Consider the following 53999-nt stretch of genomic DNA (forward strand, 5'->3'; position numbering starts at 1 on the left):
TCTGTCTCTCAGCTGCTAGTTCTCTCTCTCTCTCTTTCCAGGAGTCTTTTCTCCGGTGCTGCATGTTGTTTCTGCTGCTCCTTCAGTTCAGGTTCTTATCTCCTGGCTCTCTGCCACCTTCTCCGGCCAGTGTCGGCTGCTGCTCTGCGCCCATGGAGAGAACATCTCCCAGCATAACTACAGGCACCTAGCCCAGCTTTATGCTGTTCCAGGTCCCTGCAGCCCCTCAGCCAGGGGCTGGGAGGGGGCCAGAGGCCCGAGGGGCTTAGAGCCCCTTCCTCGTGGCTCACAACATGGCCACCACTTCTACAACCCAAAACTACAACTCTTCTCTTCCGGTCTGGTTGTGATATGTTTACATTTCTGCAGGAGCGCCCATTGGGCAGAACTTCAAAACTTCCAGAGGTTTCCACCCCTTGGGGTCTACCACTTTTCAGCCTCTGGGGAAAACAAGGTCCAAACCACGACAACACTATTAGACAGATTTATGCTGAGGTATTATTTCACATGAAATATTGCTTGTGTTGGAACAAACTCAGCTTTTCTTTCATCTCGAACACCACAATACTCCACAGTCCACCCACCTGTCAGTATTGAGGAGACTTAGAGATCCAACAACCGTTAGTGATAACAGAAGTTACTCGTTCCATCTCCAAAACACAACAGTAAAACAGAGACCTCTACATGCAAACACATCAGGTGCACACATGACCTCGCATTCACACACACAGCCTGCACCTTCTCCTGTTGGAGTTTTGGTTGAAGGACAGGTTATATGAAGTCAACAGCCATAATTAAGAAGCATTTCAGTGACACCTTATAAACCCTACAACCTGATCTCACAGCTCTTTTTCAGGTGAATTGCATGGGAAAGCTCATGAGGATCACAAGATTTGTACATTTGCAGATGACTTGGTGAAAATAAGGTGGTAAGAACAAGACCTCATCCCTAACCTTTATCTTTCAGTAAATAGTAATGCCACCCGAGTAAACAGTTTGAAGAATTTTCAATGCCTGTTAAACCTTTTGGCCCTCTTTCTTCCACATCTGTGTATCTTCTCCTTATTTCCCCCCTCCCCTGTCATGGAAATTGTATTTAAGATTGTGTTGTATTAAATTGGATTTCCATTTACTTTAGTAGAAATAAAACCAGTGGCTTTTAAAATAATATGAATAGAAATTTATGCTCAGAAATGCCTTTCCTTAGTCTCAAACATCTCCTCTCAAATCTATCAACCGAGTTCAAGTATGTGGTAATTCAGAAAGCGAAAGAGCATTTTTTTAAGATTAAAACAAAACTGTACATGGTAGTTTAGCCATGGCTTGATTAAACTTTGTTTCTCAAGTCTAAGGGTAATGGTGAGTGCCTGAAAATACTATACCAATTTATTCTTTCAAGGTAATTTTTTTTTTCATTTACTAAGATCAAGCATATCAGAAATTGGAAATGCAAAGGTGGAAATAAGTCAGCAAAATAGCCACACAAATTGCTATGCAAATTCTCATTCTTCCCAGAGAACAGCTGGCACACATCCCAGCTGCAACACTTACGACATGGGCACCCTCCGAAGCTGGCGTATTAAGACACAGCGGAAGCTCTAGAAATCAGGGGGACAGGAATTAAAAAAAAAAAATCTTCACAAAAGGAAACACAAATTGAGGTTTTTGTTTGTTTAATAAAAGCTTGCAAGGCACATGTTTCAACTGAATTGCAACATCTACAGCAAAGCAGATCAAAATTTGTAAAACTTTCCCCCAGCCCTTTCAGGAAGTTAAACCTGTGACCTAGTTGAAAACCAAGCTGGGGTTGTGTGTGTACAAATCTGATGTAATTATGCCCTACTGTTGTCCTTCTGAGGGATATAATTGTGTATCTCAGGGAACTTATTGTTTATTTTTCACAGAAGCTGGAGCTTAGACAATATTTTTGCTAGTCCACATCTGGATAATAAATTAATCTACTTTGTTTGTAAGATATGATTATTTCAGTCACTCATTTTAATGACGCCTTTTTACAGGAACAACCACAATGTTCTCTCACACAGAAGGCTCCTTCTGTTACTTAAGGCTGCTGTGCCAATGGTGCTGCAATACAATTTTCTCTAATATAAAAAAGCAAGGTAAAAATCTTAAATGATTCTCCTAAAGCAGAATCAATTGAAGTATTAAGAATACATCTTAAAAACTATGACAAAACTAATAACAATAACTATGTCACAGTTCAAATAAAACTCAACATGTTCATTTAAACATGTATAAAGGCCAACGTGCTGCAACATAGCTTTGTTTAGATGTCTGGATGGCCTTGTTTGTGGTTTTCTTAATATGTGTGTTCTACATGTAGGTATTCAAACTATGTTCTATATGGTAAGACATACATACAGCACTGCAGTAAAACACAACAGGCAGTCAAGGACAGTTAAATATTGCATCTTGGCATGGCAGTCTAAGGCATGAAGCCGAAAGCTTTGCGACTTCTTCCACCCAAGTGCAGTTGTAACCCTGAAGTTTGCTACCTGGAATGCCTTATTGCTGTCATGAAAGGATATTCATGAATCATTAACTTCAAGAGAGAAAATGACTGAAACAGACATGTGATTCTTTGACAGTGATTCAAACAAACTTACTTTGTATAAGGAACTCTAAACTTACTTCCAAATATTACATCTACATCCATACTAGCACACAGAGGGGAGGTTCCTGCAGGCCTGCCTTGGCTCAAGTTAATTTACAAGCTTCTCTTGCTAAATGGCACTTGAAAAGCCTGAAAGAGCCCAGTGCAGTAAAACATGTACTTGTGCACAAGCAAATAAATGCAGCCTGCACTTGACCAGACACACACACGCCCCCACCCCTCAACATGATGACTGTATGCCCAAAAAGGATATTTACTTTTACCATGTACCACAGTTGTACTGGTAAATGTTTCTCTCAGTGACCACATCCCATATATTCAATAGATTTATCTGAGCATTGGTTTCAAATAAAATGCATAAGTTAACATTTTGTCAAGACTCATAGGCATAAAAATATAACTGAAAGTAAAAAACAGATTACAGACATTGACTTTTACAACAATAAAGCTTTTTTCTTTTAAATCACTCCAAAAGTGGTAATAGGTTTAAAAAATCTCAGCACTACCTGTCAGTGTAAAGTAAGGAAGTGTATCTGCACAGAGCAGAGAAGAATCATGCATATACACCAACATGCTGCAGTTCCTAATAATTTCAGAGTTAAAATCTCTGATCTTGCATTTTATCAACAAGTGCAGTAAGGATCGTTTTGCAGCTTTCATTTGCAGATATTTCTGTTGAAAGTTCATCCTATTTTGACAGATCCTTCATTAAAGACATCTGGGCTCCAAAGAATTATTCCCACATGCCTGATAGACTGGCCTCCAGGCCAGGTGTTACACAAATACCTAACTACAGGTAACTCTTAAGGGGTGCACAACTTCTTCTAGAACTTATGTTCTGGCTACACCTACGTTAAGCAAAGCTATCATTACCTTTTATTGGATTTTCCATTCTCAACACAAGGATTAGGCCCAGAGTTGGAATAAAAGCATAATTCACTCTCTTGAAAGTCTATCAGCCAGCAGCAGACAAGATGATAAGAAAAATAGTTGTAGAGGAAAAGGGGGGGTCATATAACAAACACAGATTTTAGAGGGAAGCAAAACTGCACAATACTTTCCCAGCTTTTCAAAGATCTCTGTGTAGTTGCATAATTGATACAAAAATAGCTATGAACGACTGTACCATTATTTACTAATGGTGGTGATTATAGTGTTTTAAATGACAGTTATGGCACTATCTTAATATAGCTATCTCATAATAAATTGAATGAAATGAGCATGACCTATCCCTCCCCATACACAGACACACACACACGCATACCTCACACACACAGAGGGGGTGAAACCGAAGTGCAGAAGTCTCAGTAGCAAACCTAACTGTCCTGCTACACTTGCCTGAAAACAAGCACACTGTGGTATATACTGGCCCATTGTGCTGGCTGCTAAGACACACATATGCATACACACACACACACACTTAGGCATGGAAGAATCCTGAAGACAAGTTCTTTCCAAACTGAAGATCTGACCCTGTCAGCTCCTACTGCTAGGTCTAAGCCCCAGCACTTCCACCAGCATGTCTCTAACAATATAGAGATCAGTGCCTTAATCTATGGAAGTGTTGTTTAAATAAAATCTTCCTTATTTGATTTATACAAACAGTATAGCTACACATAAGATGTATAAATGTGTGTTTGATAAACATAGAAATGTTTACAGTGGAAGACAGGGAGAATTAAAACAACGACAATTAAAAAAACCAAACTAAATATCCAAACACTTATTTGAAAAGACTCAAGATACCAACTGCTTTTTGGCTAAAAAATAAAAGCTACATGACCTAAACGGGCTCTTGAAATAATTTTTATGCTATCACTGAGGTCTATGCACATCAGCTCTCTAACACTAAAGTTAGAAATCTCATTTACATGAAAATTAAAATGATTTAAAATGGGAAGAAAAATGTAAAAACATGGAAGACTGTCACATGTTGTAGAGACTGTAAAACTGATAAATGTTCCCGTTTCCTTCAAGGATGGTATCTCTGTCTGTTGATCTGTAGTTCCAAAGAATTCCAGTTTCGTAAAAGAAAGTTGTCAGTATGCTGCACGTGTGCACATATATCTGAAAAAATAACTTCCTTGATCCAAAGGAACTTTTTAAACTGAAATTCATTCAGAATAAATCCTCAGAAGGGAGCTTACATGCTTTTTCATGACTGGAAGGATATCACAGTGTTGATTCTATATACAAAGTAGGATCTATTCCAGTACACTCGAGTAAAATAATTCACATACGGAGAATAGTTCATTTTGATTTCATGACAAAATCGTCCATATTTTGAGTAGGCATAGTTGTCATCTTCCTCACAAACCACCTGTCAGAAAGAAGAAGACCTAATTAAAATACTGAAGGTAAGTGGTTACAGAATGTAATTCTGTACATTTAATTTACTTGGTATTCTGTAAATTTCATTTATGATAGACATCTAATTTCCATATTGTACGGTTCCTATAAACTGAAAATACATTCCCCTATAATTTGTTTAACCACCCAAAATAGCCTTTGTTAATTAACCCCTTTGCCAGGATAATAGACATTAAAACCAGTGTACTTCATTCACATAATAAAGAACAACACCCCTACACACCCAGTAGTTCAAGCCTGACCCGTACAGAGCACACCAGTAATGAAGGGAAGTCTCAATTACCTTTTCCCTGCCAAGTAAGTTTGACACACCTATTAAAGGCCAAACACACACACGTATAGCCCTACAAATTCCAACCAGTTGACTTGGAAGCAAACTACTTGTGTGTTTGAGCATCTACTGTTTGATATTCCTGAAGTAATCTCTTCATTATTCCTTCTGATGGCACAAATTTACATGATGTTAAAAAAAGGTGGTAGGACAAATTCACGAAGAAAAATCCACCAGTGGCTATAAAGATAATTTCTCTGTAATGCGAGATTGCTGGAAAATATTTGTCTTTCTCTATGAGTAATCCTAAGATCTCAGGGAGAGTCAGAAATACCATACTGGGCTAGGACTATAGGACATAGTACAAGCTAGAAAGTAATACTGATCTTCTTAAACACATCCATTTAGTAAACGCATCCACAGACCTGTCAACAGCGTAACATCCCATCCACTGTCTCACTTTGGGAATAAGTAAATGCTGCAGTCTCTAAATACATACCCACTAGTTTGGAAAGTCTTGATAATCTTTCAATGTGACTTAGACAATTTTTGTTAGCAAGCAAACTGAGAGATTTTTTTAAAGTTTCCTGAGACAACACACTATATCAACTCTCAAGAACAAACTATGTCAGTTTTCTGAAAAAAATAAATACTTTATTCCTGTTGGCCATTCCACTAATTTTTCTACAACTACCATTTGAGGTTTCAAGTCAGTATGGACTCAGCCACGGACAGGAAGTGTAAGTGATGTTCATTACTAGGCAACCAACCTTTTTTTAAAAATACTGAAAAGTCAGTTGTCTACATTTAAATATATGTACCAGTTGTTTCATTACAGATTTAGATTACAGACATTCCTCAGAACAGATTTTAACTGAAACTCGCCATGAACCTCCTTTTCACCTTCTTAATCTCTCCACTATAAATAGGATAACCCTTGTCACTTTTGACAATTCTAATTACACAGAAATAGTAAATGACTGGTTTTCTGTACTGACAGCACTGTGTGTGGCATTATCCAAGACAGGCTCCTTGGATTTGATTGAAGTTTTTTCCTCCCTTTGACTGAAATCATCATTGCAAGCAACAACTGCTCTGAAAGGTGCAGGGACGTGTTCCTTCCCGTGTTAGGAATTAAAGAAGGAAGAAACTCTTCCTGATACATGAATCAAACAAAAACTCAGAAATCTGATAGTAAAACTGTGCTGCTGAAGTTAGGATTATCAGGTTTATGTGCAAGAAAGAAGCATGCAGGAAGCATGGAGAGGAGAGAAGCAGCGGTATGAGGGCATGGAATCCTGAAATTGTGGTTAATTGCTCCAGAGGACATTTTAAGTGTGAAGAGGGAACAGGAACTTACTCATGCAAACACAGATCTGAGAAGAAACTGAGAGAGATACATGTGTTGATTATCAATGATGGAGGTTATTCATACACACACACTCTAGTTGTGGTACAATATATTGTATACAACATGGAATAATCACAGCATACATGATTTTAGCACCAAGGCAGGGAAAGAAAACAGATTTCAGCAATGGTAAGGAAGTTAACTGAAAAATTGATACAATATCCTTCCTGGATAAACAGGTCAGGAAACCTAAAAGTGAAAGTGACACTAGTTGTAGATTCCTGAGGAAAATACAGAGTAATCCCCCAATAACATACCACTCCTATAATTACTCCCTCAAAACAAAGCAGCTACAGGAATGAAATGTTTGCATTACAAGTTCTTTTGAAATGTGTTTCATCAAAAGTATAACTTATAAAATAATTAACACAGATGATCCACTTATATTTTTCCCCTAAGAATGGAATATAAGACTATATACAAGAAATGTATATATCCTCCCCATTAAAAAAAAAAAGGATTCAAACCAAGGATTCACTTGGTATAGTTACTACACACTAGACTGTAATGTCAAGTAGATGCTTCAGTTCTTTCTTAGTCAGGAAACCAACTAAATGAACTAACCTGTGATTGCCTAGAAGTAACCGGTGACTCTCTCATGTACACCTGAGAACGAGCAATGAAACTGTGAGTTTAAAGCCACTCCTGCCTTTATAAAGTCAAATTTTTTGCTGGATTCTCAGGAAGCAGATGAACAGGTGGTAATGAGATTGCTTTATAAACCCCATCTCAGTCCCTACTTCAGCAGCAAGAGCAGCACTATCAGCATTCCAAACAGACAGAGCATGGCAATGACTGAAACAGCATTCATGGTACAGTTTATTCAACCAATTTTTCTACCAGATGTAGTTTAAACTATCTATTGGTGTGCTAACCTATCTGCAAGGCTGAATCAAATAGACTTGTAACGTCATTAGTACCAAACAGGCTGTACTGAACTAAATGGCAGGCTGGTCCTCATCCCAGTCAGAGTTTTAGAACTGAGTTTATCCATTTAATGATTGGCAGAAAAGCAGCACAGCTAGATACTTGTGTATTAGGAGGGATTAGGGCATTTAAATAATAACATTGGGTAAGATAACAAGTGTAAGAAACAGACAATCCAAAACTCAATTGATTACTTTTAAAATATTTAAGTCTTTGTCTACATGTCAACTACAATCAGAAAAACAAGGTCAGCATTATAAGAAGATTTCTTTTTAAATTAATTATTTATGCATTCAAACATTCTTATTTTCTCACTATTACTTACATGACCATTAGCAATATCCAATAGATCTTTAACTCTGCATCCTCTTACAGGTCCCACTTCATTGCAAATTGAATCTTCAATAACCAGAAAATTGGCTTTGTAGGATGTGAGTATCTTATAAATATCCTCTGCTGACCTCTTTGAATAGATCTGATAAATCTATAAATTAAGAAAACATGTTCACGGAATGCAAAAATCAATGATAATACTGGGTCGCACACGCCACACACAACGATCTGCAACAACAGACCAAATGTACACGCCAAGTTATGTCTGGTTTTAAAATCTCTGAAATAGGTGAAGTAGTGGCCAGCTGAATGGGAAGTATTTGTCTCTACTAATGGCAAGTTCTCATCTTACATATTTTGAGCGGCCTGAAAAGTCTTCAGAAATAATATTTTGATATTTGTTTCTGTCCAGAGTAAAGCACTGATAATTTACTTGATAATCCCTTCTGTGTCTGCTGGACTCCTTTGTCCTCCTTCCTTCTAATACATTTGATTGTTCTTTCATTACATTTGGGTGAAGAGGAACACAGTTCCTGTGAAAGGCCACGTTTACGAAATTGGATACTCACATTCTCGTTTCTTTTCAGAAGATCATCATCGTTGTACAAAGGCAAACTTGACACCATCCATCCAGTACAGAGCTTAATCACACCCATGAGCTGTGGGCTGCCTGCAAACACTGCAGCCACAGGAGCCTGTCGCCTGCAAAAGCAACACCAACACACATGTCTGAGTACAGGATGCATTTCTCAAAACTATGTTCTTAATTTTATACACTGTGGGATCTTTCAAGGTGCTGTGGGATGAACTGGATCACATGGAGGTTTCATTGGGGGTCTAATTTTAGTTGGTGCTAATGTTGCAGTGGCAGTAGTTTCCTTGTCAGGAAATGCTCAGATGTGCAGCAACATGGAGTTTGAAAGGAAGGGCTTTTGCTGGGGCAAGGACTGATGGCTGTTCTCCCGTCCTTGCAATCCACAGAGCACCATTCAGAGCGGTCCTGGAATGGATCCAAGTATTGCTTTTCTGAATGGCTGTCAACTTGTGACAAAACAAGCTTGTGAGGGAAGGTAGATAGAAGGAAAAACAACATGATGTTATCTTGTATGGGAAAGATTTCTTATCATTTTTATTTGATCTCTAGAACATGCATTTCATGATCTATGAGAAAATAATGTCATCATACAGAACAATATCTACACTAATTAACTATGTTTCTAGGTTTTGTTTCATTTTTTGACTATTTGTAGTCCTGTGTTAGTGAGATAAAATAGTCATTACCATACTTTATTACAGACTTTGGGCAACTTCTCTTGCAGGGAAGATTCAAAATAAATTTGTACTATTAAAGGGAAAATTTAAAGAAAATATACTCTAGTAATGGCATTGAATTAAAATTCCCATATGGATAGCTGAGTATATCTTTAAGGAAAAAAACCCTTTTATTTTCTTTAAAAATATGAACAGCTGCCACAAATAAGGGTAGTAAAATTGCTCTTAGCTGAGTGAATCTCAATGCAATTGCCATGATTAATTATGTACTTCAAGACTAATATATGGAGACTAACATAAGAGCCATTAGGTACTTGGCATTACTCCACTTGCTGCCTTGAAGAGCTACAGCAGTGACAAACAACATATACTACCAGCAACAGCAAGAAGAAATTGGCTGGAACTCTGTAATTATCAGCCTTGCCTTTTCTGAAGATGAACAGGTTGACATTAAAGACTACATAAATACAGAAAGTAATATTCTAAAAAAATACAGTCAAAGGTAAGTTATCTGAACACAAGGGATCTAATTTTCAGAGAAGTACAGTTCCTAATAACGACATAGTACAAATTTAGATTGAATGAGGCCAGAATGCATTTCTGAATCTTCTGGTGAGAGGAAAAATATATCTGTGAAAATAACTTGGTATTAGCCATGTATACGCTCAGTATAAACTACATAACATAGCTCAGCTCTTGCTGTGCCCTGCCTAGGCAGACTGGTAAGAACCCTTCCAGGATCCAGGTCACAGGGGAAGTCTGAATCATACATGTTCCTCTCCACGTATCCTGACAAAGTCTTTAAACCCTCACATTCAGGCATTTCATTTGACTGGCTCATGCACGTAAAAGTTTAGTGTTTCTGTCCCTCACTGGTGTTACAATCAGCATGAATCCTCAAATCTCATGAAAAATTAACATGCAAAAAACCAAGCACTAAGATGTCCACCTTTATTTAGAAACTAGGTCTCACAATGATATGAAATACGATTTGCTTGCGTGTTTCAGGATCTTCTATTGTAATCAATGACAAACTCCTGTTTCTTTCCAGGGGAATAATAACAAACTTAAAATACACATTTCTCCCCCCAGGGAGATAGACAGAGGTATCTCTGTCTATCAGCTTCACAACCTGCTGAGGTAAAAATACCCTGACAAAAAGCAGTAAAATAGAAATGTAGGACTTCTTGCTTACTTTATCCATGTCATAAGTTCTACTGTATCAGGATCATAGAATTCTTGCAGTTCTGTAAGCTCTGTCATTATCCTAGGGAAAAACTGATGGAAATGTTTCTGGTTACTTACAGTAAAAAAAAATATCTACAGAGCATCTGATTATATTAAGGTCTTAAGTGACAAAACAAAAATGGGCTTCAACTGACTTTTCCCTCCTGACTGGTACTTTTATTTGAATATTTTGCAAAACATAGTTTATACTTAACGTGACAGCAGGAGACCCTCTCCAAAATAAATATGTTAAACATAAGTTCTCATCTCTCTCTCTTTCATTAGAATACTTAAAATTAAAAAATAAATAAACAAATAAATAAACACACAGCAAAAACATTCATCAACGTTAAGTGGCCTTAAATGCATCAAACCCATAGCTCAGGTTGTCACATGCAAATGTACATAGATAATGGCACTGAACCAAGAAGATGATAAATCTCTCATGGTAAACCTCCTTGAGCAGGAGGGGTTGGACTGTTGTGAGTTGACGGAAAAGTGTTATTCAAGCAGGACAGGAGAAGAGAAATTTCCTAGAAGGGCCCTTCTAGGAAAGGCCCAGACTTCCTTCTGACTTCAATCACTACAGCGAAGAAGATTACACTATACTGTATGAAGTAGGATATCTCTCAGTTTATGCTCTTGAAAAGCATTTTGGGAAAAGGAGGGATTTTGTGAAGTGAGACAAAATGCCATCTGTTTCAAACCTGACCAGACTGCAACCCTGCACCATGGCTTCCCTATCCTGTCAGGTTTGAGGGCTAAAGGAACAACAGGTCCTTTATTAAGCCAGGTGATTTTGTCAGTCCTTGAGCCATTAGGAGCATTTATCTGAGAAAGGTATGGCTGGAAGCTGTCCAGCCACGAGGGGCTGGAGCATGTACACGTAAATGCTGGTGTAAATGCTAACTGAAAACTACCTTATGTCAGCCCTTTTGGAAAATAGAGAGAAAGTTTACAAGTTATGCCAGACCAAAAGAACAACTTACTTTGGGACAGCCACAGTGGATAGTAAGAAGTGGGAGCCTGCTTTCAACTGAGGCATTTCCACTCCCATTACCTGGACAACTCAGCTGTCAAGTGATAGCATTCTACAACCAGACATGTTAGGGTTGCACAAGAACAGCTGCCACATGTTTGTGTCAGGGCTGAAAGCTGTAGCACTGCTGTTATACACACACCCAAACTATTCCTAGAACAGACAGATAGAAAGAGGAACCACTACTGCCACTCCAAGGAGAACCCACTTCGCTCAGCAATCACAGACTTGCAAAAACCTGGTTAGATGAGGGACTGTGCTAGACTGAGTCAGAAAGCAGCCAAGCAGAAAGATGCTGAGCTGTACTCAGCTGTACACACATAGTCACAGTAATAGATTAGGGGTCTCAAGGCATTTGCGCTGTTCTGTTACTACTAATCAAAGTTTCCAAGCTCAGGGATAAGTTATGAAAATCTGGAGAGCAAACTGTTCACCACTGCTTAAAAGCAGAAACTAGATCTGCAATGGCTGAAGCCCTCTAGAGTCCAAACCCCTACACTGCTTTCATCAAAAAAATCTGAAAAAGAGTTATTTGGTCAACTAAACTAGTTTCCTCTGTTGCTATTGAGCAATGGCAGCATTTTTCAGGAAAATATCTATTGCTCCATCAAAAATGTGTAAAAGGTCAGATTACATTGCAATCAAACTTTCTATTATAAGATAGACATTACAAAACCTGTTCAAATACTGTTGGCCAAGTCTGGCTTCTATATTTGAATTCTTATAAAACCATTCAAACTAACTACTTTGAAGCTATGCCAGTATAACGGAGGGTTATACTTTATGGAATGTTTCCCATGTTTTTTGTACTCACAGAAATTTAAAAAGTAATTTCCAAACACTCTCCTCCCAGTCCATCTGTGACTTGCAATAAAGAACTAAGTGTTTACTTTAAACATGGAAACATCTGTAAATTTTCTTCCCTGTACTGTTGTATATACACACCTCTACACAGTGCTCTGCACAAAGGATTTAACTCCATTATAATTTGATGGGAACTTTTCAAACTGATTATTTACATATGGCCTCCCATAATTTTATTTCATCTAAACTCACTCCCTCTCACTAAAACCAAGATTGGGACAACACATTTTTCAATATTTTAAGATTTTATTTGGCAGTATTTTGTTTGTTGAGTCAGTTTATATATCCAAAGCATAATAGCTGAATATAACAAAGTCTTCATTTAAATTTAAAAACTTCTTTATTACAATAAGTAATCATTAACAAACTAAATTGTCAAATACCTCATACTGAAAAAAGTAAACAGTTTTGTTTAAAAACAAAACATATTTTCAGTGGATGACAACTTCAATTTCATTATATATATTTCATTTCACTAAGTATATTATATTTGCTCATCATTTTGACTCATATTGTGCTTACATAAAAAAAAACCAAATAAACCAAAAAAACCTTCACAAAGGTACTTTTCTTACCTCTTTCCACAAGCTGAATCCAATTATTGTGGGAACTGCCATACTCAGAATAAGAGCCTAGAAAGTACATGTTAGAAGAAACGGATTATGCACCGTTCTCCAACCTTGAGGTGTCTGTTGATTCTACTCATATAGTAAGCAACATTTATGCCTGAAACCTTAGAGTGACAGTAGGTGAAATTTAGTGGGGTTTTGCCAAGCAAAAAACTCTCTGCAAAGAAGAATTTACATAATTTAGCATAGATGAATTAATTTGACCATGATAACTTTACCATCAATTTTAGGGATGGTAAATAACAATGATGTAGGGAACAGAAGAAAAGTAAATACCTCACATTCAAATGCAATGAGAAAATCTGAGACAGGAAAAACCCAAGCATTTCAAACTTCTGCTCTTGTTGATGCTTTTGTTCAGATTAACAATATTGATATGCAAAACCCAGAAACCCTTTTTTTCAGCACACCATCATTCTAGCTGATCTAATTTTTGCTTTTCAAAAAGGTGAAAATAGCTTGTATGGTACAAGAAACATTCGTTAAGGAACACACAGAAGGCATTCCCCTGACAACAAGCTACTAACACACCTACTGTGTTAATAGTAAAAAAGCAGGTCTATATAACAGAATGCATGAGGTACACAAAAGAATGTGCTTACCATGTACATGAACATATTGGTAATCCTTGATTGAAAGAACACTGTCAATGTTTCTGATATAACAGAATTATAACAGCACTTTCACAAGTGACACTGTGAACCTCTAAGCATAATATATTTATTCCTATAAGCTTCTTGAATTTAAGGTAAGTAATATCCTATCCTTATTTCATTAATAAAACTAATGCACAAAGCTGCTAAAAATCACACAAAGCAACTCTTGTCATATTGAGAATAAAGTTAGGGTTGGAAGCAGGGGAGTTGTTTGCACTGTAACACAAGCTCATCTTCAGTCACGCCATTTCTCTACAATGGCCACAGGTAAACAAATCTTACACAAAGTAATTCCACTTATCATTTCTTACAAAGCAGCTTTACTCTCAGCAAGTAAATACATCTTAATACCACATTTTAAGATTAATTTCTTAGTAAAACAAGGCTTATATCAATGCTTGCCTGCACACCTGTACTGTTTTCTCCTGCATTCCTCCTAAAAAGCATATGACCTTCTTGGCCAATCTCAACTAGATATGACAGAGAGACTGAGGTCTCCAAGATTTGTTAAAAGAAATTAAAGAGATGAGCAAAAGGAAGATGAAGACAGCTCTGCTTCTTGTGAGGAAAGGCTGCAGTGTGAACGCAACATTATCACCAGGTACCAGACAACATGTGCAAGAGTGATATTACGAATGAAAGACACAGAAAAAGCAGACTATAGGAGATCCACTGCTCACAGAACAACATGTTCTTTTCATGGGCTCTTCTACAGGTCTTAGTTAACTGTTTGCAAAGTTATATGCTTGCTACCTATATTTCCCAGGACATTGGCAACAGTAACTCACCAGCAGTATGGGGTGCACAGCTTTCAGTCGAAGCCACTTGAAAAGTGTCATCCAAAGTTCAGGAGAACACACCCCAAATGCAGCAAGCATGCAAACATAAGGTGTCCATAGATATTTCATTCTGAAAAACACTGCAATAACTTAGTTGGGACTCTGTGCATGCCTCTGCACTCAAGCTATTTATAAAAAACATATAGATGTTTTTCACATGCCAAACACCGCCTGGATGTTCAAGTAATCTGAGGTCAACTTTGATGGCACTGAAACCTCTAGCAGAAGAGCAGGCACCTGATTTTCTGCTGTGAGATGGAGGAGTAAGATCCAAGGTAAAAGATGACAAAATCCTTCATAGAGTTCAGGGGAGGATGAAAGAAAAACAAAGGGAATAGTAAAGTCACTTGGCTGTTGTGGTTTTCCAGCCAAGAAAGGACAAAAAGCAGCTATTCAGCAAAGCTGCACAGACAATGTACTATAAGAGTTCCTGAAGAAAGGAAAGGAAAATATTTAATAAACAATTTATGATTTGCTGGTGTTGTCTGCCTCTTAAGAGTAGACTAGTCAGCTCAACTACACGATAACACAACAGTCTGCCCACTTTAAGAATTTGTGAGTATTTAGATTTTAGGATGATGAGCATAATACAAATACAAGACACCTTCAAGCTGATTAAGCTGAGAGACAAGATTAGAACAATAATGTCTTCCAAACATCAGCTTCTGTAGCTTTAAGAACTAACACAATACTTTTGAAATTAGTTTTTCTACTGCTTTAACATGTCAAGCAAAGGTATACTTTGGGGTAGCCTACACACAAGAAGACAGATAAGAAATCTTCTACATGCCAGTATTCCAGAACTACTCTGTTCATCAAAACACTACACAAGATCGTGCTAGAATACAATATTAAAAATAATTATAGCAACGTTCTACACTTAAATACCATAAAGAAAGTTATTAAAATGTAATTAAATTCAAGTCTTGGATTTTGGCTACATTAAAGCTTGAAAAACATGTTAGAGAGACTAAGAACAATTGTATCAAATTTATAATCACAATTATCATTGACTGCTCCTCTACTAACTAGTACCACTACATGCCAAAATTATTTCTGAAAAAGGGGTAAATTTCAAAGGGGTGAATGGTGTATCATGTCCAATTAGGAACTCTCTGTTGCTTTCAAAAGAGATACATTAAAATCAGACTTACCCTTCCAAACACATTGCTAGACAACCAAGCAAAATTGTGTGAATGACATGATAAACTATTTCTGGCCTCTCTCCAATTCGACCATCCTCAAGTTTAACTGCCTCTTTCAGTGGTTCACCACTGCAGTTGGAGAAAATGAGATATCACTTAATTCAGACATTATCTCAGGCAAAGGTGTCAATAAAAATACATTTAAGTCAGTAGTACACTGAGATCATATTGTGTCATATCATACAATATAGTTGCACTGTTTACTTGGTTTTTGTATGCAATCAATCATCTATCAGTACCTACTGTCCCCTGTTTTAGATTGCAACCTCTCTGGAGCAATGGCTGCAAATTGTTACAATGGGATCACTGTCTATGACCGTAAATCCTATTTTAAGGTAATTCGGCACAAGAGGCAGTCTAATTTAAGAGCATGCAGACTCCACAAACATTTAGATGAAGCATGCTGAACGTGCATTTAAAGTTTCTTCATATCATTAGCTTGGTGAAGAATTATGGAATCTGTAGGATAATTGTGTTTGGAATGTGTATACCATTTTATGACAAAGAAAGATAATGAAAGTAGCTTTGAGTCACATATTCTAAATTCTAACAATATATTATAACTAAAAATCACAACCAAAATCTTACAACAAATGTTTTTCTACAAACAAGATAGCAAAGCATAAGATAAGTAACATATTTTTCTACCATATGATTTCAGGTTAGAATTTTATAATAAACTTCCTCATGACAATGGAAAAATATTTATCTAATACTAATCTAATAAATATTTTTATCTATTAGAAATAGATAAATTTAATTTTTTATCGATTAGAAATCTTCATTCTTGAAATAAACCTGCTGATTTTTGCTGCAGACAAGTGAACAATTTGTTCTAATACCTGAGCAGTTACACCGTTCATCTTCTACCAGGCAAAGATAATTTCCTAGTCATTGAGTTTCCAAGACAAGCTACAGTAGGATCTACAGTTGCTATTCTTAGTCTGTAAACAGACAGCTCCACTACCCCTTCTCTCAAGGGAACTGTGAATGTGAATCACTGTGAAACTAAAAATAATTGAGTTGGTTTTACTTCAGCTCTGTTCTCAACAGCAAAAGCTGATGGACCCTATCACAATAAGCCAGCATTTTAAAAAACAAACAGTGAAGCATTAGAAATCACAAATCCTCTCAACTCCACCCGTCTCATTCTTCTCAACATGTAAACTTGAAAAAAACAAAACAAAAAACCCAAACCCAAAAGAGAAAAAAAATTCTAGTAACAATCAGGTGGCTTTGCTGTTGGAACTGTAGCACAGATATAACATTTTTCTCTCTGGCAATGGGAAGAGACATACGTATATCCCAAAACAGAGTTCTGCAGGAATTGCACCTATGGGGAAACAAACCAATGACAACTCCCTGTCCTGACTGGAGGGATGCTCAAGAAGCTCCTCACTAAAGGACTTTTCTTTAGGAGGCTCTGGTGGGCTTTCCCACTGGTGCTCACACCCTGACGAGTTCAATGGTAGAACAAATTTTGGAGCAACAAACATGATAACCATTCCCTTAGACATCAAGGAAACTCTTATTTTTAACTTATTTTTCAGTATAAATAAGTTACTTACCAAATTCTCCTAAAAATGACCTGAGTTACAGAAAAAAGGCAAATAATTAATACTAAAATATAAAAAGGCAACAGTGATGACTGTGTTAGTCGCAAAAAAAAGTCTTGGGAAGGTGCCTGAAGAGATTCTTGACAAAGGAGCCAATTCATTGTAAAATTCCTAGTAAGGCAAAAACATCCCATTAAAGACAGTAACAATACCCCACAGATTAGAAAAAAAAAACACCCAGCACTCAACCAATCGTAGTTTAACCCACTCATGTCATAGGAAACTATTTTAAGCACATCTTTGAAAAGTTAACTTTTTATCATTTGAAACTGCTTTGCAATACTGTTTAGAGTAACTGTCAAAAGCTTATCTTCCCAAAAATTATCTGTGATGTGAAGAGACCAGGCTACAACTCTTTCATAGCACAAAAGCCCAAACTCCCATATAACTCCATTATGGAAACCAAAAAGCACTTCATTGTCACAGTGGATTAAGATTTTAGAGATACTGATGCAAGAAGGTATGCTTGTCCTCATTTCAAACAAGGAGATGAAGAAGGAAAAGTGGTCATCTGAGATCACAAACAAGCCTGAGGCACTGCCAAGAATAGAATCCTTAATGCTGAAATTCTAGTTCTGTAGCCGAACCTACTTGATCATTCTTCTTTCTCAATTAACGAGCAGGAAGATTATATAGTCTGCCAATAAGCACTACCAGTCATATTCTCAAGTGGAACTGGTGCAGCATGTGGTTCTGTGAATGCATTCTTCTCTTACTTTGTTTCGCTTCTCTCCCTCCTTTTATTTTCCCCCAAGGGAAGACTAGAGGACGGAATCACTTTCAATTAGATGCAATAAATTTAAAGATTAACAGCTAGGTATGTCCGAACTGGCCCTAAAAGACAGATCTTGAAGCTCTTGTGCAGCAAACCATAATTTCAACTCACAGTTACACAGTGCTCTAGGCGTAATTGCACCCAGTTTGTCTCAGTCTCTGGCTTCATTGCAGGGTTTGACAGCTTGAAAATTGACATGTAGCAAGTCCGCAGGGGAAAAAAAAAAGAAAATCTGTAACACTTGGTAGCTGAATAAACTGAAATCCTGACCAAGAGTCCTTTCTTTTCTTGCAAAACACTTAAGAATGAGGATGTGTTGTGTGTTTAAAAAATGCATCTTAGCCAACGTCACTACATCTCATCTTCCAAAAAATCCCCAACAATTTCAGTTGTGTGTGACATCATTTTTCACTTCTTCCCCTGAAAGGCTGTGAAGCGGTTTTGTAAGAGAGATGCAGCTTCCAGGCGAGAGTTCCAACTCCTGCACAGAACTGCAAGTCTTGGCTTGCATCCAGGAGGTGTCAGTCCTTACTAATATTCCATTGGAAGTTTTCCAGAAAATCTGTAGCCATGAACATCTTCTTGTAGAACAACATTCAACTCTTTTACAGACACTAATGGTTTTTCTTAGAATCACAATTCCCTCTGACTTTTAGGGTGTCCCTTGTCCTAATTTCTTCCAAAACATACAGGGGGGTTTCAGGGGCACCCCATAAAGCAAGCATGTTTGGACATAGCATGATAGTTAATGAACTCTTTACAGAGCCTTTTCTTTTCCAGGCTATAAAAAGCTATTACTGCCACCTTTACGTTATTATCTTTGCTTTCAAGTCTAGAAACACTAGACAGGCTACAGAAAGTTTTCACTCTTCAACATCACAAGAGAAGAAAAATCCATGAAATGCTTTCACCTCGAGGTATGAAAAATAGTGAGGTGCCTTGGAAATCTCAAAATCCTAAGTCAATTCTGTATATTTTTAAATTCGATATTAAAACTGTTTCTCTAGCTCCTCTGTAAAATTGTCACAAGACATTGAAATTTTACACTTCTCAGAGCAGCCTCAGATGTTTGGATATCTTGGGAGGTGTAAAGAGTTTAAAAAACTTACTTAGTTGTGTTTAATCCAAGTTTTACTTCAATGAACTTCAGCAAATGCTCATTTTCTTTATGAGGAACAAACATCTGAAAATTAATTTAGCAGAGAAAAATCATATGAAATGCTGGAAGCAGCTTTCACATAGTCATTCAGATCATAACATGTCAGGAAACAATAAACTATTCAAGATTTAGCTAAAACTAACAAAGTGGTTAAGTGTGACAATTAAGAATCACAGAATTAATTAGGTTGGAAAACACCTCTGAGATCATCAAGTCCAAACTCTGACCAAACACCACCCTGTCAACTAGACCGTGGCACTAAGTGCAACATCCAGTCTTTCCTTAAACAGCCCCGGGGACGGTGATTCCACCACCTCCCTGGGCAGCCCATTACAATGCCCAATCACTTTCTCTGTGAAGAACTTTTTCCTAATGTTCAACCTAAACCTCCCCTGGTGCACCTTATGACTCTGTCCCCTTGTCCTACCGCTGGCTGCCTGGGAGAAGAGACCAACCCCCACCTGGCTACAACCTCCTTTCAGGTAGTTGTAGAGAGTGACAGGGTCTCCCCAGAGCCTCCTCTTCTCCAAGCTGAACAACCCCAGCTCCCTCAGCCACTTCTCATAGGACTAGGTACTGGTATGGTATTGTAAATGTTCACTTCAGTAAATCTATCTTTAGGGTTTCCTTCAGAATATTCTCTTCATTTTGTTCATGTACTCCAACAGGAGGGCCAGTGAAAAGTGGACAATAAGTTGCCCAAAGACTACTGAGCAGTGTGAAAAGGATCATGAAAAACAGACACAGACTTACTCCCAAGGAAGTCAAAGAGTGCTGCGCTTGGCTCCACTGGAAAATAGGACTGCAGCTTAGCAAAAGTTATGAGCATTTGTAATTTTCACAGAGATTGTCTGAGCAGCCTAAAGTTCTGCAACTTAACTCGTAATTGTAATTTAACTCGTAGTTTTCAAGGTTAGGTTTTATTTTCCTGGAGGTACAGCAAGGTTGGTCAGTCTGACTGGCCCAAGAAAACAATCATATCTGAGCATTTTCAAACTTTTTAGGTTTCACTAGTTTCTTTAGTTTTAAGTCAATATTGTTAATTAGTACAGCCAAGGTGAGTTTGAAACATAGAGGAAAAGCACAATAAAATATGTAAAAGACTAGAGCCAGCAAGAGGGAATTGCTAATTAAAATATAAGACCAAGTTAAAATCCTATTGTGTTAACTCAACTCCTAGCTGATCCCTACACAAAGTGAAAGTCTCTGTTCCCATGTTCTACTTGAAATTTAATTGAAATTATCTACCCTGAGACTACTCACACTTGTTCCTTGCTACTGTGCCTCCATGCACAAGAATATTGTTTTAATATTCAGACCAGTTCATAGGGCCCATCCAAGTTATAACAAAACCCATATATATAAAAAAGTGTGATTTAAAGAGTATTTCCATACTATGTTTCAACCCAAAAGACCAAAACCCCAACGAAAGACAGCTGTTTGAGTTGCTAAAGTTTTTATATAGATATAAAATTACTTCATTTTCAGTACTCCTATTTGCTATGAATTAAGCTATGAACTATCATATCACTATGATAAGAAATATTTCAAAAGATTTTTTCAAGATATATCTGCAACTTTCCATTTAGATCCTGACAATTAAAATCACTTTTTACAGAGGAATCTTACCTTTAATAAGAAGTTTAGTGTCACTGCCACTGTAAGTACCAAATAAATGTACATTACTTTCAGCAATCTTGACATAAATGTACCTTTTTTCATATTCATCTGCAAAAATATTTTAAGAATGCTGTATCATTTGGAGTTCAGTTTAAATTTTCAAACTACACCCAGAGGAGGGTCTAGTTACCTGAAGGCATTTAGAGAGCATTAAAGCTGCTACGAAACTGAGTAATGGTGACACTAATAAGGCTGAATTTTCAAACTGCAGAAGGTATCCCAAGAAGAGAGAAAACAGGTAGATTTTGTATACTTCATGCACCTGTTGAAGAAAAGAAATAAACCACAATAAAACAAAACTATAGTGGATATACATCTTGCTTTTTAGAGCAGTAGCTCATTTCTCTGCTAATGAGGGGACTAATGGATGTGGATCCTCCAGCTCGAGTCCACAGGGTACCATTTGGCTCTGGAAACTATTTCACATCTAAACAATACTGGTCAGCCTCAGTAACTAGTGCACAATTACTTCACAAGAACTCTGTAAAAATGCCAGAAGTGGGAGTATTTTACCATGTCTCCCCATTCTGTAACACCTTGCTGTGATGCAGCATGAAGCAGTAACCACAATGCACCAGTAAGAACACACAATTTGTGTGACAGAGCTGACTCCTGCAAACAGGCGCTTTCCTTGCCCTCAAAATAACTTGTTCATTAACATTCATTCAGGAGTACTCAGATTGTTACTGATACTTTCTGTTATTTACTATTTGATAAGCAGATCTTATAGATCGAGCACTTCCCACTGCTGAGGAACAGAAAAAAAAAAAAGGCAACTGAAAGAAGAGGTGACGAATTAGAATTGTGTGCAGATGGATATCTAATAAAAGTAGAAGGCACACATGTACAAAAGAACATATATACCTGTTGCATTTTATTCTGCAACAGGCAGAATTAAAATGCCTTATTGTTGCAACATTTCTAAGAACCATTTTGCAGAATAAATTCAAATACTTTCTAGTATTGAAAAATCAATTTGCCTTCAGCATCTGTCTAGTCTATTTATTGTCTAAATCAGTGCAAGGTGGGCCATTCGGGGTGAAAACGAGCCCTTTAACTCCATAGAGCCAACAGAGCACTTTTTTGGTCTGCCCCACCCTGCCGTGATTAGGGGAAAGTAAGGAAGAGGCAGCCAGGCCAAAATGGAGTATCATTCATCACTCTTTTAGCTCTCCAAGGATGTTTCACGTCTCAGAAGCTTTGTTTAGCTTCTGACCCTTTTGTTAGGAAAGCTGTCCCAAAACAAGTAGACCAAAAGAGACTCAAGTTTAAAGCTATCTTATTCTTCTGATGACATGTGCTTCAGCTGGGCCCAGGCTGCAAGACACTCGTCCCTCAGTCTGTGCCCTCTGGAGTCTTGAACAGTTTGTATGACAGGCACCTCAGAGGCTGTGTATAAGTCCCCAACTATCAGTGGGCTGAAAAGTTCCAATACCTTCTCTGTCTGTGCCAGGGCAAAGCTGTCTAGCAGGAAAAGAGAAATAGCCTGCACAAACAGGAGATAATGACTGTATTCCCACATCATCATGAAGGTGTATGTTGAAGCATTCACCAAAAGATAACAAAACTTCTAGGAAAAAAAAGAAAAACAAGAAAAAGCATTAATTTTGTACCTGTGTATCTCTGTCACTAAGTAACTAGGAGGTCATTAAAACATTAACTATGGAAATTAATTATTATTTTAGAAAATAATTAAAATACTGACTTTAACTGTATTCAACATGTTCTCAGTTGGAAGAAATTAATTACTGAAACATTCAAAAACATTTAAAGTCAACCAGAAGAAACATCATTGACAGAGAGACAGGGTAATGAAGTAAACCCCATCTTCTCCAAGCAACAGTAAAAGCAACAAAACAGTTTACACAGTGAAAAAAATTCTGCATCAATTTATTTAAAAAGGACAGCACATAGCTCATTATGACATTGTTCTCTCTGAACCCTCACGGGGGCATAGCAGGGCAGGGCACAAGTCACCTAGCAAAAACTGCACATGCCTAGGTGAAATCCAAGTGACTGTTTTGAAAAGAACAAACAAAGCATCTACTGTTTTCTGCCTAGAAAGGCAACAGTGGCAGGGGTAACTACCCTAGAGCACAGTTCTACCAGCAACTCTTTGTTAAGAAACTAATTTTGCTTTACCTCAGCAGAACAATTTAGGTTTTTTTTTAAATAGCCTGTGAGAGCTGCTACTTGACATGCAAAATATGGCAAAGCCCAATTTTCCCTTGATGGTATGGAGTAATCAATTCTTGTTGTATCTGTCCTAGAATAAAGTACAGAGAAACAAAATTATTAAAATATTTATGGAGCAAAAATATCAAGGAAAGCCTAAACATCACTTCTAGCCATCAGTGTGGCCTTGTAAGCAAACTTTTCCCGGTTTTGGTGTGAAGTAACACTGACACAATTTCACCACAGATACAGGTCACACATTTAATAACAGCACGGAAGGCCCAACCTTTACTCATCTATTCAGCAGGTCTCCTTATTAGGCGGCATTTATAGCACTGAAGCCAAAAAGCATCTGCCTCCAGCCTTTTCTGACCTGCCTCAACACTTCCAAGTGGGATGTGTCACACACTGCTTCTGCCAACCTGCATAGGGACAACTGAGGAGTGCTAAATGCTCTTATGTCCCCCAGGCAGGGAACCGCTGCCCTGGCAGCAGCTTCTCACATTACAGTGAAAATCAGCTCACAGCTGAGAGAAAAGATTCCTTTCAGTTCTCATACAGTATGCTTTAAACAAGTGATTCAGGTGGTTGAGCACAACTTAGAATACAAACTGGTGCTCCCTCATAGCAGCAGCAGCAGCAGCAGATATTTTGTCTACAGGGAAAATTCTGCCCAGCAAAACAAGAGATTAAAGACGGATGAGGAGCATGCAGGGTTTTCCCATGGAATGACTTGACAGTATCCACATAATTAGAGGTGTAGGTGAAAGTTTTAAAAAGTGCTAAAGTGACTTAGAAGCACAAGTAACGGTTCCAAAAGTGATCAAAGGCATCAGTTTCAGAGGTACATAGTCTTCTTTGTATCTACTATGCCTTTAAAAGGAAGCCTTAAGCTCCTTTATCATTTAGATATTTGAAAGCATCACCTTTCATTTTTTCCTCTGAAGCCTCTTACAGAGGTGTATTTGGAGCTTTTCTAACTACTAGATCTTTCACTTTGTTAACATTGTTTAATCTTCTTTGCTGTTGAAAAAATTACAGATTTATTCACCATTTTTCCTACTTTCCACTGTTTACACAAGCGTAATGAACACTATTCTTAGCTACTAATCACAGATTCGGTCATGATGACTTCACACTCCTTGAAGATGCTTCCCAACAGTTCAACTTTAAAGATATATCTACAACATTTTGCTCCTCCATAGTTCTTTTATTTCAAGTGCTCTCAAGTTCACAGAAAGCCCCAGAGCTACTTGGTGAACAAACCAGGAGCCTGAACACGGGTTCTCATTGCCCAAATGAGGCTCCCTATTATTGTGGTGCTTCATAAGGGGAAGGGACATTTTCTTCCAAGTGAATTGTTTTAAAATAAAAAAATCTTGAGATCAAGATCATCCGAGAAGATTCCACTTTACAGAAAAATCCACTACAAAAAGAATATTAAAAAAATCAAACATTACTTGCAAGAAAAATGCACTTGGATCATTTCCTTCTAAGCAACAGGACAACCATCACAATATTTAGAACTGGCCAGAGAGAGTAATTCTGTTTACAGCTGTTTTGGACATTTGTTTTCATTCTTCACCAGCACAAAACCAAAACCTTCTGGGGAATGTTTTTGACAAATGAAATCGTGTGTGCACGCTCCTGTATTCACACACATACATAAAGTCAGTTCAACTGGCAGCGTGGGTGGTTTGGACAACAAGGGGCTTTTCCATTAATAAAATCATCATGAGAATCAATGAATCTCTCAAAAACATTTTGTATTCAGCATAAGATCCTGCTCTCATAGTGAGAACACAAAGCTTAATAGAAAGCATTTCAATCCGGTCTAATATTTGAAAATGCCTTATTGACAAACTAGATTGTATAAAGATGTTTTTCTTACCTGTTAATAATGAACCATGCTACAGTCAGCATTCCTGCCAGCCAAGTCCCACTCATAACCCAACTGGTTACAAACAATGCAGTCACATAAATTCCCTGCAGTCCAAAAACTATACCAATGTAGAAATACACTGGTTCAATAACTTCCTGAAATTACAAATAAAAACGAAGAGACATAGTGGCAACTGAGCTGAAGCTGGAAATCATTACTATTTACTATTTGTTACTGCTAACAGTGTGCTAGGTGCTTTACAAACAGGTAAGAGATGTCTCCTAGAAAAGTATTGGGCATGCTTATATTTGGGGCTCAGGAAGAACAAAGCAGTGTGAAATAAGCGCACCCTTCAGGACTCAGCTTGCTACTGCCATGAGTTTTGTATTTGCTTTAGCATGAACATTGTAGCTGTTATCAGATTTAATAAATCTATACTGCAGTGGGATATAAAGTTCACAGGACTACTGAAAGAAGTTATGTGGGGAAGGAACTTGGAGAAGTAAAGATGTGGCAAAAATGGTTCCAAAATAAATCAATAATAAAAAAAGAAAGATAAATGAGGGAGGACACAAGTATGCAGCATAAGCAGAACAAAGCCCGAGCAGAGCAGAAATTGACAAAAGGTTTATCTACGGAAGTGTTTTTCCCTAGGAGAATGGGCAGACAGGTACCACTATGACAGACTTCTGTACTCCAAAGGAGCTAACTTTCCTGTTTTTAATGGAGAGCACAGACATTCCCCACATTTCTAAGCACTCTGTAGAAGCAAAGAATAACAGATAAGTTTAATGCATACAAACACCCAAAATCCTATGCCAGAGACTAATCAGAATTGAGGAGAACCTGGACATGGTGAGAGGCTTAGCTCAGCTCATTCAGCAAAAAATGCACATGTTCATTGTATACAGCATAGAAAGTCTCTCTCGCACACAGACACAACCATAATGAAAACACAGAAAGTAGGAGAAATGCACATACTTCGCTACCAGATGCTTGATATAAAACACTGGCAATCAACTCTGGGTACAAAGTCATTTGCTGGACTGCATTTATTGTCTTCAGTGATACTGTCTTATTGTTGTGTGTCAACTCATAAACACCTACAGACAAAAAAAAAAATATTATTCTTAGAATCACTTACTATTGCCGTTCTTAAAGGGGGTCAAAGTGTATTCAAAGATGGGGGGAACAGACTTGATGATTAAAGCTACTTACTGATTCACCACACCTAATTTTAAAGGAAGGAGAAATTTCTGTGTCAGCTGCCATTCCACCCTACTGATCTAGCAACCATCTGAAGCACAGTCTTTCAGTAATGTACTGATGCAGCCCTGGAACTACCTACTTACAGATCACCTTCACAGGAGGTTCTTAAGATGTGAGACAGATCTAACAGGGATGAGCAGGATGTATTAAACCCATCTTCAGAAGGAGGTCAGGTATGACGGCCTCATCATCCTTTTCAGCCCCCATTTCTGAGGCTTCTAAGAATCATTTACTGAACACAGTATGTCTTTCTATGGGGTTGAGATGAAATTGAAGCTGGCATACTTGAAGGACACATCATTCTAAAATGTTATATTTAAAGAAAAGACTTGTCAATACTTAGGACAATAGAGGGAAGATGAAAAACAATCCAAATCGCAGTGTGGGGGAGAACAAAAGCCTCAAAACCAATGCAACAGCCAAACCAGACAACTGTTTCCATCTCTGAGCATATCTTGGTGTGTGGGCTGCAGCTGGGTCTCTGTAGGCCAAACCAGGTCTTGCAGGACTTATAACTGAGTGAGATAGGGCTGTTCACTCACTCTTCTCTCCTGAGCTCTTGCCTTTTCCCCATGCCAGGCCAGGTGCACTTCTGAACTCATGGAGCTAGCAAGTGCTCCTCCTTCTTTACATTGTGTTAGTTTTCTGCTTGTTTAGGGACCTAGGATCAGTGAGCTCCAGAGCCAGTGCAGGATAACGAGCAGGAGTGCAAAGGAAGGAGAGATCATTGCCACCCAGTCTGTTCTCCTTCCTGTCCCCTCACTCAGTCCTCATCAGCATCTGTTCATCATAGCTGACAAGAGTAAAAACTTCTGGCAGGGACAGGATGGACCAGATCAGTTCGTGCCAGAAACAGTTCCATCTTCTGACAGAGCACGGAAAACAGTACTTTTCACCCCCCATTCCAAAACCCAACATAAATCATGTTTGCATGGCAGAAAATCCACCATGTAGCACGGACAAACGCAGTGATAACTTTGATACAGGGCAATATGAGAACAATATTAACCCTGTACTAGAGTACTGAATAAAGGTAATCCACTGGAATAGTTAAATACCGTTTACAGGATAGTTAAATACTGTTTTTTAAAAGGCACTGAAAAGTTAGGACAGCATGTGGCTTTTAATTAATCTGACTGATACACCTATATAAGAGCGTAAAATCAGTCCCCCCAACCTGCAGGAGTTTTTTACTGTCTCCAAAAGGAACAGGACTTTTCAAAGTTAATAAAACAAATGAGTTTTGTACCTCTTTCAAAAGAAGGAGCCTTTAGCAGTTCTTTATAGAATGAGTAATAAATGGCACTGTCACCCTGAAATGTAATTTCTCGTTCAAGTTCCTAGAAAAAAAAAAATATTCACCTCCTGGAATTTCTCCTCAGAGAAGACTATATATTTTCAGATAGACTGGTTTTGTAATACAGGACATGGTTATGACTCCACTGTACATCTTCAAAGTACTCCACAAAACATTAATCTTCACAGCACTTCTGTCAGGTATATATTGCTCTCTATAACTTAGCAAACATGCTTGGAATCAGAGCAACTCAAATCCACATCGTAAGTTAGCACTAAATCCACAGGATCCTTTCATATTCAAAAACCTGAATGTCATTCAACTTTCCATACTTCACTAAATAACACAGTTCTTAAAAAAGACAAAATCCAAAAAAACCTACAAAAACCCCCAAATCAAAAAACAAACACAAAAAAACCACCCAAACCAATGACAAAAAAAAAAAAGAAAGCCCAACACATATTCCTATTGCTTAGCTTTTGCAATCCCAGTATGCTTCAGTTATTTCTCCAAATTTTAGAAAGATATTTCAATGACAAATGGTGGCACGGAAAAACGTACAAAAGCATGGCAAGTCAAAACTAATGTTACCAGGAGAAATACTTCAACAAAATAAAGAAAGAAAGAAGATAAAAATAAAAAAAAAGAAGAAAAAACTATATCAAAGACAGGTCTCAGTAGAAGGACATGGGATTCTGCAAGCAAGTAGTTTCAACCTGATGGGGATCAGCTTTGATTTCAAGGACACAATTTGGCTTTTGTTTCAGTAGTTTAACTTTATCTTTACCTGCCTGCTGGAAAACCAGAACTTCCGTTCGTGATATGTTGAGAGGTACACAGCATACATCATTCCACTGGTCACTGCCGCCAGACAGCCAAAGAAAAGTTTTGCAAAACGCTGGATTAACATATCTGAAAAGGGACAGTGAGAAAGCTAAAATAGTCCAGAGGATTTAGAAAAAAAAAGTATGTCCTACACATGACTCTCATTTCTGAACAGCAACTGAACTTACTGGAATCAGAATTAACACACCATCAGCAGCACAGATACATTGAAAACTGGTATGTTATTCCTGTCCTGCAGAGCTTTCTTTCCCAGTTGTTATCATTGCTTCACAGGACCCTCAGATAAAATACTCAAAAACTACACTGCAAATTTTCTCTCCATTTCAGTAAGCTATGTTTTCAAATGAATTCCAAGAAGGAAAAGCATCTTTCAAATAAACAGAGCAAACACCACAACCTTCTTAAAGACATTAACAGACAGAGGTGGCCATACCATATCTAACCATTCCTGAGACATTCAATTTTCCATTCTGTTTTTAAATATAAGAAGAAGGAATTAATCTGAATTTTACCAAACTCATTCAACAGGCATCTACTTCACCTGTAGCTCCTTTTTAACATAGAAGTTTTTGGTAGTTTGGTGAGCACTTGCCTAAAATTATACTTGGTTTTAGTTCTCTTTCTTGAAAAGCTGTAAGGACTTTTTGTCTTCTTGTTTCAGTACCATTACTTCATGCCTCTCAGCTTCCCAAGCAAAAGATCATTCCAGGAGCAATAAATATATTTATTTGTATTCAAATAGTAACAACAGTAACATTGTTAACTCCTCTCCTTCTCCCCCCCGGCCCCCAGCCTGAAACAGTCCAAGACTACCATTTCACTCCACAATACATACAATGTCATTATTAAAGAATTCTAATATGCATGCCTGTTTTCTCTTGAAACATTCAAAAACCTAATTCAAAATAAGTCTGTTATAAATTACTGTGCTACAAATATCTTTCCATAAAATGTAAATGAGTAATGAAAAAAAAATCAAAAGTCTGCTAAAAATTCTGTAGCTTACATTTTGGCGATCTTCCCAGCTTTGAGTTTTCTTTGTTTCTCTGCTCTGGAGCCATTTTGTCAGATTCTGAGCAGTTTTGTTTCTTTCTCTGTCGCAGGTCTGCTGCCCCTGAAGACATTTTTTTTTTTAAGTTACTGCAACACAATACCTAAAATCTCACTCTGAGAAATCCACGCAGCAGCAGATAGCAGCCAGTTATTGCTATTGATTCAATCCCAAGGAAGATATATTTGACAAAGACTCAAAGTGTGTCATATGCTCAACTAAAATAACAACATCACCATATAGAAATCAATTCCTATGTTATTCCTTAGAAAAAACAATAGTATTCTCTTGAGGTCATACTCCGGGGTTACCCAGAACCCAAACTGGAAGCTAACTGGTTTATTTCATGATGAATGTATTATACAAATGAAGGAAATCAGTAGTTTAGATAAGCTGATGCAGACAGTGGGAGACATTGAGCAATCTCATTCTACTCTCATCCTGGTTTTACACAGCTATAGCAGTGTGCAAGGCACACTACTGTAATACAAAAATTGCTCTACTCCATTACTTTTAAATTGAGCTGCCTATCACTCATAAGGCAAAAGTTTTTTTAAGTAAATATAATATCACTTTTTTCCTGCTTTCAGATCTACTGGAACTAAGTAGATTTATGAACATTTAGTCTGACATATAATTAAAAAGCCCAGCCTGCTCAGCTATACAGATCACATCACAAGATCAAGAGCTTCCTCGGCTTCTGTTAAGTTTTCTGTAAACAGCAGCAGTCTGAAGCTCTGATCCACTTATTTTACAGTCTGAAAGCTAATGAGGCTTATTCAGAGTGCAAGTCTACATACAAAAAGACTCATTGCAAAAAGTATTTTAAAATTATTGTATTAAAGATATCCCACAATATTTATGTCATTTTGGAAGGGTGATGAAAAGGTTTAACTGTAACTCATGCTCTAGAACTTTCAGCTCTCCCATTTGACCCACTGTACAACATTGCTTGAAATTTTGTAGCCACCAATTTATTCTGGACTTAAAGCAGCTCTTTCATAAAGCCATCCAACTTCAAATTTGAAGTGTCAACCTTCACATCCCACAACAAAGCTTTTTATTACTCTGGCTGTATATTATTTCAAGTCTTAATTCAGTCTAATTTTACTCCCAACTATTAGATTTAAGAGTTAGAAACCAGAGATAGAAATATAAATTATTAAAGCAATGTCTGTCTGTATCAGGGTGCCTGTGTGTAAACAGAGCAATTTATAAATTATTCTCAGCAAATCAAGACCTCAATGATAACATTTTGCATGCAATGAACAAAAAATGTCTACCTTATTAAACAAGACAAGAACTGGAATGACTTTAAACAAAACAAGGATTAGGACGTTCAGTATCACATTTATCATTATGCCAATCCAGAATCAAATGTACACCAGTATCACTTCATATCATGTGTATATATGTATATATATATGACAAACACCAAGTGCCCTGCAATTAAAAATCACTTGTACAATACAAAATAAAACAGGGTGGGGAGAAAACCCTGGATCACCAGAATGAGCAGATATGTGCTTGGAAGGACAACTGACTGCCCTTGTCATCCTACTTATGACCAAAGCAACAGCACTGAGAACACTGAGGAAAATGCATTTCTTCTGCTTTTCTGGCAGAGAAGTAAGCCACAGTAGAAGTGTAACACACTTATAAAGTCTCTAGTTAGCAGCAGTAATAGAAAATTCCTAAAGAAAGAACAATTTAAAATTCTAATTTTGAAACAACTACATCTCAGTCAGCAAATGATTTTCACTTCTGTTTTGAATGATGGCCAACAAATCCCCTCCACAAAGCAATAACACAGAAGGAGCCAAGTATGTTACTTTTCTTTTATCTGCAGCTGCCTCAAACAAGAAAAATTTTGTTTTCACTTCTATGAATACCTTAAATGGCGTGAAATGAAAGTCAAACAAGGTGACAAATAAAAATTATCTAGAATTTTGAACTGATGGCACAACCTCTAGTAACTCTCTATCCAGCATGCAATTTTTCATCTGAGATTGCTTTCCAGTTCCCTGTAAGTTCAAAGTGTATTTTTTTTCAACTCTTGTTCAGACAACATTTTTTATGTATCTACTGCAGAAAAGCATAACTCATTGCTCCTGAATGCCACGATATTCATCTGGAAAAACATAGGAATTTTTCACCTGAAAATTGAGCACTCTCTGCAATTCTTATCCTCTCACCTAAAGAAGGATAAGATAGAGCTGGGAAAAATTCAGAGAAGGGCCATGAGGATGATCTAAGTTGGGCAATGGCTCCCATACAAGGAACAAGGAAACAAGTTGAGGTTGCCTTAGTCTGGAAAAAAAGGATGACCAACAGAAACATGCCAGATGTCCATGAGCCAGTGAAGTGCACCAACAGGCTGAATAGAGAGCAGTGATTCACCTTCTTTTCTAATACAAGAAGTTCTCAAATAAACCCAGTGAGTCAGGCTAAAAGGAACTAGCTCACTGCACATCACCTTCAGGTACACCACTCCTACTCAAAGAATGTTCTGTAAACCAAGAGCTTACACAGATCCAAGAGAAGACTGACACATTTGTGGAGGACAAACAACCGAAGACTACTAAACATGCAGAAACCACATCCAGCTCAGAAAGTACCCGAGCTGAGAACAGCTGGGACGCTGGAATATGCCATGGGATGGATTCGTATATGCTTGCTTTGCTCTTGCATTTCTCTGGGTGCCTGCTAACAGTTATGTTTCTGCTGATTTCCACAAGAAAAACTAAATGTCATCTCCTAGTCCCCACAAAGAGCGTTAGGACAGAAGAGACCTCGAGAAAAATACTTGTGTGGAGGCTAAAAGTGAAACAGAATTACAGAATATCCTGAGGTGGAAAGGACCCAGAAGGATCATTGAGTCCAGACTCTGATCCTGCACAAGACAGCCCCAAGAGTCACACCATGTGCCTGAGAGTATTGTTCAAATACTTCTTGAACTGTGGCAGCCTTGGTGCTGTGGATTCCCTGGGGAGACTGTTCCAGTGCCCAACCATCTTCTAGGTGAAGGACCTTTTTCTAATATCCAACCTAAACCTCCCCTGGCACAATTTCAGGCCATTCCCTCGGGTCCTCTCACCGGTCACCACAGAGAAGGGATCAATGCCTGCCCCTCCTCTTCCCCGCACGAGGAAGTTGTAACTGCAATGAGGTCTCCCCTCAGCTGAACAGACCAAGCGACCTCAGCTGCTCCTCATACGGCTTCCCCTCGAGGCCCTTCACCACCTTCATAGCCTTCCTTTGGACGCTCTCTAATGGCTTAACGAAACGACAGAGGAGACTAAAACATACGGAAGGATGCCAAAGAAAAAGCATACTCATGGAGACATCCACGGAGCCCACAGATGCTGCCCCGGGAGTTCTGCCCAGAGGCAGCACCGGGCGAGGGAGGAGAGAGATCTCACGAGTTCCTGGGCTCCCACCGGCCCGGCCTCCTCCCGCCTGGGGCTGCGAACCACGGGCTGCCCTGGGCTGGGCTGGGCCCCGAGGGGCCGCCGGGGCGGGCTGGGCCCGGGAGGCCGCCTGTGCCCTGCAGCCCAGTGTTCCTCCCCCGTGCGCGGCCGGCCCGGCACGGACTCGGCACGGACGCGAGGGGCGGACACGCCGCCGGCCTGGGCCAGCGGCCTCGGCCCGGCCCCGACCGCCCTCCACCCGGCCCGGCTCCGCGGCCTGAGGAGCCGCCCCTCACCTTCCTCCATCGCCGGCCCGTGGCTGCCGCCCTCCGCCAGGTCCCCCCGCCGCTCTCCGCGGGGCGACGCCTCCGCCCCGCCCGTGCCGCCGCCGCCGCCCGCCTCCCGCCGCCCGCGGGGGCGGGAGCGCTCCCGCATCCCCCGGCGAGCGGAGCGGAGCGGCCCCGCGCTTCCTCCCGCCGCCGGAACTGCGGCAGCGGAGCCAGGGCCACGGCCGGAGCGGGGCGGCGGCGCACAGGGGCACGGCGGGCACAGGGGCGGGGGCGGGGCTGCCCTGAGGGGCTTCCTCGGTCGCCTCACGCGAACCGCCTCGCAGCCTCCGAAAGCCGCATCCCACGGGCACCGCGGCGCAGGGCCCCGCCGCCCCCGCCGGCCAGCCCGGCTCCAGAGGGACCGTGGCCCTTCAGAGGGGCCGCGGGTCCCAAGTTAGCCCGCAGAAGAGGAGGCTCGGGGGAGACCTTGTCACTCTGCAACCACCTGAAAGGAGGGTGCAGCCAGACGGAGGTTTGGTCTCTTCTCCCAGGGAACGAGTGACAGGACAAGAGGACACAGCCCCAGGCTGTACCAGAGGAGGTTCAGGTTGGACATCAGGGGGAACTTCTTCACAGAAAGGTTGATTAAACATTGGAATGGGCTGCCCAGGGAGGTGCTGGAGTAGCCGTGCCTGGAGGTGTTTAAGGAAAGGCTGGACGTGGTACTTAGTGCCACGGTCTAATTGACACGGTGGTGTGTTCGGTCTGAGGTTGGACTCGATGATCTCAAAGGTCTCCTCCGACCTGATCAATTCCGTGATTCTGTGAAATCAGGGCATTTCCAATGGATGTTTCTTGCTCGGCACCCTGCCTGCCCGCATGAAGAGCCTCCCTCCCGGGGAAGGGAGCCCTCCCTCGCTCCTGTACGGACACCAGTCCGGAAAGTCCCTGCCTAATTGCCAGCTAAAAGGGCCCGGTGAGAGGAGTGGGTGGTTGAGCCTTGAGGCACACCTGCTTTGGGCTCGTTTTTGCATCATGATGAACTACTGAAGCATAGTACTAGCATCCCACCGTCACAGAGGCTGTATGAATGCAGGAGAAAAGGATAACACCCCCAACCTCAATGAAGTTACAGGTTGCTTTTGGGAAAACCACTGAATCACAGAATCGATTAAGCTCGAAAAGATCTTTGAGATCATCCAGTTCCAACCTATAACTGAACACCACCATGTCAACTAGATTTATGGCACTAAGTGCCACATCCAGTCTTTTCTTAAACACCCCCAGGAACGGTGACTCCACTGCCTCCCTGACCAGCCCATTCCAATGCTTAATCACCCTTTCTGTGAAGAAATGCCTCCTGGTGCAGCTTAAGACTGTGTGCTCTTGTCCTGTCCCTCATTTCCTGGGAGGCTGACCCCTACCTCTCTACACCCTCCTTTCAGGTGGTTGCAGAGAGTGATAGCCTGATCCTCCTCAAGGCTAAACAATCCCAAAATGAGCTGTGTTTGGATAAAAGGAGGCCAGGGAAAGAGCATAAGGAAAAGTGTCCTTAAGCAGTGGAATAGGTGGGCATTTTAACACACCAGCCACCTGATGATTATCGTGGTCGTTGTAAACACTCTGGCAAAAGAAGGATTTGGAGAGATGGGGGAGCTGGGCATGCCTTCAGAGTGTAAAGGATAGCATGGGAAAGTGTTTTCTGTAACTTAAACAAAGATCTGGTGAAGCCAGTATGTTCAGTAATGAATGTGATTACAGATTGTAACTGAGTTAGAAAGACAAAACTGGTGCTGAAGGATCTTTGTAGTGATCTTTGTGCATGAAATGCTGTAGGATCTTTATACTTGGGACCAGATGTGATCCACCCAAGGGTAATGAGGGAGCTGGCAGAAGAGCTTGCCAAGCCTCTCTCCATCATCTACCAACAGTCCTGGCTCACTGGGGAGGTCCCAGATGATTGGAAGTTGGCAAATGTCATGCCCATCCACAAAAAGGGCTGGAAGGAGGACCCGGGAAACTACAGGCCCGTCAGCCTGACCTCAGTGTCTGGCAAGGTGGAACAGATCATCCTCAGTGCAATCACACAGCACCTACAGGATGGACAAGAGATCAGACCCAGCCAGCATGGGTTTAGGAGGGGCAGGTCCTGTCTGACCAACCTGATCTCCTTTTATGGTCAGGTGACCCACCTGGTGATGAGGGGAAGGCTGTGGATCTAGTCTACCTGGACTTCAGCAAAGCCTTTGACACCGTCTCCCACAGCATACTCCTGGGAAAGCTGGCAGCCCACGGCTTGAGCAGGGGCACCCTGTGCTGGATTAGGAACTGGCTGGAGGGCCGGGCCCAGAGAGTGGTGGTGAACGGTGCTGCATCGAGTTGGCAGCCGGTCACTGGTGGTGTCCTCCAGGGATCAGTGTTGGGCCCAGTTCTGTTTAATATCTTTATTGATGATTTAGATGAGGGGATTGAGTCCGTCATCAGCAAATTTGCAGATGACACTAAGCTGGGGGGGAGTGTTGATCAGCTGGAAGGCAAGAGGGCTCTGCAGAGGAACCTGAATAGGTTGGAGAGTTGGGCTGATTCCAACTGGATGAGGTTCAACAAGGCCAAGTGCTGGGTCCTCCACCTTGGCCACAACAACCCCTTGCAGCGCTGCAGGCTGGTGACAGAGTGGCTGGAGAGCAGCCAGGCAGAAAGGAACCTGGGAGTTTGGACTGACAAGAAGCTGAACGTGAGCCAGCAGTGTGCCCAGGTGGCCAAGAAGGCCAATGGCATCCTGGCCTGTATCAGGAACAGTGTGGCCAACAGGTCCAGGGAAGTGATTCTTCCCCTGTACTCAGCACTGGTGAGGCCACACCTGGAGTACTGTGTCCAGTTCTGGACCCCTCAGTTCAGGAAGGATATTGAGATCCTGGAGCAGGTCCAGAGGAGAGCAACAAGGCTGGTGAAGGGACTCAAGCACAAGTCCTATGAGAAGAGGGAGTGGGGGCTGGGGCTGTTCAGCCTGGAGAAGAGGAGGCTCAGGGGAGACTTCATCACTCTCTACAACTGCCTGAAAGGAGGTTGTAGCCAGGTGGGGGTTGGTCTCTTTTCCCAGGCAACTATCAGCAAGACAAGAGGGCATGGTCTTAAGTTGTGCCAGGGGAGGTTTAGGTTTAGATATTAGAAAGAATTTCTTTACAGAGAGGGTAATCAGACATTGGAATGGGCTGCCCAGGGAAGTAGTGGATTCTCCGTCCCTGGAGGTTTTTAAGATGAGACTGGATGTGGCACTTAGTGCCACGGTCTAGCAACCACAGCAGTAGTGGATCAAGGGTTGGACTTGATGATCTCAGAGGTCCCTTCCAACCCAACTGATTCTATGATTCTATGAAATGATATCAGGTAGGAGTCCAAGGAAGAGATGTAAATAAGGGAATGATGTGGCTACCATGAGACTCATCTACACTGTCTATTGCTGGAGTCCTTATGGACTCTCTGAGTCAGGACCTTGTCATTTTGGGGAGTCTATGAAGCAGTGTTTGCTTGCACCAAACCATGAGTAGTGATGCTGCGAGGAGAGCATATTCCACCCTGAAGCAGTAGCAGCTTGGATGTTTGGTGGTGAAAGTCCTGAGTTCTGGCCATGATAAGCTGAGCTGATTATACACATGGAGCTGGGTTCATTGCAATATGACAATCCTCAGACGTTGCAGCTGTGGCAACATAAGTTGCTTCTGTGCTGTCAGGCCAGGGCAAAGGCTGGTGCCCTCTCTGACCACTGCCTGGGGACATGCCTCAGGAGGCCCCCTTAGAAAGGAGTCTTGCTGATACTGATGGTGTTTGCCACTGCAGTCACTCTAATGCTTGATTCTTGAGTTGGGATTGTCAAGGACAGAAGTTGTCACCCTACGGTGCTCCAAATCTTCATGCAGATCTCTGTGGTGGGCTGAAGGCTCAGGGCTGGCAGAGTGGGCTGCTTGGAGCACAGTGGGAATTCGTTGTTGGCCACAGCCCTGGGGAGGATCTCCAAGCCTTGCCCAAACCTGCTGTGCAGAGAGAAGGTCGAGGCAGCTAGTGCAGGACCCAGCCCAGGGGGAAAAGTGCTCCCAAGCAGCACGTTTTCCAGAGAGCACCATGTTTTCTCCTTCGCGGTGTCCTGCTACAGCTCTAGGGGATGGACTGAGCATAGGCATGGGCTTGAGCTGCAGGTCACCATTCATCAGACCACAGCTGTACTATAGGCTAGCCTTCCACGTGGGATTTACCTCCACACATCATCAGATGGAAGTGGTGTATAAGGCCCCATGCATTAAAAATATTCTGAGAAGCTCCAGCGTCTATAGGCCCGTGGTCTAGGCAGAGGTAGCCTAGCAAAACCTGAAGGGCTGGGGCAGTAGGGGGCTGGGGCAATCAGCATAGGTTTTTCTTTCACTTAGGTCAGACCTGGAATGTTTAAGGTGGGGGCCTCTAATCACCCAGGGGGGTGTGTGGAGATGCACCAAGGTTCACCACCAGAGTGCAGACATCATTCCATGTGTAAATGCTCTGGACTAAATTCTGCCACCCTTTGAGGGAGTCTTGCCATGAACATGAACTACCAGACTAGGATCATCATCTCTGAGAGCAGGATGGCATCAACCAAATAATGAAAGATTGCTGAAGACACCCAGCTATTTACTAACCAATAATCTAGAAATGACTGAGAGGTGGGCAGGTGTCTGTGTCTCATCGTGGGTGGGGGGGAGGGGGGAGCTTCCCAGGCATGATCTGCCAAGGGCTGTGCTGCCTGGGCTCAGTTTTGGGTTGGGAGGCTGTAATCCCAGCAGCTCCCAGCAGCTGACCCTGTCCTGCTGAAGAAGTATTGCATTGCTGAGCAGAGCAAATGGGCTTATTTAAACCTCTTAGAAGTTACCATTGGAGGAGTTATCAAAGGCGTTTGTGGGAATTGCCCCTTGGAGACTGCGTGTCTTCTGACCTGCAGTCAGGCCAATGGCCGATCAACTGGTGGAAAACTGATTTGGTTACTTGTCTGGCAGCTGCCAGGAGAAACTAAACCAATTTGTGTGTCCTGTTGGAGCGTAAAATGAGATTTGTAAGTTTCCTGGGTTTTTTAATAAAATCTAAAGTACTTCTGCAGTTGTTGATTTATTGAATAGTTAGAGGAGTTGCTTATGATTTTAATGATCCATAAATTATCCATTGCATTTCTAATGTATTGGGTTTGATCAGTTTTTTATTTGTTTGGGGTTTTTTTAATAAGTTAAAAGAATAAGCACAAATAATCATTGCAATGAAAGGAACACTAATTGTTTTAAATATTTGTATTCAGAGCATTGATACATGGATAGGGATAAAACAAATGACTGCTCAATTGTGCTCTAAATGTTGTTTTTCTCAAGCCTTCTTTGTACCTGCTGTTTTAAGTTGCATTTCTTGTGCAACTTCAGTTTTCTACTGATGCTCCAGTATGTGGATCATCCCACACCTTGAATTCACGAGAATTGTAAATACACATCAGGTAATTTATATGCACAACTGTACAGTTAGCAGAGAAGTGAAAAAATCCATCCTGCTCACTTGATTTTCATTTTTTCTGAGGGGAAAAAAAAATTGCACTTTTGAAGGTAGGAGAACCAAAAATCATTTTTCATGCAAGTTTCTTTCTCCTAGAATGAATATGCTGAAATGATTTTTAAGGTAACGTTGAAAATGTTATTACTGTTGCACTTCAATCTTCCAAAATGCTTTCTGTAACTAATATTATATGAAAGTTATTTCATTTGACAGCTTATTATGTGCCTTAAATATTGTGCTGTAATATGTTGCAATGAGTAAGTACGGGGATGTTGTATTCTTTTTCCAAGCTTTCTCTGTACAAACATGCATCATGTATCTGCATGATGATAGCATTTGTTCTCTGTTTACATATTATTTCTAAGCCCTGCAGACATAACTTTTCTTTTTATTTACAAGTTCAACATACTGATGCTTTCTAGTTTAACAATCATTCTTTCTCTCTTTTAGAGATGTCAGGAGGCAGACACAGATGTCCCTTGGTATAATGCATTAATACTGGGCATGTTTGTCATTACTCAAAAGTAAAAAATGCATAGTTGTTTATTTTGTGAACAAACCAAGTTATATTTTTGTACGTTAAAGATCCCATGCCTAGAATGCTTGTAGTGTTTCAATGATCAGCTAATGACTGTGGATATTTCACCCATTCTCCTAATATCAGCATTTTGCGGGGTTGATTTACTGGCTTCTAACTTATGGTTCTGGATTATCAGTATCCAAAGGTTTTGCTTATTTTAATAATTTTAGACTTTTCGCTCCCCAAAACTGTGTATCTTCTACAAGGGTGTAAAAAAATAGTGCCTGAAGAAGTGTTTGTGGGACCAAACTTTTGCACTGTGCTCTCTGAAATGATATGGGAAATGCAAGGAAATATGTGGGGGATATTGGGGGGTAATGGCAATATAGAAGCATTACTTAAAACTGGACCTAAGAAGTCAGAAAATTAAATTACACAAACCATATAGAACCTTTGAGATTTTTTCCCCCCATCTATTTACTTCTCTTCCTACCTTATTTCAGCACAGCTTCCAGTGTTCTTCATGGCTTCAGCTCCTGCCTGCCTTGCCTAGGGTATGAGTAAGTCAGGATCTATTGTCACTTGCTTTATTGTAAGACATGGTCAATATACATTAAATCAAGGGAGCTGATTTAGATTTGCACACTGAAACTGAGCTGGGGGCTGCTTGTATCAGTAATAAAGCCATGCTAAGGGACTACAGGAGAAAAATCTTGGTATTTCTTTGTTTGTTTGTCCATTTAAACACATACACCCTTAGTGATGTGACTTGCTTTCTGTACCACTTCCCTCTTTCTGTTCTTGTTCTAGTTCTTGATTGTGCTGCGCTGCAGGTGAAGTTCCCCAGAGCAGGAGTCTGACCCTCGTGTTTTTGAAACATGCAGAGTATTGTGTGCCTGGCCAGAAATAATTGTAAGAGAGAATAACTGGCTGATAGCAGCCTTGCCCTCCACGTGGCCTCTGCTCTCTGAGCAGGCCCAGTGCTCTACCATTGTCTCTGTCCTTTCCTGCACTCCTTTTTTCTCCCTGAGCTGTCTCTTTGACTTTTATCCAAGAATAAAGCCCTTTGAGGTAGATGACTCACAGCTCTGCACTTCCTTTGACTCATGCTTTGCCACCTAGGACATTGGTCAGCTCTTACTAAATTGCAATTTGTTTTTTTTTATTGCTAATGACGACAATCCTTGCAGCTCACATCTCTGATTTCACTGTCACTTCTGCTGGGTCAGAGCTATGCTTGTTTTTAATACAGTTGGTCAAAGCTGTATTTCCCATTTCTCCTTCTTCATTTCCCCTTTCTCCTCTCCAGGGGTTTGATAGCATTTGTTTTTTCAAACATCCCCTGCAGACTTCAGAGCCTGGAGGCTCTTTTGTCTCTGGAGCCCAGCTGTTTGGGCTGCATTTCTGAGGAAGAAGGTGCTGGTCCCCACTGCAGCCTGCCCTGCCAACATGGAAAGGTAGCCTGGCCCCTTGCCACCCTATGCAGCATCCTCACTGTTCATCAGCTGCTTGGCTACGAGCAGCACGGTTTCCCCAGCTTCCAGTGGCATCCCCGATGACTCTTGTGTGATGACAGAGCAGTTGGTGGCATTGCACGAGTGTTGATGATGAGGGCTTAGCAAACACTTCAGCTGGAGCAAAACAAGCACTAGAATTCAGGTCACTTCCCAGGCACTGTGTTGTCCCTGAAGGGCAGGGCTAGCATGACCAGAGTCACTGAAACCCCATCCCTGGCACTGACATCAACAGGAATGACTGATCACATCCAGGAAATTGCTCTTGGAACATTGTACTGGCCTTTTCTATGTAAGTATTTTTCAGAGAAGTGGAGCAATGTATTTGTGTCTCAGTGTCTTACTAAATACACTAGTAGGGCACATCTCCCATCCCAACATAGCAACTAGCACCCTTAGCCCCACATTCTTGTCCGACCATGTTACTGCTGGCAGAAGCAAGGGCAATAGCACTGCTTTTGATGGGTTTCCAACTTTAGGCAGGAAGGAGTTTGGCCTAATACTTGAAGATCATAAATCAGTAATACAAGTCATGGCCCTAACACTAAGCAGACAGTAGATCCCTTTTCAAAAGCTGTGTCCAGTGTTAATAAAATATCTTGGACTGAAGCAGCCCTCTGCAGCTGGTGCTGCTTTTCAGTGGAGTTAGTAGAAAAATACTCCAACACAGGTAAAACACACTCTGACCAGGCTGATTAGCTATTACCAAGCTACTGAACTGTTTGTTGCCTGCTGAGATTTCCTAGACAGCAGGAAAAGAAGTGGATGGAACTATATGTTGTTATTAATGTAGGGTGCAACCTCCATCTGGGATGTGGATTCTTGACTCCCAGGCAGCTCTGAAAACCCCAGCTGTAATTTTCCAATGAGGAAGTACAAGACGGGCAGTTTGTTACAGAGAGATGTGATTCCTCTAGGAAGGGCAGTTCTGTTCCCTGAGCTTTTCTTGACTCCTGGCCAGCATTGCTGGGCTTTGACTTCATTCTCAGAACTGATGCTCCCCAAGTCTGGAGTTGTCTGAGTTAAACTGTCACATTTGAAATTATTACTTTTACTGGCGCCCATATCAGTCTGTATAACTGCTTCTGTGAGACATGGGGCATTATGAAAAACACATGGAACAAACAAACCTAGTGTGTAAGCAGGATACCCATCACTGTGTAATTATGCCTAACTGTACAGTTACATAAATGGTTTTCTTGGGGAATCATCAGTGACGACAGCAAGCTTTGCCTGCCATGTTTGGGCTAGTTAAAGCAGTGATTCATCATACTTTGAATACTCTGTTTCCTGCTTGTTCTATGGTAAATGGATTACTGCCTGCAATTTCAGTAGTAATGAATGAAGATGAGAGATTGATCCAGTGATAAAACTGGGTCGTCTGAAGAAGAGGAATGATTTACTCCACATGTCAAACCTCACAGCATTACTAGAATATCACTAGCTTGTTTGCAGACCAACTCTTCCTCTTCCTGACAGATGCATTTCTATCAGTTGAGATATTCAAATCATGATTTGGTTCTTTTGTTCCTTCTTCATCTGAAGTCTCTTCATCCCTCTCTTTATGCTGCTCACATAAAGCAGTGCATATTTTTGCGGTGCATATTTCTTCTCGAACTGTCCCACCATCTGTTACACATCAAGTTGGTCAAATTTTGGGTGCAGAAAGCAGACTCTGGATGAAACCTTGTTGCTTACATGAAGAGGGGCGCAAAAGGGAGCAATGCCATGAGAGAGGGGATCTGGCTATATAGGGATCTCAGCTTCTTCCGCTCAAATGGAAGCTCCAGAGGAGATGCCCATGCTGATTATTTTAAAGAACAGTGTGATCCCCAGAAGAAAGGTACTATATTGGTGCAAGATAATTATTATTAGTGATATCATTGCTGCTATAGTGACTGTTACTGTAATACCTTATTGCAGTGCTTACACAAGCAGTAATACACACTGGCAAGTGGAGGGAGGGAAGGAAAATGATAGGTTTGCTTCAAGCAAAAAGTGGCCAAACTTGACATTTGATATGAATACAGTCGTCTCAAAACAGATTCTTTGCTTCCTTGTAAATCTGTGCATTTCTGAGTTAATGCAAGTGCTTTCTGCACAGATGAAACAGAGAGCCTGAATAAGGTGGATAAGAGATCTATCATTAATGAACAATTTATGAAGAAATTAATTTATGGAGAGTTCAGATGAGCAAATATTCAACGTGTTGGTGCACATCGCTAGCAAAAGTGCCAGATATTTTTACATTCTTTGTGATGGGAGATTCTTGGGGAAACCAGCCATTGTGATTGAGCTTAGTTGGCTGCACTGCTTTTTCCTGTGTACATCATGTTAGAGTAATTTGTTCAATATCCTTCCCAACTTTATGTAACTCTGACCTTACAGGTGAAGAGTTTGGTCCTGCCCTCGGAATTACAAGGAGAATGATGTTTGTTGACAGAGGTAGATAGTATCTTCCTCTTCAGTGAGCCAAGATGTCAGCAGCAATGACTTAGATAGGAATTGACAGGAAATTTAGGCTTAGTCCTTGAACTCAGTGGTTTTGGCAGAGATGTGAAGAAATGAAACACAAAGTGACAGAGGGAGAAACCTATTCCCTCTCAGAAAGAGAGTTTATTTGAATTACTTTGTCGTGGACTAGCTTGTTTCATTCACAGAAAAAATTATGGGTAGTTTTGAGACTACTACAGTATCCATGCCATTGACATTAGGGACCCTGAGAAGCAGCAGTCATGTAACTGTTCCCTGGAATATACTTCAGGAGGGTGTAATGCTGTAAGGGTCCAATGTGGCTTCAGTGAATTCAAACAGCCCCACAAACATCACTGAAACTTCTCTGGTGAGTTTTGTAAACAGGATTTAACTATAAATTAAACCCAAGCAGATATGGTGTGCATTCAAAAATGTCAGTTATTTTATCCTGAAACAATTTCTTATATGCTAGAGTTTAAATTTTCATTAGTTAAAAGAATGAACATTCTTTTTGGTTCATGTCTTCCAGATGTGCAGGATTGCAAATCAATAGCCAGTCCCTGCAATAAATTTTCATTTAGACACTTTATGACCAAGGTAAGGAGTACGTATATAAATAGGGAGAAAACTGACAGACTGCTAGGAAAAGACTGTGCCTGCCTTCCTTGGAAAGGTTAATGGAAGTATCAGCCTACAGGTATAACATTTGCTTGTGGAGTGTTTTTCCCTCCTCCTCCTCCTCAGCCCTGTTTTTGCAGTTGGCATTTGGAGAAGTACCGATTTAAATCCGAGCTAATGCGTATGTCATGTAATTCTGCTGAACTGAATGGAGAGGCAAGAGGCTTATGAGACCAGTCCTGGGAGATTCTGGCTGCCATTTGTGCCTGCAATAGGGAGTTCAGGGTCTTATGAGAGCAGAGTCTAAATTAAGGCAGGCTCTGGCATGCGCAGTGGCAGGGAAATGCAATTTGATATAAACGTTGAGGCTCCAAGATGAGCGAATGCCACCTACACTGCTCCCAGGAGGCTCCTGTTTCTCAGAATTGTTATGGCGGCATGTTGCAACCTAGATATTAGTTGTACTTTTCAGTTTGCTTTGTCACTTTCATCAGCAGCTTTACTCCATAACAAAAACGTACTAATATGTGGTAATATAATCGTACTAACATGACCACGTGTTTTCATTGACTCTAAAGAAGTGGGCAGCATTCTGGCATGCACCCTTGCAGTTTCCAGGCTTGATTGCAGTGAGCAGTTCCTACCTTAAACACTGAATTTCTATCATTACATAGAAAGGATTCTCAGTAAATAAAAAATTGCTGAGTGCACCAATAACACATAGCATTTTTCCATTGGATTAAACATACAGAGATTGTCAGGACTCATTACTTGCTGGCCAGCTTCGAAGGTAAATAAGCCAAGAAAGAAAATTTAGACAGAAACTAAAAAAGAAACCTACAACACTGCCCACTGAACATTTCTTGCCCTGTGAAATGTTCAGTGATGAGGTGGATATTTTCCCTCAGTTCACACTGCTCAACAGACACGTGTCAGAAGGTTTATTTATAGCGCTCATGTACACAGGATGCTGCTCTCTTAGCCAGGGCTCTGCTGCTCTCATTTGACCTCATCCCTAGAAGGCTGAAACTTTATTACTGTAATGAATCTTTGTTTCTCCTTACTTGCTCCTGGGGGATTTAAACGTGCTTGTGCCAAGACGCCATCTCCTTGCTCGGCAGTATATAATCTAATATACATACAAGTTGATTTCACATGGGAATTAGAGAGGATGGAAGAGATTTGTCACAAGACATTTGTGACCCATGTTACATCAGCGTTTGGGAACACAATATGTCAGCCAAAATAAAGACTTGCCTTGTGAAATAGGTTGTTAGCACTGATAAACAAGACTTCAACAGGAGTTGAGGGTCAGGCTAGCAGACTGAAATACTGAAGTCATTTGGGACCTTGAATTAATATATTTATCTACAAACAGGTTCAGGGTGGAGAAGGGCAGGGCAGCCTTTACCACTGAGCAAACACCATGCCCCATCAGATGCCAGCCATTGTCGGAGAACTTTGATCTTCTTTGATTACTTGTTAGCCCTCAAATTGCTACTTAGTTTTTATTAAATTCATCAGTGTAGAATTCAGCCAGTCTTATGCTCCTGATTCCCAGTAGCACTTGTGTGAGACACAAGTGAGTCTTTCTGCCTCACTTTTAGAGCTCAGCTTAAATGGTTTTCATCAACAGCTCCCCCTGGAATCGGATTTCTCCTTTGTTGTTTTGTTCCCTCCTTTTCCTCCAGGGCCAAATAGTTCAGTACTGTTTAATCCTGGGAAAACCAGGAAATCAGAGTTACTGGGAAGGGGGATGAGATTCCTCTCACCTATCTTGAGCTATCTAAATGTCTGCATGTCACTCCAGCTCATCATCCCAGCTCAACCTGAGCAAATGGACAGAGGGGGATCTCCTGGGGGCCATTCACCCCATCCTGAGAGAGCTGACTGGGAGAGGTGTGAGGAACCACACAAATTGTGCCTGAGCAGCACAACTCCGGGGCTTAGAAAGAGAGCAAAGGCTTAACACCAAGATGCACAGATTGACAGTCATGGATACATGGGACAAACAAAGTAGAAAAAGGAGATTTTACAATGTGGATTTTCCAGTATATTATTGATAATGCAGTCCACAAAACTTCTACAAAAATCTTCACAGTATTTTATTTTTAAGAGATGTATTTTATGACAATATATTTTTATTTATACAAATTGTGAATAAATGTAAACTTGTAAAATATATAATTTTTATAATTTATGTATGGATGTGTAATATATATTTATATAATTTTAAGATGATATTTGTTTAATTTGAAACCCTTCTTTCATTTCTCCCCTCGAAATTTTTATTTTATTTTATTTTTTATTTTCAACTAAAAGTAAAGTGAATCACAATTTTACCAACAAGCCCCAGAAAAAGGTCCCAGGAAAGGTAACAGTTAAATCTGTGTAATAGATAAATTCCTTTGCATCTCAGAACTTTTCAGCAACCAGAGGCCAAGATTTCACCTCTACCTTGAGCACCCTTCATGCATTATTAACTCACAAAACACATCACTGTGCACGTTTAGTGTATGTAAATATAGAGTCTGATTTTTATTTATACCACATAGCACAGCAGAGTTAAAGAGCTTTTGAAGTGCATGTATATTAAACAAAGTTTCTCAGAAAACTAGTTTATGTTTAAAAATCTGGACCAAACCTATAATTTTTTACAGTGTAGATTATCTGTCACAATCATTATTTGCTATGTGACCTCATAATTTATTTACTTGTATAACACAATAAAAGTAATCCACAAATTTTTCTTTGCAGTGGTTCTGCTTCTCCTGACTCCTAATGCTTTATATTTGTTCTGTGTTTTGCTTTTAACTCACATTCCAGAAGTACCGTGCCTGGGGAATAATCTCGGTTATATTTCTGATTTGGTCTTTTTTTTAAAAAAAAAGCAAAAAAAAGCTTTTTAAAAAAAAAAAAAAAGAAGACAAGAAAAAAAAAAGAAGCAAATTCCAAACTTTCATGATTAGATAGAAACTTGGAAAACTCAAAACCATGAAGGCAAAGGTATCCCAAATATATTACATTCATGACTTCTAAGCTAATCCCCAGATGTGAGGTTTGTTAGTGTATGAGAGGCTCCGTGCTGTAGTTTATGAAACCCATACTGCTACATCAGTAAACAAAGAAACAGCAATTACAGCCAGGATTTGGGGTAGAGGTGGCATATTGCTTTCTGTGAAGGTTGTGATGTTGTTTTGACTGTGGAAGAGGATCCAGAAGTTGAGGAGCAGAACAGATGAAGAGAACAGGGGTTGGAACAAGGCTCCTTTTGTAGGGCTCACCTGGGCTTTGCAGAGAAGGATGCTCAGGGCTTGTCAGCAGACGAACTACTGACCAACACAAATGCACTGTTGTCCTGTGTGTGTTCCAGCCTTACTCCAGGAAAGGTACTGATAAAGCAACGAACATCCCATTGCACACCAAAGGTATGTTTAAATCCTCTGATCAGCATCAGTAGCAGCTTTGTTATTGGAAAGAAGAAAATGAAAACAATACAATTCAAGCTGTAAATTAAAAGTGCACTGCAGATGTAGATTTCATGATCAAAGTTATTTAAGAGTATTAGTATGCATATTAGAAGTAATTAAAAACGAGCAAGCAGGAAGAATGCCAGGTGAGAACATGCAGGTTAGAGGAGAATTCTCTACTCAATTACACAAGTGCAAACTAATATCTTGTAAATAAATCCACAATAATTTCCTTGGATGAAGTTACAGTCATGCTGCTTATAAGTAGCTTAACCGTAAGCACAGAAACCCAAAACAACAGCATACCATTTACAATTACAAGAAAACAAAAATGAAGTGGAAAACAGAACCAACTGGTCTGTCTGTTCTCAGCCCTGGAAATGAGGTTATCCTCTCTGAGGATGCTGATAATTTACTGGGCTGGGACTAGTCCAATTTTTTTCTGAGTAATATTCAAGAAGTATTTTCAAGAAGTATTTTAGTATCTGAGAGTTGTCTGAGTAGTCAAACAAAAGACAACTCATACAACCCCATAGGAAAAAAAAATATCCATCTTGTTTGCCCAAATGCTAGTCAATCTTTTAATCCTCTTCAGATTAGTTTACTCATGTGAAATCAATATTTCAAGTACCTCCCAGAGCAAATAAGGTACTAGCCAAGCTGGGCTCTATAGAGCTTCTGCATTCCATCAGATGTCACAGGGAGCCTTGACAGGTCTGTGCCAAATGGGGGGAATTAAGACCAGGTGAAATGCCAAGCTCCTTAGCTCATCTGCTGCAGAGAACAAGTCTGCAGTGTGCCCACTCAAGTCTTGTTACGGGAATAAATCCGACATGCCTCACTTACTAGGTCAGAGACAATTTGCAGTGTGCCGTGATATCAAATGTATCACAGAAGCCAAAAGCATGATTAAGTTGCAAAGGTAAAGGCTGGAAATTTAAGAAATGCCAGAATTAGGATGCTTACTCAGCTGACATTTGTTTCCTGGTGGCAAATGATTTATGATACATTTCTCTCTAGCCACGTGATCACCCACTGGTGTCTTCCCCTGCTCTGTCACCCTGTTTACTCTGTGCTGAGTGTGCCCAGTCCATGGTTACTGCACACTCTTCAAACCCTGCTTTGAAAAAAGCTATTTGTTATTACATGGGATTTTTCATATGATTGTATTGCTGGAGTAGCTCAGAAAAATAGAAGATGTGCAGAGAGTCCCCAGCATTTCCTGTCTGCAGATGTTTGACCTGGCACTTGCAATAACATCCCAATGGGGAGGAGAATGGGTGGTTTACCCACAGAAGGCGTTGGGGACAACAAACGAAAGACAGTTCCCTTGGGCACTACTGTAGTGAAGGCCATCCAACTCACCAGCAAAATTCAAAGTCTCCTGTACAGACACTTCATCTCCACCATCAATTCCTTGCCCTGATATGAACCTTGTCTCCTTCTTCCCAGAATTTATCCCACCTATGTTCTATAAATCCTACAGCTCTACATTCATATTGGGCAACTTCTTCTTTATGGCTGCATTCACAGGTCATGGCCACCTTGGGCTGGAGCACCCCCCAGGAAGTCAGATGTCATGCACTGAATCTCAACTGGTTATTCTTTTTGATTTCAATCTCAACTTGATTTACTCTTCTGTCAAAGAAAATAATTTACCTGATTTCCCTGTGAAATTGCAAAAAAGCAGATCACTTATAAGAAATCACATTGCCATGACAGACTTCTGAGTACAGAGAAACTAGGCTTCCTCAAAGAAAAAGTCACCAATGTCTTATTTTAACGTAGGCAAAATGATGTCTTTTCCTCTAGCATCACAGCTGGACACAGCTGCACTGTTCTACCCGAAATGTTCCACAGTAATTCAACAGGAGACAGAGATTCAGAATGAAAAATTTCAATTCAAGTTTGACAAAATCATAAACAACTGATTTATGGGTTCCTAATGGGACATGCTGAAGCCCTTAATAACAGATGCTTTCAGCTCTGTTTATAATAAGCTGTAGGAATTGATGGTGTTCATTTTAAAGCCATTTTCACATTTAAATTTTGATGGGACTCATTGGTTAGACGCTGTATGCAGGGTAAATAAAGCAAACAGTGTTGCTAAGTCATCAGCAGCCCTGCAGGGGTATTTCAGACAAAACTCCCTTTGCGTTTAAGAGGAGGCTGGGCTTTGCCTCCATCGCAGCTGCAGATTTGGGGCATGTAGGTGTGTTCTCCTGCATGACCAGTTTAGTGCCTTGCTCAGAACGGCTGCTGATGCTGTACCATGTGTGACACACGCCTGTGCCTCCCACTTGCCCTTTCAGAGACCAATCCCCATGAGGTATATATGCTTACCCTGCAGTCTTGGGCTTTCGCAGGATGCTCGTAAGTCAGGAGCTGCTTAGGAAGCCCCAGGACTCCAATTTGGAGTGACTGATGGGAATTTTCAGTTGCCTGGCTGGGCAAACCCAGACTTCTCTTCATTGTTTAGAAGAGGGTTATAAAACATTAGGAAGTGATCTCAGCTGAGGAGTATATCATGCTTTTCCATTCTATTCACTTACAGCATTTACTACATCTCCACATTATCGTTTAGACTTTTACAAGTCTTAACGACCCTTTTATCAGAGCAGCAATAACCAATAAATCCCCTTTGGCATTTATTGCTCTGTGTCTAATACATAAAAGACCCAAGTTATAACATCTCATGAATGCTGGAGATTATTTTTCAAACTATTTCTTCAAATCTCACTGCAAAAATAAATGCTCTGATAAAGGCCCTGTTTCTGTTCAGCATCGGCCCTAAATTAAATTCACCCACAACATGCAATAAACTCTGTGGACCGGATGCTGTATGGCAAAGAGAAACCAGAAAGCCAAAATGCCTTCTCTGTGGGGAGGTGTTCCATCCCCTGCTCATGTCCTGCCAGGGTTGGTTTTGTCCTTAGCTACCAGGAGGGTTTTCAGGCCCAGGCACAATCAGCAGGAGTGCTGGGGACAGAGGACACTGCTTTAGTTGTCAACAGCCGGAACAGAGAGTACAGGTACATCTGATGTGGTCTATTTGGCAGTCAGGTAACTGAACTCCGTTTACTGGGCTTTGTCTGAAAATGGTGGAGAAAAACAGGCACCACCCTACAGGAAAGGCTTCATCCCACCCTACAAAAGGTACCCAAGAGGGACACCTGAAAGATGCACAGTGCCAGCTGCCCTCCTTCATATGCCCCTGGCTGACAACAGTCATCCAACTTCAAAATGCCTAAAATTAGATGTCACAAATCCCTATGCCTCAGTTTGCAGTGATGACAACATAACTTTGAAGTTATCTCTCTATTACAGGCAGAGACAAGATTCCAAAGGTTCCTTGTTTACTCATTGTTGTAATTCTCGCCCAACACGCAGTAATGTCCTGCACTCCCTGTAGGACATTCAATGAATCACCATTAGTACTATTTGAAAGTGTGCCTTGTCTTGGTTTATCTACAGGTACAACACATGCAGTCACAGGACTCTGCAGAGTTTCTTGCTGAAACTCTCCCCTGCACTTGCAAAGCCCAGGAATCAGAACACAACAAATTAGTCCTTAGGAACCATTTCAAGTGACCTAGTAATGAAGACAACTCAAGGATACTATGTGTTGCTGGCAATGATTTCAGTTTTGCTAACTCTATATCTAGACACCAGACTTGGACTTGATTCAAAGCCCAGCACCGGAAAGACTTGGCATCAGTGGATTTTGGACAGGGGCATAGATATTTCTATGGGGTGAATGCAACGCTGTGTGAAGATGCCCAGGCTAGGGCTGAGTGAGCTACTGCCAGGGCTGAAAGTTGGTATTGCTGTACTGGTTAGACACATTATCCCAGCTAATTAGCCTTGATGAGAAACCACCCGTTTTGACCTGGGCAGAGAGCTCAGTTAGGGCAGCAGTTTTCCGCCTGACCTAAGCTAGCTCAAGCATCTCTGTGCCATGTGCAGACTATTTCAGTGCCATTGTAGCAGGGTATGTGCCAGAGAGACCAGACATGCTCAGTTTTTCCTGTTTCCCCTCTTCTCAGCTGCCCATTCATTGCTCTAGAAGGTCTACTGCCAGGTCCTCCTGTTTTTCTCTTTGCTCCTGCTGACCTCTGCAGAACTATAAACCCAACAGCTCCCTAAAGAACTTTTCACTAGTATAATTTATTAGTTAAATCATTCCTCTGACCTGTTTCTTGTTCAACTAACATATCTCCCCATCCACTCAATATAATTGGTACAGCACCTGAACTCTGCTGCCAGGGTTTAAATGGCCTGATATATATCACTGAGTCACAGGATATTAAGAGAAAGGTGAGAGGATTATTGGCGCCCTGCCGCTGGGATCAGATTGGATTTCTTGTCCAACTACTGAAACATGTGGTTGTATAAAGAGCGTTCACACAGCCTGGGTTTAGTCCTTTCTCAAAGCTTGACCACTTGAACACAACACAGGACTTTGACTAAGGACTGGGGACTTGGCCACGTAAGGAAGCCCTTCTTGCTTACATTGTCCTGTTGATTTTTGGAAGGTTATGATCCATGTGAGGCTCTGCAGGATGGGGCTGATGAGGAGACCACTCTCTCTGGAGCTGGAGTTGCATCAACACTCTTCTCTTGCCTGGCTGCACCAGCCCATTGTGAGAACCATTACCAGCAGCCTGTCTTTGCCTGCCAGTCCTCACATGGTCCCAGGCACTCCCATCTCTGTGATTTCTTATTTTGCATTGCAGTTCTCTCCCCACTGATCCTCTTGTTTCTGAGTTTAAGGGAGTATTAAACACTAAGCTGTAAGTTTTCAATGGTGACTAATTTTGTTGCACAGTTTTCTCACTCTTTTGAATTATAAAATATCAAAGGGTACAAAACACAGCCTCTGTCCTTGCCAAGAGATATACATTCTTTCTTTTTGTTCTTTTTCCCGGGAAAAAAGGCCTGCTGATGTCATCTGCCTTGTTCAGGATCTTTGCAATTGGCCCGTGTCTTTTTGGCTCCTCCTTCCCTCCCCTCCTCTTCTCCCCACTTCATACTAAGAGGTAACCAGGGAAACTGGGAACCATGGCAACCTGAAGCAGCATGATTTTTCTCTGAGAAAAAAATATAAGCTTGTGAAATCCCTTTAATGTTTATACCAGGCAGCTGGGTCCGAATCTTCTCTACCCTTCCCCTTTGGAGCAAGGAAGCAATGGGCCTGCCTCGAGACCTGGGAGAGCTCACCTCCTGCCACTTGGTTCACCCAGCCAAAGCACCTGGCTCCCCGTGCCTCCACAAAGCCAGTGTGGCAGAAAGGCCTCGAATTCCATCAGTGTGGGTGGTCCTGGCACATCAAGAGCAATCAGACAGGCTGGGACAGTAACTCCCGCAGCATCTTGTTCCCTGGTCTCATCACAGGGACTTGGTTGCCCCAGCACTAAGTGCTCCTCAGTTTTGAACACGTTTCTCACCAGGACATGGGGAACTGCTTCTATCAGCAACTGGAGAGGGGCAGCTCGAGCAGAGGTTTATGGTCTGATTTTCAAAGGATGAGCCAACTGGGCCTTTCTCCGTAGCTTTGCACATTTTTTCCTTGTAAAAAAATGGAGGATAGAAAAGTAGGTCTTCCCAGTCCCACCAAATTGTTCACCCTCAGATTCCAAATTCTCTGGATGAGGGGCAAGGCTTTCTTCCTGCCAGTCAAGGCCAAGGACACAGAAATCCAGGACACAGAATATCTATTTTTATTACTATTACTATAAACTACGGGTGGTATCTGAGTGGTGCTGTCATCACCGCTCCTCCAAAATGTGAGAAGGAAGGGCACCTGTGGAGGAGGCTCCCTTCTCTCTATCTACTGCCATGACACTTCCCTTTTCCCTCAAAATGGGGAACAGGGTGACACTGTCTCACTGTGGCTCAGCGGCCATCAGCAGGGTTGTGCACAGGAATAGGAGGCAAGGGCCCTGCAACCCCACCCGGGGCAGCATGACCCTGGGTAAAGCTCTCAGGGCTCAGCCCCTGCTCCCTGTCCCCTCATCTTGCAGCCAGGCCAGTCTCCTCAAGGGACAGAAGTAAGATCCCAGCCCCTTGGAAGCCCCAGGCTCACTCCTTCTACAAAGAGCTACCACAAGTGCTGTTCTTGGTGGGGTACAGGAGGTTTTGGTGTCAGCTGTAGAAGCATCAGGCAGCATGCCCAGCACTGCTTGGAAGCCAAGTTAGCAAAGAAATAACTAGCAGTTTTTTCTACTCTAAAAGAGTACAAGAGACAAACTACTTGACTTCTAGCTTATTTCCAAAATAGAATACTCACTATAAGTTGCCTTCTTTAGGAGGAGAATGATGACAGTAGTAATAAATTGTACACATTTATTTTTGAGTTTGCAGACGGGTGAATGTTGAGCAATGGTTGGGAAGAAAACAAACAAACTCTAGCAAGCAGCTATTTTTATAGGATAGTTTTGTGTTGAAATTTCTATAAGTTGGCAACAGAGTCGCCATGAGACCTTTTATCCAGATAAGGCTATGCCAAAATCTTCAGGAAACATCTTGCATGTTTAATTTTTTATTTAAAAAAAAAGAGGAGAGGGAGGAGAATGAAAACTCAGGGGAATGTTTGCAGACATACAATGTCTGCTCTATAAGGCACCATGCACTTTTTATTCTGTGGATGTAAGTGGGACATTTCCCAAGTCCCCACTTAAGTTCAAATCTGGGGTAGCTCCAAGTCAGGCCTTGCACCGGATTTGCTTGCAGGCTG

The 53999-nt window shown here is 40.8% G+C and overlaps 1 protein-coding gene across 4 annotated transcripts; it reads right to left on the bottom strand.

The window, feature by feature from the left end:
* Positions 1-1656: 1656 nt before the first annotated feature.
* Positions 1657-33305, bottom strand: DPY19L4 (dpy-19 like 4). Of its 4 annotated transcripts, none has more exons than XM_064648606.1 (20): positions 33135-33305; positions 29384-29491; positions 28319-28443; positions 27484-27574; positions 25947-26068; positions 24975-25120; positions 23051-23174; positions 22344-22475; positions 21039-21170; positions 20858-20956; positions 19179-19252; positions 17247-17405; positions 15628-15747; positions 14423-14543; positions 12925-12981; positions 10415-10497; positions 8517-8649; positions 7940-8098; positions 7252-7293; positions 1657-4955 (listed from the first exon to the last, which is right to left on the bottom strand). In XM_064648606.1, the coding sequence occupies exons 1-20, from the start codon at positions 33271-33273 to the stop codon at positions 4791-4793; spliced, it is 2331 nt and encodes a 776-aa protein (XP_064504676.1). In that variant the 5' UTR covers positions 33274-33305; the 3' UTR covers positions 1657-4790. The 4 variants fall into 4 exon arrangements, with proteins under 4 accessions (XP_064504676.1, XP_064504670.1, XP_064504693.1 ...); XM_064648600.1 differs by having other exon boundaries at positions 22344-22478; positions 33135-33304; XM_064648623.1 differs by lacking the exon at positions 33135-33305 and adding an exon at positions 32764-33128 and having other exon boundaries at positions 22344-22478.
* Between the last annotated feature and the right edge of the window lie 20694 nt (positions 33306-53999).

The sequence above is a fragment of the Pseudopipra pipra genome, chromosome 1 (assembly GCF_036250125.1).
Source record: "Pseudopipra pipra isolate bDixPip1 chromosome 1, bDixPip1.hap1, whole genome shotgun sequence".
Lineage (NCBI taxonomy): Eukaryota > Metazoa > Chordata > Aves > Passeriformes > Pipridae > Pseudopipra > Pseudopipra pipra.

Excerpts from the sequence above, each read along its gene's own strand:
- DPY19L4 (XM_064648600.1), bottom strand. The coding sequence starts at position 33,273 with ATGCGGGAGCGCTCCCGCCCCCGCGGGCGGCGGGAGGCGGGCGGCGGC. Across the intron at positions 29,492-33,134 it reads CGGGCCGGCGATGGAGGAAG|GGGCAGCAGACCTGCGACAG; the intron begins GTGAGGGGCGGC and ends AAATGTCTTCAG. Across the intron at positions 27,575-28,318 it reads TCTGGTTTTCCAGCAGGCAG|GAACTTGAACGAGAAATTAC; the intron begins GTAAAGATAAAG and ends TTTTTTTTCTAG.